A 72089-nucleotide genomic window follows, 5' to 3' on the forward strand; every position below is an offset into this window, starting at 1 on the left:
CTTCCATAAACCAGTCCAGCAATATCCGCTCTCCCAAAGTCAAATCTCCCCCCTCTTTTCTGAGCCTTGCAGTGCGCCCAAACCACATTTATCATCCATGTATTTGGCATTACTATAGTGAGAAGCCACTTAATTTACAGTGTGTGTCTCCTGGAGCACAATCTGGGCACTATGTGTTGGGTAATAAAATGGCATAATTAAAATGTTTCACTCTCCAACATCCACTGCCTGTTGAATCAAAATAGTCACTACACCTATTAATTGAGGATTATAATTTCCAAAATGCAGTCACTTTATGGGGATTTCTATTGCTCTGGTTTTCTGACATTTTGTCATATCAGGGCTTCTGCAAATGGAGCGTCCCATTTACTTTGGGATCTGCGCCTGCGACGTCTGCTTCTGTCACCAGGAACCGCCTTATTCATCCTGCAGGCGGCGCTGGTGATGGAGGAGACGTCAGAACCAGAAGCTCTGGGCGGCGCAGGCTCTGTCCAGCCACTAAGATTAGGGTTCCTGAGACCTGTAGTACCATCCAGTCTGGCAGTATGGGTGTGTGTGCTGTCCAGCTGGAGTAATCTGCTCCCTGCTTCAGCCATTTGGAAAGCACCGCACCCTACTAAAGCTGGAAGCATATTGCCGGAAGCTGCCAGATCCAGCCTTGTTCTCCTCTGGTTCAGTCCTCTGTGATCAGCTCCCGGCTTGTGCATCTGGTTCCTGACTATTCTTCTTCCCATCTCACTCCACAGAACAGCAGGTAACACTGTGGCCCAAGCCTAGGGGTCTCTGTGTAAGTCCAGATCCATGTAGAGGGGTTAAAGAATGAGGGTTAAGGCAATACTTGAAATCTGGAAAACGGGATAGATAGCACCAAGCCTGTTCGTGGTGGCCATGTTTTGAGCAGCCAGGTGACCATGAATAGTGCCCCCAATACATTGTGTCGGCAAATTATTCCAGCAAGATCTGCATTGAAATATCTCAAAGGTGCCCCTTCCCTTCTTACCCTGCCATGTGCCCAGACAGTAGTCTACAACCGTATATAGGGGATTGTCAGATTCAAGAAAAAGTTGGAAAATAATTTGTAAGGTCCATTTGTTTCCTATTATCCTTTGTGAAGAATTCCAGAATTATCACCACATAAAGTGACACACGTCAGATTTGAAAAATACAATGGGGCCGGATTAGGGACACAACAAGTTAGGCTATGGGTTGAACTAGATGGACTTAGTCTCCCTTCAACCTTAAAAACTATGTTATGTTACAAAACTGGCTGCGGGAAAGGGTTAAATCAGTGGATTACTGAAGTCAAAAACTGTGACTATAGACAATAAAACATCTACTGAAATGATCAAACTCAACAGTCTCCATCAGAGAAAAATGAGTAACTAGTGGTGAAACCTCTCTGGGGTAATTAGAGTCTGGGGCTCGGGGGCTCTTCATCATCTAAACTATCGTAAGGGACAATATTTCCTGTCAGATAAATTTCAAGAAGAAATATTAGACATTGAAAGAGAACTTTTTATAATATTGCAGAGCTGAGGTGTTTAGCTTAGAGACATATCATGGCACAGGTGTAATGTTTTTTATGTAGTTTATCGCAATCCTGTTTGAAGTTAGTTGGTTTTAAAAGAAATTGAAAAGTATAAAGGGAAACTCTGTTGTTATTGTACAGAAATTCACACTTGGCCCTCACTGCACATTTAATATTGTCGATCATAAAAGTGCAGTTTGGCCAGAAAGACTGGACCTGGTCTTGTAGGGACCATATGAGAACATTCAGCAGCACAGAAGGGAGAGAAGGTAGATTCATCCAATAAGATATCAGGGTCCTGGGAAGCCAACAGCATCATTACCCTCCGCTTTCTCTTAGCGGTCCAGCACAATATTTTATTATATTTTATCCTAAGCCCAGGGGTAGGTGGGTCTACCAGGTTGTAAGATCTGTAGAAAAGGGCTTTCAATGCCCAAAGTCATTTCAACAGTTTTTGGTGGAGGAGAATATTGTGGGCTAGAGGAAAATTGGTGATCACACAATTGTGATACGGTCAGGATACACCACCGATAAAGCAGCCACAGCCGGTGACTGAGAAGAATCTGTGACTTCTCTGCATCTAGTGGTTACTACTCACCTGGGTAGTCATATGTAGGAATCTCCTCTTTACACCGCTCATCAACCCTCACAAATGTCTCTGTAGTATTAGTATGGGTCAGATCTTCACCCTGAAACAAATATTATAAAAGTCACAGACAGATGGAGAAGTCTCATCTATGATCAGCTATAATCCTGCCATCTCCACCGTTCTCATTACACAAGTATAAAACATATAATACTGGTGGATAAAACAAGACTGAGCACAAGACCTTCACAGCCGTCTACACATCATAGGGGAGATCTCAGGACACCTTCTCTCCATCTACCTGATGATCCTGAGGAACATTGGGATCTTCTTCTTCACAGTCCTGTGGAAGAAGAGGACGGGGACATCTCTCTGGTGTCGTCCTCTTACTGGATAGATCTGGGGGAAACACATACAGGACTGAATTCATTCTTTACATACAAATAATTATCGGCCGTGTGTATTTAGTCCTGTCTATTACCTGGTGATGTGAGGGGCTGGGGAACCTCCATCATGACATCCTTGTATTCATCTTTGTGTCCTTCTAAATACTCCCACTCCTCCATGGAGAAATAGATGGCGACATCCTGACACCTTATAGGAACCTGACACATACAATGATACAGTCATCTCCCCGATCCCTCCATAGCGTTACTGTATATATAATGTCCCAGCATTCCCAGCAGTGTCACCTCTCCAGTCAGCAGCTCAATCATCTTGTAGGTGAGTTCTAGGATCTGGTCATTGATGTTCTTATGTATGAGGGGGTGAGGTGGAGACCCCGTGATTGGGCTCAGGGGTCTTCCCCATCCCTCAGACACAGGGGCCTGATACCGGTCACTAGAGGTCTTCTTCACTACTGTGTAATCCTGGTTATGGAGAGACACATTAATAAATCTCACTACAGACATTTCCAGAGTCCTCACCTCTCCAGTTCTGTCCATCTGTTATTCCCATAGATAAGAATGATGTAATGTGAAGTCATCAGAATCTCTCACCTCTCCAGTAAGCCGGAAGAGGATCTCTAGAGTGAGGTGTAATTTCTTCTCCGCCATCTTGTCTCTGCCCAGATCCATCTTCGATGGGTAAATCAGGAAAATTCTGTTACATAGAAGATATCCACTGAGAGGATACAATACTGTAGAGAGAAGAAGATGAGCCGATGTAACATCATAAAAATCCTGTATAATAATACAATTACTGCAGATAATAAGGGAAACATATGAGATTTATTATTTTAAAGTATTTAGTTTTCTTCTATACATCAAACTAATAAAACCTATATATTTTAGGCTACAGACAAGAAGCAGCTTCTTCCTCGGAGTCGGCAGCTGAACACGTTTCTCATAGACTCATCGTCCATAACGTTAATTCTCATCTCATTTACCGACACTGGAATCGGTAATGGATTCCACATTCCTCTATTCCGCCTCATCTAGTGAGGAAGGATCCCCAACAAGGTGCCTTAGGACCTAGGCAATCTCTTCCGCAATCAATCTCATATGGCCTGCACCCCCCAAAAATGATCAGCCTGTTATTCTGGATTTCATCGGAAGCTCAGGAATCCAATTTGATGTTACACGCCTCACTGAAATTGACTTTTTAAAATTATTTTTCAGAGAGGAAATAGTAAATCTTATGGTGGTCCAGACAAATTTGTATGCCCATCCATTTTTTAATCAAAATCCCACGTCAGCATATGCCAGATGGACCCCTGTAAATGCAGCAGAGATTAGGACATTTTGAAGCATGGTGCAGCATATGGGTGTTATAGCAGAAGATGAGGTCCCTCAAGTCAAAGACCCCATCTATGCTATATAAGTCTGACGGTTACCTTAGGTCAACAACAACTGAATGTTCCTTCCTTATCAATAGAAACTAACATGTCCTTGCTAGTCATCAGAATGTGTCTGATGAAATGTTTCAAATAAAATGTATCTGAATAAATGTTTCAACTACAAACCTAGGCGTCACGAGAACAGAAACCAGCTTTTGATTGCACAGCTAAATTGTATGATCGGACCATATATGGTAAATCCGTTTCTGCCTCCAGGGTGTATATAAACCCTGTGCTTTGTAATAAAGTTAGAGTCTGTTGACACATACTACCTGTCTTGTGTCTTATTCTCTCCGGGCCTGTATACTAAAGGATAGAAGAACCAGAAAGCAGTGACCACAGGGACCTGAGTTAATCTGCCCAGGGGTGCTCGACCGGTCCGAGACGTGGGAAGAGCGAAGCTCTCGGTTGGTGATATATACAGCGCTGAGGTAAGAATAACTGTTATATTCTACCTAAATTATATCACTACTAAGAAGAGACTCCCTCACCCCCAAGCGGTCGGCTCCCAGGTAATTCACAGATTGTTGTCTGGCTCAGGTCCTTTTGAACCAGTAGATCCCCTCAGATAAATTGTCAGTCCTGCCTTCTATCCTTTGGAAAACTTAAGAATGACAGTATGGATCCGATGATTGTGTTGTGGGTGTGTATTGGGATCGGTGTTTTCGGTTTGTTTTTCTGGTTGGCGTATAAGTCCTGGAGGGCAAGTAGTAGCGTGGTTCAGAAACCTTTGTGGCCCATTGTCTAAGTGACTGAGGAGTCTACTCTAAGTGAGGAGAACCGAAAGAATGGGGAACCAAAATGCCAAGGAAGGCATTACAGCCAAAGACTTAGTAGCACGCAGAGAAGAGAAACAGGCACTGATTGGAATTGACAAAATATTGTGTAAGGCGGGAATGAATGAAAATGGAGAGATGAACGGAGGGAAATGGAAATCCTTCTTTAACTCCTTTCATGGATAGCTGAAAGATAAGGGTCTGTTAGGGACAGTGGATGTATGGATGAATGCATGTGCTCATTTTGAAGGAAGAATTGAAGAATTAGGAAACGAATGTTACAGACTGACAAAAAACGGAATGACAGATTTTCCTCCCTATCTGACCCCGACGTCACCCCCACCCCAGTACCAGAATTCCCAGGAACCCAATTGCTGGGTTTGCCCCAGATGTGGACAGCAGAATCCCTTGACTGTAGATATCTGTGTGGCATGCGGAGGACCAAGACCCCACCCAGCTAGACTATTCCCAATGAGGACGGTAGTTGTGCCAGGAGCACCGGGAGCAGCAGCAGCAGCGGGGGGGAACGCAGTTGTTCCAGGTCAAGAAGCCCATACAATGTTAATGTATAGACCATGGAGTCCCTCAGAACAATTGGCGTTGATTTCCCAGTTGCCAGATCCGTCCCAGTCCCCGATGGGTTTTGCCAGAATGATAAGAACCATACAGGATACGTACAATGCAACTAGGTTGGATTTACAAGGGGTAATTAAGGGAAAATTGGCAGATGAAGCCCGCTATGATAGGTTGACAGACTAAACGTACAAGCAGTATGACAATAGGACCGGACCCGTAGACGCAGAACCCAATGACGCAGCAGCCGGAGTCCTGTTCACAACAGCATTGGTAAAAGCATGTAAAGACAGGCAGGGAGAAAGGCAGGTTACACTAGAAGACCGAGTTCAGGGTAAGGAAGAGGACCCCAAAGACTACTTTTGGGCTCTAAGGAAGACTTGGTCGGAAATGGGGTTCATTCCTGAAAATAAGACTAGTGAGAGGGTATTAGCAAGTGCTTTCATGAACGGACTAAAGAAAGAGATTGCAGAAAAGGTAAAAACAAGTAGACCAGAGTGGAGATCAGTGAAGGCAGAAGATTTGGCCAGGATAGCTCAGGGGGCACAGCATGAGATAATACAGGCAAAGAGAGCTGCCAGAATACACATAGTAGAGACGACCCCCATAAACAACAGAGGCAGAGGACGGACTGTAGGAGGGGGACAGAGACTATGTTACGGATGTAAAAAGCCAGGACATTTTAGAAAGGACTGTAGGACCAACCCGTATCCAGATGCTCAGAGTACAGGTCCTCCAGCCAACCAAACAACGCCCCCATAGGATGAGGGTAGCTTGCACATGAACCCCCTCATCTCCTTACCCCCAACTCCCAGTTGTATAGTGCAGGTGAACCTACCAGGGGAAGATGAAGTTGATTTCCAAGTAGATACGGGGGCCGACAATTCAGTAATTACGCAAGGTGATTGGCCATACACTGACACCGATTTTTCACATCATGTCATTGCCACCCCTTTCAATTCCCCCTCTGTCCTGCTCCCTGTCACTAAAAAAATTCCCCTGCAAATTCAAGGAGCTACTGTACATAGCCAGCTCACGGTATCACCCCGAGGGCAATGTAACCTTTTAGGAAATGATGTGTTGTCCCAATTACAAGCACATATTGAGTATCATCCTGATGGCACTGTCACCATGACCCCAGGTTTAAAACCAAGCACCCTTTGCAAAATTATGTCACTAGATATTGCCAGCATAGAAGAGACAAATGATTTTACCCTGATATTGGAGCAGGCTGTACCATACGACTTTTGGGCCTCAGATAACACAGATGTTGGTAGGTTAAGAGTTCAACCAGTAATGGTGAAATTAAAACCAGGAGCCATCTTGCCTCAACAGAAGCAGTATCCCCTTAGCTCGGCTCAGGAGAATGCCATAGCCCAGCAAGTCCAAAAATTACTACACAGGGGAGTCCTAGTCAAAACCCAGTCCCCTTGCAACACTCCCCTGTTCCCAGTAAAGAAAAAGAGCGTGCCAGGACAACCAGCCGCATATAGAATGGTCCATGACCTCCCCTTGGTTAACAAAACCACAGAACTTCTAACACCAGTTGTGCCCAACCCGCATACTCTTCTGTGACAGATACCTTCTAACTCTCTTTGTTTTTCAGTAGTCGATTTGGCAAATGCATTTTTCAGTGTACCATTACATCCTGACTGCCAGTACCTGTTTGCTTTCACGTTCCAGGGCAGTCAATATACATGGACAGTGTTGCCACAGGGTGCCCAGAATTCACCCACAATGTACACTGCAAGTCTGCAGGAAATACTGGAGGGATGGTCTGAACCACATATCGTTGTTCTGCAATATGTTGATGACCTGCTCATTTGTGCCCCCTCCAGGAAACAATGTCATAATGCCACTATATCGCTTATGTTGTTTCTCTATCACGTTGGCTGCAAGGCATCGAAAGATAAGCTTCAGTTTTGTAAATCTTCAGTCACCTTTTTGGGACATTGCATTACACCATGAGCCCGCCATTTGACAAATGCACGTAAACTAGCAGTACAGGCATTCACCGTCCCCATTAATGTTGCAGGCCTTAGAACTTTTCTTGGACTTGTTTTCTATTGCAGACAGTGGATTCATGCCGTCTCTGTTTTAATGCAGCCCCTCTATGACTGTCTTACCACAACACCTTTTGTACTAACACCAGAGGCATTCTCTCAAAAACCGTATTTTGGCCGCTCCAGCTTTGGGTACCCCTAATTATGAGCTCCCATTTACTCTGTACCTTCACGAGCAAGCTGGACATGCAGCAGGAGTTTTAACTCAATCACATGGTGACAATCAGAGACCTGTTGCCTATTTTAGTGGCAGATTGGATGCGGTAGCCAGAGGTGCACCATCCTGTGTACGTGCTCTACATGCTGTTGGACTGCTACTCCACAAATCTGCAGACATTGTACTAGATCATCCGCTCACCGTGCTAACACCTCATGATGTCTATACTATATTGAATCAAGTGCAACCCGCTCACCTCTCAGCAGCGCGTCATCTCAGGTTACAATGTGCACTGTTAATGCCTCCAAATGTTTCTTTACAGAGGTGTACTGCCCTGAATCCAGCAACTTTGTTACCTCTCTCGGATCTGAAGGAGGGGTCAGGTACTGTGCTTTTTAAGGAAGATCCAAGAGAGGATGTTCCTCATGACTGTGTACAAATGATGGCACAAGAAACGGCAGGTTTACCTACTGTATTTGAACATGAATTCCAAAATGCAGATTTTGAATTTTTTGTAGATGGATCCCGTCATCAGGACGATTCAGGTACTTTCCATACTGGATATGCAGTTGTCTCCCTCAATGCAGTAATCAAGGCAGAACCAATGCTCCCACACCAATCGGCTCAAGAAGCTGAACTTAGGGCCCTAACCGAGGCCTGTAAACTAGCGGAAGGTAGTATTGTTAACATTTACACAGATTCTAGGTACGCATTCGGTATATCGCATGATTTTGGTCCAATATGGAAGTCAAGAGGTTTCCTGACGGCAGCAGGACACCCCATTAAGAATGCTGATGCGGTCCAGCAGTTAATTGATGCACTACAACTACCCAAACAAGTAGCTGTCATAAAGGTAAGAGCACATACCAGACGCACCGACCAGGTAAGCAGAGGAAACGCGATGGCAGATGCAGCGGCAAAAACAGCAGCCTGTAAGCCGCAACAAGGGTCAACAGTACGTCAGTTAAGTGCCCCTAAAAACCCCTTTGTGTCGGAGGACATCTTATTCCAAATGCAGGCTCAGGCTCAAAAGGAGGAGGTTGATAAGTGGTTAAAGGAAGGTGCATGCCTGAATGAAGCAAATGGGGTATGGGGGAAAGGGACACGACGATGCCTTCCAAGGGCACTGTACCCAGCAGCTGCCCAGATACTACATGGGCCGACACACCAATCTAAAACGGGTGTGATGAGTGTGATGCAGAAACATTGGGTGGCACCAGGATTCTCCACCTGTATTGAAAACCTGGTACAAGGGTGCATGATATGTGCTACACATAATCAGGGTAGAGTAGTTAAAACACCACCCAAACACACACCCCGGCCCCTCTATCCATTCCAGAGACTGCAAATTGATTATATTCAGCTGCCAAAGTCAGGATCATGGGAATATGTGTTGGTCTGTATTGATTTGTTCTCAGGATGGCCAGAGGCTTTCCCGATTGCCAAAGCCACGGCTGCGGCAACCGCAAAGAAACTGCTTGCGGAGGTGGTCTGCAGGTATGGGGTACCAGAGGTAATTGAGAGTGACAGAGGTACACACTTCACAGGTGAAATAATGAATGAAGTCATGTCAGCTCTAGGAATTCAACAAGCATTCCACACCCCATATCACCCACAAAGTAGTGGAAAAGTGGAAAGACTGAATGGGACATTGAAATTAAAAATTCAGAAAGCCATGGCTGAGACAGGAAAACCATGGCCGGACTGTTTACCGCTTGCTCTGTTTTCAGTAAGATACACGCCTAATAGAAAGACTGGACTCTCTCCATATGAGATATTGTTTGGCAATGTACCCAGCCTAGGGTGTTTCTATCCGCAAGCATTAGAAATGAACAACCATGTGCTAAGTTCCTATGTGAGGGCTTTACACAAAAAGATTAAGCAAGTACATGATAATGTCTTCAGTTCTCTTCCAGATCCAGATCAAGACTCTATGTAATACTATTGTAGGAACTCGAGGATTCTGATAGCGTGGGGCAATGAACAAGCAGAGACGGGTTTCTTTAGTGCAAATAGTGTATTTGTGCAACAGCAATAACACCCAAAAACAATATACAGATAACCCGTAGTGACATACAATGAAATAAGTCCAGCAATATTAAGTCTTTGAAACCTATATAGCAAAGTCGGCAATGTTCTTACGACGGAGTCCTCACACAAATGTGATCAAAAGGAAAGTCTGACACACTGGTGACGTGGCTTGATTCAAACACTGCGGGTGTAGTAAAAGTCAGATCCAGGTATGCAGTAGCCACAGGAAAGTCCAAGAACAAGTTCACAAGTTAATCCTAGATGTAGCGTAGATTCAGGGAAGTCCAGAAACAAGTTCACATTTAAGTAATATTCCAGTAAATAGTTCCAGCAGCCCTCACCGGAGGGAGTGAACGAAGGGTTAAACAACAACACAGTTCAGAAACACAGTTCTTACCGGGTGGAGTGAGGCAAGGGTTAAATTCCAAAGTCAACAAGTTAATGATAACACAGTGAGTGTAGTTTACATAGGCAGAGAATGTCCAGAGCCACTGGCTGCTGCTGAGAAACACATGAAGATTAACCTGGTAAATACACAAGAGATCTGGGAGATAATAGTAGGACAAGGCAGCTTGACTGAAGGGAAACGGAAGCAGAATACTCCAGCAAGGAAGCCAGCACCTGAGCCGGGTTTTAAACAAACGAACAGGAAGTAGGGCATACAAAAACAGCAAACTCCATATTAACAAAGGGCAAAATCATTCACAAGGTTACCTAGAAAACCCGGAATACTGACATTACTCCCCCCCTAAAGACGGCCTCCGGACGGTCCAGGACCAGGCTTGTCCGGGTATCTCTGATGAAACTGAGCGACCTTCAGGGGAGCATTGATGTTACTTACTGGTTCCCAAGAATTGTCTTCGGGAGAGTAACCTTGCCATCTAACTAGATACTGAAGCCGGTTCCTATGAAGTCTCGAATCAACAATATCCTGTACCACAAATTGTTCTTCGCCAACAACCAACACTGGTGGAGGGGGAGATACGATACGTCCCTGAAACGTGTTAGGAGAGACCGGTCTTAATAAAGAAACATGAAATACTGGGTGTACCTTTAAAGTCCGTGGTAGCTTCAGCCGACAGGCAACAGAGCTCACAATCCCAGTGATCTTGAATGGACCGATGAATTTCTGCCCCAGTTTCTGCGAAGGAACACCCAATCTTAGATTCTTGGTAGACAACCAAACCGCGTCTCCTACCTTATACATAGGTGCCGGTTTCCGGAACCTATCGGCCGACTTCTTGTAATGCTCCTGTGCTATGGTCAGGGTGTCCTTTAAAACTTCCAGATTACGTTGCAACACCGCCACTCTATCTTCAACCTCCGGTACCGAAATAGCAACCGGAGACCTAGGCAAAATATTTGGATGATATCCCAGATTGGCAAAAAAAGGCGTTACCTTCGTAGAACTGCTCTGAGAGTTGTACGAAAATTCCGCTAAAGGAAGTAGCTTCAGCCAATCGTCCTGCAAATGACTGACGTAACAGCGTAGATATTGCTCCAAGGTTTGATTTGTCCGTTCGGTCTGCCCGTTGGTCTGAGGATGGTATGCAGAAGAGAGGCAAACATTAATGTGGAGTGCAGAACAAAATCCTTTCCAAAATCTAGAGGTAAATTGTATTCCCCGGTCAGAAATGATCTCATCTGGTACTCCATGCAGCCGGAAAACGTTCTCGATAACCAGATCCACTGTCTCTGTAGCAGAGGGAAGACCGGTACATGGAATGAAATGAGCAGCCTTCGTTAAACGATCTACTACCACCAAAATAGTATTTTTACCGCCAGAGGTGGGTAACTCCACAATAAAGTCCATCGAAATAGACCCCCAAGGGCGAGACGGTACAGGTAGCGGTTTAAGAAGACCAGTAGGTGAAACGCGAGGAACTTTGTACCGGACACAAACCTCACAAGAGCGGACATAGTCATTCACATCTTTCAAACAGGTAGGCCACCAAAAAAAACGACTTAAAAATTCCTGCATCTTCTGTACCCCCCTATGACCAGCCAATACAGAGTCGTGGACCAATTTGAGAATTCGAAGTCTCACAGCCTCTGGGACATAAATACATCGATCTCTAAGCCACACACCATTCCGAAGGACAAGATTCACGTTGTGAGGTGGAGCAGCAAGAAATACGTCACCGTCATAGGCCTGCTTGATCTCCTGCCACAAGTCCCGGTCCTGGAGCACTCCTACGAAATTGGCATCAGACAAGATGGTCTTAGAAGGGGTCCCAGGCACGGAGTCCACCGTATGGATTCGGGATAATGCGTCAGCTTTCCCATTACGTGAACCTGGGCGGTACGAAATAATAAAATTAAACTGGTTCAAGAACAAACTCCACCTAGCTTGTCGAGGAGAAAGACACCTGGCAGACTTAAGGAATTCCAAATTACGATGATCCGTGAGTACCACTACCTGTTGAGTTGCTCCCTGCAAATGGTGTCTCCATTCCTTAAAGGCGGAAATAATTGCCAAAAGTTCCTTATCTGCAATATCATAGTTCAGTTCAGCAGAAGATAACCTACGAGAAAAGAAGGCACACGGGTGCAGCAAACCTTTGTCTCCGGTACGTTGTGAGAGGATAGCTCCCAATGCACAGTCAGAAGCGTCCACCTCCACGATGAAAGGCAGTGCAGGATCCGGATGCATCAATATCGGAGCCGTGGTAAAACAAACCTTGAGGCGATCAAAGGCTTCCTGAGCTTGCGAAGACCATACAAACTTCTTCCCCTTCTTGGTGAGAAGAGTGATGGGACGGACAACTTCTGAAAAATTTCGGATGAAACGTCTATAAAAGTTAGCGAAACCAATGAATCGTTGTACCTCTTTAATGTTTCCTGGTACCGGCCACTCTAAGATTGCCTGGATCTTGCTGGACTCCATATTCAATCCCTGAGGAGAAATAATATAGCCTAAAAATTGGATTTCGGAGCAATGAAATTCACACTTTTCGAGTTTGATGTACAAATGATTATCTCTCAAACGTCTAAGCACGGTCTTAACATGTTCCCGATGTTCCTGTAAGGAATCAGAGAAGATCAAAATGTCATCCAGGTAAATTACCACATATAGGTCCAATAAATCTCTGAAAATATCGTTGGCTAAATGTTGAAAAGCAGCAGGAGCGTTACAGAGTCCGAATGGCATCACCAAATATTCATAATGTCCATACCGGCATCTAAAAGCTGTTTTCCATTCGTCTCCGGGACGTATACGGAGTAAATTATATGCCCCGCGAAGATCTAATTTGGTAAATACCTTGGCCTGGCGAACTCTTTCCAACAATTCCGGAATTAGCGGCAACGGGTACCTGTTACGAATGGTTACCTTATTTAACTCCCGGTAGTCAATGCAGGGTCTTAGAGTCCCATCCTTCTTCTTTACAAAGAATATAGGGGCTCCCGCTGGTGAAGAAGATGGTCGGATAAACCCCTTGGCCAAATTCTCATCTATATATTCTCGTAATGATTTTAATTCCGGAGCCGCCAGCGGGTAAACATGGCCGAAAGGAATTGCTGCCCCAGGAAGCAATTCTATGGGGCAATCATACGGTCTATGTGGGGGAAGTTGATCTGCCTTCCTCTTGTCACAAACGTCCGAGAATTCCTGGTAAACCAGAGGGAGAGTGGGTACCTGTATTGCCTCTTCCAAGTTCTGGGTGACTGGAACCGCTACCGTTGGACTGATGGTAGGACTACACTTCGGAAGGAAGGATATCTCCTTGGTTTCCCAATTGATGTTTGGGTTTTGTGACCGTAACCAGGGAATTCCTAAAATTACAGGAAAATGAGGAGAAGATATTAACATGAATGAAAGTGTTTCTTGATGGTCCGGTTCCATCTTACACTCCAGAAGCACTGTCTCCCGATCTACTGGTCCAGAAACTAATGGGGAACCATCCACCGTTTCCATAGTGACTGGTGAAGCTCTTAGTTGCGTCTTTATACCATGTTCCCTGGCAAAAGAAGAATCCATGAAATTCCCACCTGCTCCAGAGTCTATCATGGCAGAACTTGGTATCCACTGTCCCTCCCACTGAATCTGAATAGGAAGAGAACAATGTGAATATTTCTCCCCTTGGTCTTTAGGGGAAGTCGGCATCAATATAGGGGGAAAAACAGCATCTAGATGTAGACTGGTCTCCGAAACTTCAGACTCAGCGTCAGTGTTGTCATAATCCCCTACTACCGCCAACACCTTGTTGGGTCGCCTGGGACATTTAGGACAATTGATAAGGAAATGGTCTGATTGACCACAATAGAAACATAAGCGCTCACGGAGACGGTATTCGCGGCGTTCATTACTCTCACGTTTAAGTAGCGAGTCCACCTGCATAGGCACCTCCTCAGCCTCCCGTGTGTTTTTGCCTGTGGTTTCCCTAGACGGAAGGGAGAAATTAGTGATGCGATTTACAGCTGCCCATTTTTCTTGTCTGCGTTCAGTTAGACGGATATCAATACGTACACAGTGTTGTAAAAACAACTCAAACTCCTGTGGAGACTCTGACCGAGCTAGCTCATCCTTGATTGCACTGGACAAACCCTTTCTAAAGATTGGCAATAAAGCATTGTTATCCCAGTTGGTGTCCACCACTAACCTTTTAAATTCAGTAACATATTCTATGACTGAACGTTTCCCCTGACGTAAGGAAAGCAAGGCAGATTCAGCGGTAGCACGGCGATTGGGATCGTCGAACATTTGTGCCATGGCTGTCAGAAAATCATCCAAATTATTTAGACGGGTATCGTGACTTTCAACCATAGGATTTGCCCAAGCCAGTGCCCGTGATGTCAACAACATAATAATACATAGTACCTTAGATCTATCAGACCGGTAATAGGAGGCATGTACATCAAAGAATAATATACATTGGTTAACAAACCCACGGAATTGACTTCGGTCACCATTAAACCGGAATGGAGGCATTTTGGGCATACTAGTGGATGATGTAGGCTCAGTAGGTAAGGCCTCCCGGACTTCTAATTTAGTACGTAGATCTTGGAGAGCCTGACCAAACACCTGTGCGTTGTGGTCAACCCGGGATTCCATGTCTCTAATCTTAATGTGTATAGTCTCTATCTCCTGCTGCAAGGAGTTAATTATGGTGAACAGTTTGTCTGCCCGTGTCTCCGTCATTGCCCCAGCAGAATCCTCTTTTGGCTGGAGTATCCTGTAATACTATTGTAGGAACTCGAGGATTCTGATAGCGTGGGGCAATGAACAAGCAGAGACGGGTTTCTTTAGTGCAAATAGTGTATTTGTGCAACAGCAATAACACCCAAAAACAATATACAGATAACCCGTAGTGACATACAATGAAATAAGTCCAGCAATATTAAGTCTTTGAAACCTATATAGCAAAGTCGGCAATGTTCTTACGACGGAGTCCTCACACAAATGTGATCAAAAGGAAAGTCTGACACACTGGTGACGTGGCTTGATTCAAACACTGCGGGTGTAGTAAAAGTCAGATCCAGGTATGCAGTAGCTACAGGGAAGTCCAAGAACAAGTTCACAAGTTAATCCTAGATGTAGCGTAGATTCAGGGAAGTCCAGAAACAAGTTCACATTTAAGTAATATTCCAGTAAATAGTTCCAGCAGCCCTCACCGGAGGGAGTGAACGAAGGGTTAAACAACAACACAGTTCAGAAACACAGTTCTTACCGGGTGGAGTGAGGCAAGGGTTAAATTCCAAAGTCAACAGGTTAATGATAACACAGTGAGTGTAGCTTACATAGGCAGAGAATGTCCAGAGCCAGGGGCTGCTACTGAGAAACACCTGAAGATTAACCTGGTAAATACACAAGAGATCTGGGAGATAATAGTAGGACAAGGCAGCTTGACTGAAGGGAAACGGAAGCAGAATACTCCAGCAAGGAAGCCAGCACCTGAGCCGGGTTTTAAACAAACGAACAGGAAGTAGGGCATACAAAAACAGCAAATTCCATCTTAACGAAGGGCAAAATCATTCACAAGGTTACCTAGAAAACCCGGAATACTGACACTCTAGCAGCCATACGCTGCAACCTGGAGACTGGGTGGTTATAAAAAGACACGTGAGGAAAAGCCTAGATCCACGGTTTGACGGACCCTTTCAAGTTCTGCTGACCACAAGTACAGCCGTTAAGCTAGAGGGAAAAGAGACCTGGATCCACGCATCTCATTGCAAAAAGATACTAGGAGAACCAGCGGACAAAGAATGATGACATTGTTTATACTTACCTGCATACTTACAACCACAGGTGCATGGACTAGGTTGAGCGCCACAGATGGAGACGACAATAGATTCATTAGGCACCATCTTGCTCTAATCGATGGACTAAAGGAGCAAAACCAGACCATTGCTAATTGTTGGATATGTACACATGCCCCTGTGACATCCACTAGCATACCCTTTCTCGCTGTCCCAGTCTCATGGGAAGAGATAAACTTTTGGGTGAACTGTTCAGATACTTTGGCCAATAATTCCACACAGAGATTTTCCTTTCTAAATCCCGCAAATTGGTTTAAAGGTATCGGTGGGTGGTTGGCTGGTATAGTACAAGCTATTTTACAGGTTTTGCTAATGTGTCTTGCGGTTTATTTGGTTTTTAAGCTTTTTCTAATGTGTATTCAGCGTTGTACTAAAAGAAAACATAGAGATTCGTATTGATAAATGAAGGAACAAAAGGATGGAATGTTATAGCTGAAGATGGAGTCCCTTAAGTTTAAAGGTCCCATCTATGCTATATAAGTCTGACAGTTATTTTAGGTAGAAAAACAGCAAGCTGAAATGTTCCTTCTTGTATCAATAGCATGTCCTTGCTAAAAAGATAACGTGTCGTCCTCCCTGGCCAGATGTTTCTTCTTGTAGCAATAATGTGTTCTTGCAAGAAGATAAAATGGCCTTGCTAACCAGATAAGTCTAATTAAATATTTTAAAGCATACAGAAACTAGCTTTTTTCGCTTGTTCAGCTAAACTGTATAATCGAACCATATATGGCAAATCCGTTTCCTGCCTTCAGGGTGTATATTAGCCCTGTGTTTTGTAATAAAGTTTTAGAGTATGTTTAGACACAAACATCCTGTCCTGTGTCTTCTTCTCTCCGATATCGTAATCCAAAGGATAGAAGACCAAGAATGCAGTGACGACACCTGTATACTGACACTATATACAGAGCTCTTGTGTATAATGTCACTGGTGATCACTGTATTACCTATATACTGACACTATATACAGAGCTCCTGTGTATAATGGCACTGGTGATCACTGTATTACCTGTATACTGACATTATATACAGAGCTCCTGTGTATAATGTCACCAGTGATCACTATATTACCTGTACAATGACACTATTTACAGAGCTCCTGTGTGTAATGGCACTGGTGATCACTGTATTACCTGTATACTGACACTATATTCAGAGCTCCTGGTTATAATGGCACTGGTGATCCCTGTATTGCCTGTACACTGTACACTATATACAGAGTTCCTGTGTATAATGTCACCGGTGATCACTATATTAGCTGTACACTGACAGTATATACAGAGCTCCTGTGTATAATGTCACTGGTGATCACTGTATTACCTGTACACTGACACTATATATACAGAGCTCCTGTGTATAATATCACTGGTGATCCCTGTATTACCTGTACACTGACACTATATACAGAGCTCCTGTGTATAATGGCACTGGTGATCCCTGTATTACCTGTACACTGACACTATATACTGAGCTCCTGTGTATAATGTCACCGGTGATCACTATATTACCTGTACACTGACACTACAGTGAGGAAAATAAGTATTTGATACACTGCCAATTTTGCAAGTTTTTCCACCTACAAAGAATGGAGAGGTCTGTAATTTGTATTGATTATTACATAATTAATTAGCATTTTATTGTATGGAATAAGTATTTGATACAATAGAAAAACAAAAACCTTTGTTTGCAATTGCAGAGGTCAGACTTTTCCTGTAGTTCTTCACCACATTTGTACATACTGCAGCAGGGATTTTGGCCCACTTCTCCATACAGATCTTCTCCAGATCTTAAAGGTTTCGGGGCTGTCGCTGGACAACGTTGAGTTTCAGCTCCCTCCAAAGATTTTCTATTGGGTTCAGATTTGGAGACTGGCTAGGAAACTCCCGAACCTTGAAATGCTTCTTATGGAGCCACTCCTTAGTTGCCCTGGCTATGTGTTTCGGGTCATTGTCATGATGGAAGACCCAGCCACGACCTATCTTCAGAGCTATTACTGAGGGAAGGAGGTTGTTGGCCAAAATTTTGCGATACATGACCCCATCCATCCTCTCTTCAATACGGTGCAGTCGTCCTGTCCCCTTTGCAGAAAAGCACCCCCAAAGTATGATGTTTCCCCCACCATGCTTCACGGTTAGGGTGGTGTTCTTCCTCCAAACACGGCAAGTGGAGTTGATACCAAAAAGTTCTATTTTGGTCTCCTTTAACCACATGACCTTCTCCCATACTTCCTCTGGATCATCGGCAAACTTCAAACGGGCATTAACGTGCTGGCGTGAGCAGGGGGACCTTGCGTGGCCTGCAGGATTTTAATCCATGACGGCATAGTGTGTTACTAATGGTAATGTTTGAGACTGTGGTTCCAGCTCTCTTCACATCATTGATCAGGTCCTCCCATGTAGTTCTGGGCTGATTCCTGACCTTTCTCTGAATCATTTGTAACCCACAAGATCTTGCATGTAGCCCCAGACCAAGGAAGATAGACAGTCATCTTATGTTTCTTCCATTTTCAAACAAAATGCTGCACAGTGGGTCTGTGGTTAGGATTCCAGCCTTGCAGCACTGGGGTCCTGGGCTCAAATCCCACCAAGGACAACATCTGCAAGGGGTTGGTATGTTCTCCCTGTGTTTGGTGGGTTTCCTCCCACAAGCCAAAGACATACTGATAGGGAATTTAGATTGTGAGCTCTGATGGGGACAGTGCTGATAATGTGTCTGAATTGTAAAGCACTGCTGAATATGTTGACGCTATATAAATAAAAAAAATATTATTAATTGTGCCAACAGTTGTTGCCTTCTTAACAAGTTGCTTGCCTATTGGCCTTTAGCCCATCCCAGCATTGTGCGGGTCTACAATTTTGTCCCTGGTGTCCTTAGACAGTTCTTTGATCTTGGCCATGGTGGAGAGGTTGCAGTGTGATTGTGTGGACAGGTGTCTTTTATACAGGTAATGAGTGCAAACAGGTGCAATTAAAACAGGTAATGAGTGCAGAGTAGGACGGCTTCTTAAAGAAAAACTAACAGGCCTGTGAGAGCCAGAATTCTTGCTGGTTGGTAGGTGATCAAAAACTTATTTCATGCAATTTATTTAAAACTCATACAATATGAGTTTCTGGTTCTTATCTTTATATTCTGTCTCTCAGAGTTGAAGTGTACCTACGATAAAAATTACAGACCTCTCCATTCTTTGTAGGTGGGAAAACTTGCAAAATCGGTAGTGTATCAAATACTTATTTTCCCCACTGTATGTACAGAGCTCCTGTGTATGTTGTCAGCGGTGAGTTACTGTATTACCTGTACACTGACACTATATACAGAGCTCCTGAGTATAATGTCACCAGTGATCCCTGTATTACCTGTACACTGACACTATATACAGAGCTCCTGTGTATAATGTCACTAGTGCCAATATGTAGTCTGGTCATGCTGTGGCGGTATTTGTCTCTTGTATGTGGTATTGTTCGGTCACTATGTGATGGTAATATGTGGTCTGGCCATGGTGTGCCGGTATTTTTCCCTTATATATGGTACTATTGGTCATTTTAAAAAATGTACCATATATACTAGAGTATAAGCCGAGGTACCTAATTTTACCACAAAAAACTGGGAAAACGTATTGACTCGAGTATAAGCCTAGGGTGGGAAATGCAGCAGCTACTGGTAAATTTCCGCATCCTGGTACGCATTGCTCCCTCATCCCCAATCCTGGTATACATGCCCCCCCCTCATCCCCCAATTCTGGGATGTATGGTACAACTCATCCCCCAATCCTGGTATGCATGGCCTCCTAACCCCCAATCCTGGTATGCATGGCCTCCTCATCCCCCAATCCTGGTATGTATGGCACCCCTCATTCCCCAATCCTGGTATGCATGGCCTGTTCATCCCCCAATCCTGGTATGTATGGCCACATCACTGCACACACAAAAAAATAAACACATATACTCACCTTCCTTCCTCACCTATGCTCCAGCGCTGCATCCTGTTCTGCTGCAGCTCATGTCAGCATCTGAGCAGCGCATGGCGTCACATGCCTGGGCAGTGGGAGGTGTTGAGGCTAGGCTGGGGGTGGAGCCTGGGCAGTGGGAGGTGTTGAGGCTAGGCTGGGGGTGGAGCCTGGGCAGTGGGAGGTGTTGAGGCTAGGCTGGGGGTGGAGCCTGTGCAGTGGGAGGTGTTGAGGCTAGGCTGAGGGTGGAGCATGGGCAGTGGGAGGTGTTTAGGCTAGGCTGGGGGTGGAGCCTGGGCAGTGGGAGGTGTTGAGGCTAGGCTGGGGGCAGAGCCTGTGCAGTGGGAGGTGTTGAGGCTAGGCTGGGGGTGGAGCATGGGCAGTGGGCGCTGTTGAGGCTAGGCTGGGGGTGGAGCCTGGGCAGAGTCTCAAGGAGGCCTGAAAAATTTCCCAGTATGGGGCCCTGAAATTGCCGGTGGCAGCCCTGCAAATCTAAAAAGAGATGTCTAATCAAAGCTTATCTTGCTGAGAAAGCAGCAAACAATATATTTTTTTGTATTAGAACTCAGCAATTCAGATGAATGACTGTCCAAGTGTCCATATAATACAAGGAGCGCTATGGTCGGCCAGAGAAGCCCAGTAATAAAAAACAGCTACAAACTCCCCTCAGAACAAGATCATTGAAGAATGAAATGAAGACTGTATCAATCAGCGAGGAAACAAGCCGCCATAGAAGCCGCAGAGGCCTTTACAGTCCCAGGTATTTTAATGCTTTTAATGTTCACCAGCTATTCAGGAAGAAGGCGATTTAGTCCCTTATTCACACTGACGTCACTGACACATGGTAAGGTTTTAATACTAGAGGCGAGGACCATCCCGCTTTGGGGACACCTTAACGCTGGTGGGATGGCTTTTACGCTTTTTTACCAGGTACTCCATGTTATTTCTATGCACTATTGCTTTTACTCACAGCCGGGTATATGTGCATTTTGTTTCTGTCTCAGGTTTTGGACATTCTTTAGGAAGTATACTTTTAGGATTTGCCAATTTATTCGTATACAAAATATTAACCAAAGTTGTACAGAAAATGAAATAATCATATACGACTCTGGTTTAATGTAACACTATATGGTGTGCATGAAGATGAATTATAAAATCAATGGTCATTCTCAACCTATTAAAGATAAAGGCCCTGATTCATTAAGACTGGCCTTCTGTACATCACTGTTAGTAATGAGCGCCCTGGAGTAAGTTAATGAATTCGGAGCATATTCACACTGCCGTACGCCCCCCGAGACATATCCAGCAGCCCTGAGCCGGTGTAGATGGCTGTAGTAATTGACACTACTTTGTGGCTCCTTTCATGGTGGATTTGTCGGGTTTGCTCGCTCACGACCAGTCCACGTTTCACCCACTTTTGATAAAGCTGGTGACGCCGGCCAGTAATGGGCTAAGAATGACAAAAGTCGCCAAATTTTTTCACAACTTCAAGTAGCACAAAACCTGCAATCAAGGCATTAGATTATTAAATTGTATTGTAAGATGTAAAAACAGTTAATGTGTCAAATGCCGTCGTTTCTATCCCAATGCTTCAGCGTCGCTTATTATAACCTTCCATACGAGTCTCAGACTCACTAAGTCCCAGAAATGATCCGGCGATATGTCAGAAGTTACACAGTAGGGTCACTTTAATTATACAGTACAGACCAAAAGTTTGGACACACCTTCTCACTTAAAGATTTTTCTGTATTTTCATGACTATGAAAATTGTACATTCACATTGAAGGCATCAAAACTATGAATTAACACATGTGCAATTATATACTTAACAAAAAAGTGTGAAACAACTGAAAATATGTCTTATATTCTAGGTTCTTCAAAGTAGCCACCTTTTGCTTTGATGGCTGCTTTGCACAATCTTGGCATTCTCTTGATGAGCTTCAAGAGGTAGTCACCGGAAATGGTTTTCACTTCACAGGTGTGCCCTGTCAGGTTTAATAAGTGGGATTTCTTGCCTTATAAATGGGGTTGGGACCATCAATTGTGTTGTGCAGAAGTCAGGTGGATACACAGGTGATAGTCCTACTGAATAGACTGTTAGAATTTGTATTATGGCAAGAAAAAAGCAGCTAAGTAAAGAAAAACGAGTGGCCATCATTACTTTAAGAAATGAAGGTCAGTCAGTCCGAAAAATTGGGAAAACTTTGAAAGTGTCCCCAAGTGCAGTTGCAAAAGCCATCAAGCGCTACAAAGAAACTGGCTCACATGAGGACTGCCCCAGGAAAGGAAGACCAAGAGTTACCTCTGCTTCTGAAGATAAGTTTATCTGAGTCACCAGCCTCAGAAATCGCAGGTTAACAGCAGCTCAGATTAGAGACCAGGTCAATGCCACACAGAGTTCTAGCAGCAGACACATCTCTACAACAACTGTTAAGAGGAGACTTTGTGCAGCAGGCCTTCATGGTAAAATAGCTGCTAGGAAACCACTGCTAAGGACAGGCAACAAGCAGAAGAGACTTGTTTGGGCTAAAGAACACAAGGAATGGACATTAGACTAGTGGAAATCTGTGCTTTGGTCTGATGAGTCCAAATTTGAGATCTTTGGTTCCAACCACCGTGTCTTTGTGCGACGCAGAAAAGGTGAACGGATGGACTCTACATGCCTGGTTCCCACCGTGAAGCATGGAGGAGGAGGTGTGATGGTGTGGGGGTGCTTTGCTGGTGACACTGTTGGGGATTTATTCAAAATTGAAGGCATACTGAACCAGCATGGCTACCACAGCATCTTGCAGCGGCATGCTATTCCATCCGGTTTGCGTTTAGTTGGACCATCATTTATTTTTCAACAGGACTATGACCCTAAACACACCTCCAGGCTGTGTAAGGGCTATTTGACCAAGAAGGCGAGTGATGGGGTGCTGCGCCAGATGACCTGGCCTCCACAGTCACCAGACCTGAACCCAATCGAGATGGTTTGGGGTGAGCTGGACCGCAGAGTGAAGGCAAAAGGGCCAACAAGTGCGAAGCATCTCTGGGAACTCCTTCAAGATTATTGGAAGACCATTTCCAGTGACTACCTCTTGAAGCTCATCAAGAGAATGCCAAGAGTGTGCAAAGCAGTCATCAAAACAAAAGGTGGCTACTTTGAAGAACCTAGAATATAAGACATATTTTCAGTTGTTTCACACTTTTTTGTTAAGTATATAATTCCACATGTGTTAATTCATAGTTTTGATGCATTCAGTGTGAATGTACAATTTTCATAGTCATGAAAATACAGAAAAATCTTTAAATGAGAAGGTGTGTCCAAACTTTTGGTCTGTACTGTACATTGACCGCAAAAGACCCTCGTTTAACGTGGCGCTAACACATCTATGATTCTCCTCCCAGGAACAGTTAGAAAATCTTGATGCCGCTGAGAAAAGAGCAGCTTTCCTCCAAAAGCAGCGGCTGTACATCACTTTATATTGGAAGGAGCTTACTCCTTTCCACAATCAGGAGCGTCCTCAGACCAGTGTCAGACCTAGTAATGGGAGCTGAAAAACTGCATCATAAGCAGAATGAGTTCCACACACAATTACATCCGGAATATTTATTCCGTTAATCTTGTAGGTAAAAATCTTAAGGCTACAAGCCTCGGTTCCTCCAGAGACAGTGGTAAGTGCATTATATTCTATAGGCAAGCTTAATAGTTGCAGAAAATAACTTTTCACAATGGTCCTATGCTGCCATCTAGTGGCGAGAGGTTTATTATTACAGGTATCTGACTTTCCCCATTGCCACCGCTCTGCTCCGTTCTAGGTGGAAAGTTCACTGAAGATAGCTAGCTATTATAGTCCTAATGTGTTGGTAAGAATTTGTGGTTTGGAAGGTGGATGGCAGCTTCACTCTGATCAGTCGTCCTCCATAGTGTCCATGAGGAGGACTAACAACAGGGGGAGCTAGAGAGCAAACCATTCTAGCAGTATTCTGCTTCTGGATTTTACCCGTCAATGCAGACCAATGTCATTTTAAGCCGCTATGAAACCAGCTACAAAGATCTGCAGATGTCACTGAGACACTCACACGTCATCATTGGCCCTGTGCACACAATGTCCTAGGTTTAATATCAGCAAGTTACAATTTAATGTGGTTCCAGATAGAAAAACAACAGAGAATACGACCGATACAGATCTACGCCTCTTACTGTGTTATACAATGGTTATCTGCAGGGAATTTGTTGGTTAATTGCCCGGTGTAACCACAGCTGGATCCATCTCTGCAGCGGATAAGCTCCTTCACTGAGGGGGGATGTGAAATGTTAGGGCTGATGCCCCCTAGAAATCCAGCAGTTTTCCTTCATTTCTCTAGCAGAGAGGAATATTACTCAGGGCACCGGCAGAACTACAAGTACAAAGTGTTTCATTGCTTTGGAACCTTTTTTTTTTCCCCGCACCAAAAGTTCATGACTTCTTTTGAGGATCACGCAGATGAAGAATTCTCCACCACTTGCCGAAGCTCTTCAAACAAGGGGCCAAGGTCTTTTCCCAAACTAAGGATTAGACCTAAAAATAAAAAAAATATATATTAATAAATAGTGAAAATTGACTGCAGAAGTCCATATTTCTATGTATATTCCAGCTGCTGGTGGACTACAAGCTGCTGTAGACAATATGTCTACTCCGATTTCAGGGCAGAAAGTGGGAACCTGAAACTTTCCATCATCCTGCAGAAAACTGCATCAAACGGTAGAAATGAGAGGAACCTGTTATGGGAACGGCTCTTTCTCCAAATGCTTAAAGGGGATATTGAGTGAAGACAAGTTCTGTAACTTACTGATTGCGGGGGTCGTGCCGCACTGTTTGGAAGCAGAAGGAACTTTAATCCTCATTACACAATGAAGCTAATATTATGCAGATAGAACTAACACTTGACTATGTGGAGCCAGTTGTGACATTTGTTAGTGGCTGATAACGGGTCAGTGATGACTAGCCCACTGTGTAATCTTACTTCAGGGGAACAATATGGTAGACATAGTGCTGGATGCGTCTGACACCGGTTATTGATGGCATTTGTTGTGCAGAGTAATTACTATTGTAGTGGGTGATATTCAGAGCACACATGAAGCCAATACATTTTGGCTAAAGGGATTCTCCAAAGACGAGTTATCACTTATTGATTAGTGGGGGCAAATCAAGAAATTTTTATCCCCAACAGGCAAAGCAGTCATCAAAGCAAAAGGTGGCTACTTTGAAGAACCTAGAATATAAGACATATTTTCAGTTGTTTCACACTTTTTTGTTAAGTATATAATTCCACATGTGTTAATTTATAGTTTTGATGCCTTCAGTGTGAATGTACAATTATCATAGTCATGAAAATACAGAAAAATCTTTAAATGAGAAGGTGTGTCCAAACTTTTGGCCTGTACTGTACACTGCACCTTTTATCGGGCTAGACATGTGAATACAATGTAAATCATACAGAAGAACGCCTACCTGTATTGGCATTGCTGCTAGCTATGAAGCTCACAACCAACGGCAATCTGTTAAACTGGACAACCTGAAACACAAATCAATGACTTACAGACAATAGGAATGAAGTGATACTTATAACCTCCATATTTCCGTGCTGCTTAAAGGCGTTTTCTATTGTGTAAATGATGCTTTACTGTACAATGAACATGGAAAACACTTCCAATGGATCCCTATGAAGCGTAATGTGAGGTGTGCATGGACAAAGTGACTTGTGGACCACAAAGAAAACACAGTGAGATCCGGTTAATATCAGTGCAATGAGGACGGAAACAGCAATTCTACAAGGAGGATGGGCCTATTAATATGTCTATTACCACCGGTACTTTACACACAATCGTCATACGCTTTACCTACCTGATACGTGTTGTAGTAACATATGGTGCTTTTGTTTTTGGAGAGTCCCAGCTTGCTTCCCTGGTCAGTGGCCAGTGCAAATGTGGATAGGAAACATGGCCTCAGAGCATGTTCAGGGGGATTCTCATTTACAACTGATAAAGAAAACAGCAATAAGTGTTTGAATGTGAACATTTCTATAATCCAGTCTCCTACTTTTCGTTGATGAGCTACAAGCAGCCCAAAATGGCTGTACACAAATAGAGGGTCCGGGTTTGGCTTTATAGCCCAAGTCATGTGGCATGGCTCTTTACCACTCTGGAGCAAATGCATGTACCTGTATGTTCGTACTGGGGTCTGCATGTGTGGAGGGGGCTCAGCTTGCGCCATATACCGGCTGCTATACAGCCACCATCAGTCTTCAGCAGCAGCGATTGTTCCAGTCGCTGATGTTTAACTACCTAGGCGCTGCTGTCAATCACTGGCAGTGGCAGTTAAATAGAGCAATCATAGTTTTGCAGTATATAGAAAAAGCAAAGGATCACAGGTTTTCAAGTCCTCTAAGCGGACTAAAAAATAAAGTAAACTAATTGTATTAAGAGTCAAATCACCCTCTTTTTCCTTTTAAAAATAATGAAAGTGGTTTCCAACTTCAGATTTTGATGCAGTTTTTGAAGCCAAAACCAAGAGTGGATTAAAAAAAGGGACATCTACCATTTATTATTCATTTCTGGCTTTAGCTACAAAAACCGCATAAAAAAAAAAATCTCGACATGGAAACAAACCCATCCACTACATTTACATTGATGCCCCATGCGTAGGATAGGGCATCAATGTCTGATCAACTGGGGTCCCACAACCAACACCCCTGATGATCAGCTGTAATCGGTGCTGCCGGACGGAAGTGCTTACTTGCAGATCTTGGCCGCCTAGTTGTAGTGGCCGCCGCGGAGTACTACACATCCGCCTCTTATTAAATTGAACTGAATAGGAGGCGAATGTGAAGTACCCTGCGGTGGCCACTACAACTTGATGGCCAAGCTCCGCAAGTAAGCACTTACAGCCGGCGGCACCGATAACAGCGGATCGGCGGGAGTGCCGGGTGTGGGACCCCAACCGACCAGACATTGATGTCCTATCCTATGGATAGGGCATCAATGTACAAGTAGTGGACAACTTCTTTAATCTCAATTATCATTATGGCTGAAATTATTAGATTGAGTTCCAATATTGGCAGGAACAAATCTGCTGGTCAGATAGTTCCTTGTGCGCTCACCAGTGCTTCATCATATCCGCATCATTAATTTGGAAGTTTGAGATAACAGTTGAGGTGTGTAACCTAGCTGTAAGAGTGGGTATAAGGGCAGAGAACCACATTACAGCAGAACTGCATGCCGAGACATGCATGTCCATTCTAGTTCCTTACCTTTAATTACAGGTACCCCATCTCTGTCTGACACTACAATGGCATGAAGTCCTTCAACACTAATAAAACAACAATCAAAAGGTTATGTTAGTAATAGACATAATTTACACCTCACATCAGAATGACCATTGTTAACGAGCCAACGCATGGGCATTGGTATCAGAAATAAAGGCCCCAGAGACCAGGCTGTATCGTCAGAGAGAGGAGGGCAGGAGGTTTGTTATTCAGACCTTGGGAGTTGAGGTCTTAAATTATTAAATATAATTACATAATAGCAATCATTAATCATACGAAAAACTATGGAAAGAAAGTACCTTGGAAGTTTTTTGTAAAGGAACCTTCTCAAGTCCTTGGAAAAGAAAAGAAAAAGCAGATGAGTATGGGTACCCATATCTAACCAAGAACAGGATGGCGGGCTTCAGAATGTTAGCCAATGCAAAGTGGAACTCCTGCTCTCCTGACAGGCAGAGGCCCGGGAGGTAACACCATCACCTATCCAGCTATTATGGCATATCCTGTGCATATACCATGAATGCTGGAGATTAAAAAACCCTTTGATATGAGAGATCAAACCTAAGCTTTCATAATATTGGATGCTAAGATAAAAAACATGTAGTAGATAAACCACTTCCCGTCAAAGCACTTCCTAATGGAACATGCCCATTGACATTAGGACTTGCATCTTCATCCTGGAATCATGATCCCAGGGCTCCATCCAACAGTGCTCACTACCCACATCAAGCAGGGACCCAGCAGTGAAAGGGTGCACTGTCAGCACTCTGCCGCTGCTCCGTTAACTCCTTACATGCCATGGTCACTGGAGATATTAGATCCGACTGGAGATGCCATCTAATAGGCTGCCTGCCAATATAACACACACAGGCTGGACATTGAACTGCACTAATGGATTATTTATGCAACTAACGCATTGCGTGTTCCCGTTGTGAAACTAATCATTTACAAAAACGTTGAAAAACAGGTTTTGTTTTCCCAATCATTTTTTTTTATCAAGTAAAAAACAAATTCCAACAAAAAAAAACACACACATTTGTCATTTTATCACAAAAATAAGGATGACCAAAAAGACTTACATATCCCAAAATAGTACCAATAAAACACGTTATGATCCTAAGAATATGAAAACAATAAAACAGAAAAAAAAGATTTGTTTTTACAGAGGGGTGTACTCATTTGTGGGATCCCGATTCATCAGCCAAGTCAGTAGTCTCTGGCCTCTGGATAGGAGGCTCGCAAATCTCTTACTTTGGAGGGGTCCCTAACGTGGCTTTTGATTAGTCTGGCTGGTGCAACGTCATTAATGTGTCATCAGTAGTGTTGAGCATCCGATGCTGAAATATCAGGTATCGGCCGATATTCGCGGTATCGGAATTCCGATACTTAATTCCGATACTTTTAGAATATCGTATACCGGAATCGGAAGTTCCCATAATGCAATGAGCCAGTTTCATTTTATTCAGCCAATGAGGATCCTAAGAAGTGTGGGCACATCCTGTTAGGCATGTAGGCATGTTAACTAATGGCATAGCTGTGATTGGCTGCTGAAATGATGTGATGATGCACTATAAAAGCCGCCACCGCCATTTTGAGCTCACTCTGCTGTAAATTCAGTTAGGGATAGGACGCTGTTGTTCTGAGGGACAGTTTTAGCTACCTATTAGCTCTATTCTGCTTTACCCAAGCTACTTTATAAATCGCTGTGCCTTGCAGCGCTAGTGCACAGCTCTCTGTGCAGTTCACCACTGTCTGCAAGCTCTCTGTGTGTGTGAGTGCAGCTCACCCTGTAGTGTGTGCTTCAACCACGTCTGGTTGTAGTGCACTCAGCGTGCGTCACTGCCTCATACATTGTCCTTTTTCGCTAATTGATCATTTTTCCTGATTTCTCCTATTAGTGTGGTGGTTCCATCCGTATTCAGCTAAATTGATTCCAAACACACTATATAGGAGTAGATAGAGGAGCCTTTCTGCAGCATTGTGCCCTGCAGCCCCAGCCAGATTAGTATTAGCCTATTTTTTGCAGCCTCATCTATTGCATTGTAGGTTACCTTCCTGCATTGTAATAGCTACAAAAAGTTTGTGATACTATCGGTATTACATCTTTGGGCACATCCGGTGTCTTTTTGTGACAAAAAAGACCTAAATAAAGTTCACCAAACACTCCACTTTACAGTTGTGTAGGCCACATTAGCTCATGTTAAAGTCTACACTTTATAAAATTAGTGTTTCTTATACCTGTTAGCAGCTGTTCAGGAATAAGCACACTAAGCCCTTAGTACTTTTCTGCCTATCTTTATCAGTCTACCAAGATGAAGAAGGCAGGGAGTAAGGCATGTGGTCGTGGGCGTGCAGTTTCTGCAGGGAGAGGACGTGAGGATTCTGTGCCTGCAGGGAGAGGACGTGGGGATTCTGTGCCTGCATGGAGAGGACGTGGGGATTCTGTGCCTGCAGGGAGAGGACGTGGGGATTCTGTGCCTGCAGGGAGAGGACGTGGGGATTCTGTGCCTGCTGCGGGCACCAGTGACTCAGCATCCCCCAGTTTTACCAGGGAAGAGTCCTTTATGCGCAGCTTTGTAGGAGCTAGCCGTACCCCACTGCTGCGGGAGGACCAAATTGAAGCCGTTGTCGGATGGATGGCAGCGAACGCATCGACTTCAATTAGTTCCAGATCCTCTCAGGTCCTGAGCACTGAAGAGCACCCATCTGTCTCTTCACCACCTGCCAAATTGCCCAGGCAGTCAGAGAGCCCTGGACAGGAGCCATCTCTACTTCTGTTCTCTGAATCTCTTTGCTTGGAAAGAGGGGGCCAGCCAAGCAGAATTCTAGAATTTGAAGAAGAGGTAGTATGCAGTGATGCGCAACCGTTTTGTCTCTCTGAATCTGAAGAGGCGGGTGGGCCAGTGCCTATGGTCAGCAGCACACCTCAGTACGCATCTGATGATGAGACTCAGGTGCCACTTTCTGGTGCGTACTGTGCTGTCGAGACTACCCAGGAGAAGCAGTTGTTTGAAGAGGGTGGTGTAGATGATGAGGTCCTAGACCCATCATGGCGTGAGGGACAGGAAGGTGGTGGGAGCAGCTCTGAGGAAGAGATTCCCCGAACGGCCCAAAAAGGAGGGAGAGGGAGGGGGCAGACTTGGTTGCCTGTAGCCTCCACTTCGGCACCCATTAGGAGCATGGCTCTTCCAAAATCCAAAGCGGGCGCTCCCAAGACTTGCAGTGCCTGGTCCTTTTTTGACACAGTTGCAGATGACATTTGCTTTGTCAAATGCAAGCTGTGTAATCAGAAGGTGAAAAGAGGGAAAAGTGTCAGCAACCTCAATACCACAAATATGTGGAAACATGTGCGGACCAAGCACGTGGTGGAGTTACAAAAACACACTGAAGACCTAGGCCAACCTACAGCGCCACCTACCACCTCTTCAGCTCGTGTTGTAGCCTCTTCCTCCAGCTCACACACAGCTGGTTCAGCTTCCTCACAGGATCGCCATGGAAGAATCTCTGGCACTGTTGTACAGAGACACAGTAATTCCACCCACAGCACCACTTTCCCTGTCATCCTCACACTCCCAGGCCAGTCTACAGCCATCGTTAGCACAGGCATGGGAGAAAAGGCGCCCATGCTCGGCAAACCACCCCCGAGCACAGGCACTGAATGCTGGCATTGCTAAACTACTGGCCCTTGAAATGCTATCATTCAGGCGGGTGGAGACTGACACCTTCCATAACTTTATGGTATTGGCAGTCCCACAATACAACGTGCCCAGCCGCTTTTATTAAAGCAGGCAAGCCGTCCCTGCCCTGCAACAGAATGTGGAGGGAAAAATTAAACATGCGCTACAAAATGCCGTCAGTAGCAAGGTCCACCTGACCACCAATGCGTGGACCAGTAAGCATGGACAGGGACGATACCTTTCCTTCACTGCCCATTGGGTAAATGTTGTGGAGCCGGGTACAGATCTTGAGAGTGGCGCTGTACGTGTTCTGCCAACTCCAAGGATTGCAGGAATCCAGTCTGTACACATTGACTCCTCCTCATACTCCAGTTCCTCTGAATCAGCGCTGCAGGAGCCGTCACGGTCTACCTCCACATCGACCCGTGAACGGTACCTGTTATGATGACCGATATGAGCACAGCCGTGGCCAAACGTCAACAGGCCATATTAAAATTAATTTCTTTGGGGAATCGAAGCCACACAGCGCAGGAGCTCTGGAATGCCATCAAGCAGCAGAGCGACGTGTGGTTTGTGCCAGCGAATCTCCAGCCAGGCATGGTAGTGTGTGACAATGGCCGAAATCTGGTGGCAGCTCTGGGCCTAGGCAACCTCACTCACATCCCATGTCTGGCACATGTGCTCAACTTGGTCGTGCAGAGTTTTTTGAGGGACTATCCGGATCTTGATGCACTGCTTCACAAGGTCCGCATAGAGTGCGCTCACTTGCGGCGTTCCAGCAACGCAAGATCGCGCATTGCAACTCTGCAGCGCCGATTATGTCTTCCGGAACATTGCATCATATGTGACCTACCCACGAGGTGGAATTCAACGTTACATATGTTGGAGAGGTTGTGTGAGCAGCAGGCAGCAGTAATGGAGTACCAGCAGCAGCAGGCGCAAACAAGTCGCAGTGTGCGCCGTTCACACTTCACCACCACTGAGTGGGCCTCTATGAAGGACATTTGCCACGTTTTTTGTGCCTTCGATTATTCCACGCGGATGGCGAGTGCAGATGATGCACTAGTCAGCATGACTATCCCCCTTATCTGCCTGCTTGAAAAAACACTGCAAGCACTAAGGGACGAGGTTTTGGCAGAGGTGGAGGATGAGGAGTCACAAATGCCATCTGCTTCTCTACAGTCTGCGCAACGTGGTTCCTCACAAAGGCCTAGGCAGGGGACACTTTGTGAGGAGGATGAGGAGGAGTCAATGGAGGAGGAAGACATCTGTCCAGAGGAGGGAGGTACACAATGCTCTAGTAGTTAGTATCTAGAGCGAGGGTGGGGTGATGCAGAGCAGGCAGAGATCACGCCTCAAGCAGGGGACAGCGTTTCTTGGCCAGTTGGCAGTCTGCAGCACATGGTTGATTTCATGCTGCAGTGCCTGAGAAACGAATGCCGCATCGCCCACATTCTCAACACGGCTGATTATTGTGTGTCCACCCTCCTAGATCCTCGCTACCGGGACAACTTACAAAGCCTCATAACACCGTTGAACCGGGAGCGTAAAATGCGGGAGTACTAAGACGCACTGGTGCATTCCATCATGTTCTCCATTCCAACCGAGAGCAGTGCTGCTAGTGCTTTACAAAGCAGCTCAATGCGTCGAGGCAGTGGAGGAAGCTCTACACAAAGAGGGAGCAGAAGCAGCGCCTCAGCACAAGGCAAGACCAGTATGACCCAAATGTGGCAAAGTTTTGTGTCCCCGCCACCACAAATTTCTACACCATCACAGACGGCTCCAGTCAGCAGGAGGCAACGTTTCCGTCAGATGGTGACAGACTACATGTCTTGCCCTCTCAGTGTACTCCCAGACGGCTCTTCCCCCTTCAAGTTTTGGGTCTGTAAGCTGGATACATAGCTAGAGCTTAGCCAGTATGCATTGGAGGTGCTAGCTTGCCCTGCTGCTAGTGTATTATCGGAACACGTCTTTAGTGCCTCAGGTGGTGTACTAATGACTCGCCCCCTGGGTCGTGGGGCACTCGGATCCGGGCAATAGGGAAACGATGGGGGTAGTGGTGGCACCCCGGTTCCGTGGCTCAGGGTGGTCAGACCGGTGGTAGTCTGCTATGCGCTGTTGGTATGTCCGACTACGCCACCCGTGGATTGCGGTCAGTGCGAACCGCCACTGCCAGGCAGAGCGCTGGGGCTGATGATGTATGCAGCTGGGGTAGTGTGACTCCCCACGGGAAGAGTGCGGCCCCAGGGCAGTATAATGGAGGATGGGGGTGATGGTGTAGGGCGTCCCAGTACCGTTAGTGCTGGAGGAGCAAGGAGCACACAGACAACAGGTTGCAGTCCAGGGTCTTTACTAGAACAGGTGAAGTGACCCACAAACAGTCCCGGCTAAGAGGGGACCTGGATGTCTGAGAGCAAATGGGAAGTTGGCCCTGGTCAGGGTGAGGGTGTAGGCCTACCGTGCTCTCTGCGCTCCTTCTGGCTATCTCCTCCTTATAGGGTAACAGCCCACGTTCCCGAGCTCACCGTGTCCTCTCACCCGTATGGTTTGCAACGTGGGTCGCTTTCTACTCTCGGCCTGGTACGGCTTTGCTAGTCCCTTCTGCTGTGGCGGAGCCTCCGGGTTTCTTAGGCCAAGGAACATACAGTCCCCCGCGGACTGGTTATCTGCTGCAGGACGTGGAATCCTCACAGCCTCAGATACCAAAGTCTGGTAAATTTGGTTCTTTGTCTGCCAGGACAGGCGTACTTCACCTCTTGTCCCTGACTTGTGGCTCTCCTACTGCCACACGTCCTCTTAGGGTGCAACACAACTGTTTCTCTCTGCTCTGGGACATCTCTCAGTCCTGAGACAGGTCGTCCAGTTCTCCCTAACCCTGCCCCCAGTTCCAGCTTTTATAGGGCCTGCCCCCTACTGGCCTGAGACAGGAGGTATTGCATGCTAATGTTCCCCTGACTAGAGAACCTCCCCCTTGCTCTCAGACACAGCTTTATTATATTTGTGGCATCCAGGCCAGGGTGACACACTAACAGACCGTTGCATGCGACTATCCTCCGATAACGTTGATCGGCTTACTTTTCTGAAAATGAACAAGGCCTGGATCTCGCATGAATTTGCCAGTCCTCTTCCAGAATAAATAATTGGTTGGCAACAGTATCCAGGTCTCCTGTTGTGTTCATGTTTCTACAACCTGAACTGTAATCCCTGAGCTCCAACACCGCCAGTTGCTGCTCAGAAGTGCCGTCTGCACAGTCAATGCTTGCTCCAGTGTTATTGGGGTTCAGTAACGTCAGCTGTTCCTCTGCTGTGTGTCTGGCAAATTCTCTTGCTCTGTTCACATCCACTGTACTACAGATTTAAAACTTGCTCCAATTACACCTCTGGCTCCTCTGTTTTTAGTATTTACCCTGGGCTCCAATACCGCTATTTGCTGCTCAGAAGTGCCGTCTGCACAGTCAATGCTTGCTCCAGTGTTATTGGGGTTCAGTAACGTCAGCTGATCCCCAGCTGTGTGTCCGGCAAATTCTCCTGCTCTGTCCACATCCACTGTACTACTAATTTAAAACTTGCTCCAATTACACCTCTGGCTCCTCTGTTTTTAGTATTTACCCTGGGCTCCAATACCACTAGCTGCTGCTCAGAAGTGCCGTCTGCACAGTCAACGCTTGCTCCAGTGTTATTGGGGTTCAGTAATGTCAGCTGATCCCCAGCTGTGTGTCCGGCAAATTATCCTGCTCTGTCCACATCCACTGTACTACAGATTTAAAACTAGATCCAATTACACCTCTGGCTCCTCTGTTTTTAGTATTTACCCTGGGCTCCAATACCGCTAGTTGATTGACAGCTCTGGCTTCATAGAACCAGAGAAGGAAGGAGACAGAGGTAAAACAAGCAGGTGGGAAGGTGTATATAAAGGATTGGCCCACGCCGTGATCCACGGAGCGCTTGTACTTGGTTTCAACAGTCATTCTGTGCTGACAGTCCCTTTAAAATAAGTGTTTCCCAAACTCCAGTCCTCACGGCCCCCCACAGGTCATGTCTTCAGGATTTCCATAGTATTGCACAGGTGAGAGAATTCCTGATTCCTTGATGATACTTTCATCACATGTGTAACACTGAGGAAATCCTGAAAACCTGACCTGTTGGGGGCCATGAGGACTGGAGTTTGGGAAACACTGCTTTAAATGGAGCGGTGCTGCAGTTTTATTATTCAGCAATTAGCAGGATCCCCCAACAATTTCTTAAGCAATGAGAAAATGCAGTCCCTAATGATGTCCTCTGATAATAAGCGGATCACGGACAGCAGATGCATTGGGTTCTGCATTTCTTTGAGAATGGGATGGGGCAGCTTCTGTCTTCTCAGTGATACAATCAGGAAGGAGATGCAGCGTGAGACATGACCTGTTACGGCCAATGTGGTTTCCCTGTTGTCTTCCCACTTCCCACAAACCCCGGGATCCCATGATCCGTCCCTGAAATAAAGACTCCACAGCGGCCGTTTATTAACAAACAACAAATAACAAACCAAATAACAATTATATATATATATATATATATATTTATATATATATATATATATATATATATATATATATATATATATATATATATATATATATATATATATATATATATATATATATATATATATATATATATATATATATATATATATATGGAGTGAGGGTTCTTGGAGCTAATAGATCTGGCTTTAAATTAACTATAAAAATCAACCTCCATGTTACCCTCAGCCGTTCAGCACCAGCTCGAGGGCACCAAAACTTCCACATTCCGTGAAAGACCAACCAACTAAATGCTCCTGAGGTAAAACCCCGTCCAGAGCCCAGAACTGACTGCCAGATCACCCCCCACTCAATTTAAATGACCTGGAATTTTTCCCAATTCCTTCCATCGACAATTCGGTACCAACTCCAAGAACCCCACCCCCCGCCAACCACGAACAGCCCTAAAAACCTTAGGCTCGTGAGTGCCCCAAAGCCACCAACGCCCTTTCAATCCCTTCCTGTATTGCAAGGGCCCAAAGATCCATACCGATATCATTGAGATGAACACCGTCCTTCGACCAAAAATTACCAACCCCCGATTCCAACTCAAAGTGCCTAACACTTATCCCACCATTCCTTGACACAAAACTGGACACGGCCCTATTTAATTTCACTCTCGCTCTATTTATACCTTTTTCGGATCTGACCGCCCGCCATTTTTTCCTGGGCACTATATGCGACCAAACCGTCAAAACCCCCGGGAACGACGTCCACAATCTCAAAAAATCAAAACGGATATCCCGAATCAACTCTCTCACGGGCCTTGCCCCCAAATCGTTCCCCCCCAAATGCACAACCAGAATATCCGGTGTTCTGTCCAATCTTGACGCTTTATGAAATTCCGACAAAAACCGGCTCCATACCATTCCCCTAAAACCTAGCCACCTTATAACCACTTGTACCCTCGGAAAGCCCAATTGCCTACCGTCACGCCTTACATCCGCACGCAGCGCCCCCCAATGCACATACGAATGTCCGAAAATCCAAGCTAACGAGGGAACACCACCTAAAAGAATAATAAACAAGCATATTCAACAACTATCCAAACAACTCACAAATGAAACAAGGTCCTGGGTATTTAACGACGAACATACATCAAATAACGGTCCGAACTCCATCTTCCAATCCGCTTTATCACCTCCGCCCCCAAACCGCGCCTATCAGCCTCAGACGCTGCGCCAATCCTAAAGGAATGCGAACCATAAACCCCTGGGCTAAGGCCCAACTCCTGCACCCCCTTTTTTAGGACCGCTATAAATTGGAAACGGGAAAGAAATGACCCGTCGCAATGACGTAACAGTGGGCCGGATCTACCCGACCACACTTGCCAATAAACCTCCAAGCACCTTCTTGGACACATCAGAGCCCCGTCCACTCTACCCAAAACGACGCGCTTACCTCTACCCAATTGATCAGTTTTTGATCGTCTAATCCAAAAATCGATACCCCAGGCCCAGCAACTCATGTCTTCGGCTAATAAACCTCCCTCCCTATTCCTGCTGGGGGCGACCAACTCGCCTACTCTCATTGCCCCGAAAAAAGCTAAAGAAAAAGCTAACTTAAACAGAGCCGATTCAAAAGCAGAACAACAAATCCTTTCCAAAACCAGACCTAACCTTTTCAACATACTAAACGTGACTGGCCTACGCTTATCCACACTCTTGCTACCCTTTTGAATACCTCTAAGTGCCTGCTTGACCAAAAAGGATTTAGTAACATCAGTCAAACCCTGTAACTTGAAACCAAATGCGAGGCCAGCAACAAATTTACTAATTCTAGATGGCGACCACCCTAAGTCCGCAGCCTTACCAATCAAAAACAAGACCGCCAACGTCCTATCCTCGTCACTCTCTATTGCCCCCCAATGCGACACCCAGCTTTGCCATACTCGCCACGATGCGATCAATCTTCCAGCTCGTCCGTAATCAGCTGCCACAACTGCGAAGGGCATTCCACTCCTGCGACCTCTGCCTCCGGTGCCAGAGCACGGAAACGCTCCCACTGGAAACGAGACAAAGCATCCGCTATAGAATTTTGGACACCTGGCACATGCACAGCCGAAATCAACGCATTCAACTCCAAACACCGTAGTACCAGTTCCCTGACCAGCTTAATAACCGGAGGAGATGAAGCCGACAAGCTGTTAATCACCGTCACCACTCCCATGTTATCGCAGTAAAACCTGACTCTCCGATTCAAAAAGAACTCACCCCAAATCGAGACGGCAACTACAATTGGGAATAATTCCAACAGAGCGAGATTCTTTGTAAGACCCTTATCTTTCCATGAATCGGGCCATTTTCCCACGCTCCACTTTCCCTTACAAAAAGCTCCATAGCCAGCACCGTCTGCCGCGTCCGTGTAAATCTCGCAATCAAAGCTGTTCAAAAACTCCTGCTGAATCAACGGCCTGCCGTTGTAATTGTCCAAAAAACGCTTCCACACCAACAAATCCTCTCTGTGCTCTCTATTCAAATGAATAAAGTGATGCGATGCCCGCACTTCTGCAGTTGCCCTTGACAACCTGCGACAAAATATTCTGCCCATAGGCATGATCCTACAAGCAAAGTTCAATCTCCCTAGCAGCGAATGGAGCTCCTTCAATGTCACCTTACGCAGTTTACCAATTCGAACGACCTCCTGCCTGAGTAACAACAATTTATCGTCGGGCAGTTGACACTCCATGCGATCCGTATCAATCAATATTCATAAAAAACTCAATACAGTGCAAGGACCTTCAGTTTTTTCTTTGGCCAAAGGGACCCCAAAACGTTCAGCAACCCGCACCATGGCTGCTAACAAATTACCACAGACAAACGAATCTGGGGGATTTATGAACAAAAAGTCATCCAGGTAGTGGATAACGGACTGCACGCCTGCAACGTTCCTGACCACCCATTCCAGAAAAGTACTGAAAGTTTCAAACAAGGAACATGAAATAGAACAACCCATAGGCAAACACCTATCCAGGTAATAACCTTTGTTCCAAAAACAACCCAACAGTGGAATGCTAGCCGGGTGAACCGGGAGTAACCTAAAAGCTGATTCAATGTCAGTTTTTGCTAACAATGACCCAGGCCCATACCTACGAACCCATGACACAGCCGCATCAAATGATGTGTATTTAACCGAACATAATTCCGGCGCTATACCGTCATTGACCGAACAACCTTTCGGGTACGACAAATGTTGGATCAGGCAAAATTTATTCGGCTCCTTCTTAGGCACTACCCCCAAAGGAGAAATGATCACTCCCTCAACCGGTAGACTATCAAAAGGCCCCGCCATACGACCTAACTCCACCTCCTTCGCCAACTTAACACCGACAACCTCTGGATGCAACAAAGCAGACCTCAAATTATTAACAGAGAAAGGAACCGTGTGGCCAGTAGGCGGGATCCTGAAACCTTCCAAAAAAACATCATTAATAATCCTGGCCTTCGATTGATCAGGATATCTACTTAGAAAGGGGGCCATCCCTAGCAGATTCACTGGAGTCACCCCCTTGACCGGTACCCACAGACATCCTTCCTTTTCCTTTTTTGAAGCATTTTGCTGCCCCATGGGAGCTCCCGTTACAATGAGAACAAACGTGCTTGAACTTACAGTCGTTCCCATATTTGCACTGGCCATCATTAAATTGCCAGCACGTTCCCGACTTCTCTTTTCCTCCCTGTGCTCCCTGACTACCTCCACCCATTCCCGACGATTGACTCCCGCTTCCTCCGCTCCCGTGAAAGGACTGCCTGTATCTAGCAGGGGCCATCACTTTTAACCAAAGGCCAATATCCTTCTGGTTCCACTTAATCTCAGGCCGCACCGCCTTCCTCTGCCTCGTCGTACCTCAGCCATGTTTGTCCCCCGTAAGTACGATGCGCTTCCCCAATCGCGTCTAAGTAACAGAATAAACCCGAGCAATTTTCTGGAAACTTTTCCCCAATGACACCGGCTAATATAGCAAACGGTTGAAGCCAATTTGCAAAAGTCTGAGGGAATCAAGCGCCACCTGCGCTTCTCCTCCTCCTCCTTTTTGCTATCATCCTTCCTCCCCTTGTCTAAATTAAATTTCTCCAAGGGAAGGAGGGAGAAAATTTTGACGTATTCATCACGCCAAATTTTCTCCTTCACCTCTTTTTTTAAATGTGCCCCCAGTGGCCCCTCGAAGCACACATACACCTCACCCTTTGCCCTATCATCCAGCTTTACCGTATCGCCCTTGTCGTTTTCCGTTTAAACCGATACCGAAACGCCCGTAGACGCTACCTCAGTGCCCGCCGCAGACCCTACCGTAACGCAACTGGGTTGCAGCAACACCTCCTGGCCTGGTAACCAGGCTCCTGCGGGGGATGCCCTTGACCCACCCGCTGCCCCGCTCTCCATTCTAAGCAAAATCTGAGACATGCTATGTAAGATATCCCTAATCCCCGATACCTCTGCACCCCCGGGACCGCCTAAGCTCCTCCCCTCTGGACCTGCAAACTGACGACTACACCCCTTGCAAAACAGCCCCTGCGGGCGCCAAACGAGACATAGAACTATACTCACGCAGCTGCGCAGGTGCTGTGTCCCCGCCAGCCAGAATTCCTGAGTCCTGACGATCACCACTTCCGTCACGGTCACCGCTGGAATCGGATCCTTCAGTGTCCGTTCGTCACTCAAGGCCCGCGCCCCTGGCCTCCACGTCACCAGGGGGGACCTTAACGGTCACAGATGCTGCAGACTGTCTTCTCCTCGACGCTCGCCTCCCGCCGGACCGTCTTATGCTCCTGGACGCAGCTCTGGGCCTCCTCCGGCTACCAGACCCAGACACACGGGCCTGGTCCGTGCTGCCAGAATGGACGCTGCCAGGCAGCACGGTGTCGCCGCCCGCCGCTCCTTCCCTTCCACATCTTCCATGTGAGCCAGGCAGCAGTGGATCCCTGGACTGCTGCCTGCCCGCAGATGCTTGCCTTCCTGGTGTCGTCGTGGTCCTCCCAGCAGGCGCCCCGATAGGAGCATCGCCAGTGGCGCCTGCCGTTTTTTGCTCTGTTCCCCCGATCCTCCTGGGCCCTCTCTTCTCGTTCTGTCCCCCACCGCTGGTAGCAGCTGGCCTGTGCGGTCCAGCTGCAGTGCGCGATCGCCGCGGGGCCCAGAACCCCGGCTCCAGTGACGCTGTTCCCGGGGGGTGCACATTCGGTGCGGACGTCACTTCCGGTGCGGACGTCATTTCTGGTGCGGCCCTGACTTCCGGTGCGGGCCGCGCTCCTCGTCGTGCAGCGCCAAAAGGCCGGCTAGATGGATTCCTGCCGGGGCGAGCGCGGCGGGCAGGGACCGCACCATCTTGCTCTCCTCCCGCTCTCCTCCAGCTCCTTCGCACAGCTCTGGACGGCACCTCCATATTTTCAGCTGCTCCCAGCAAGGCAGAAAGCTGGGCCTCCAGCCATCCCCCTCTCCGTGACCTGGCGACGTCTCTGAGTTGGCCCACCAGGGATTCGATGGACGCCATCTCTGGTAATCAGTCTGCTGCTCTTCAGGTAATGGCGGTTTTCCCGCACTTTTCCCTATATATGCACCTCTCCCACTACCCGCCCCCAACTTCCCCTTATCCAATCCCCAAGAAAGCCTTATTCAAAACGGGGGGGGGGGGGTGAAACCTCCAGGCCAACCCCGGTCATGGGTGGCTTCCCCCTAGCTGTGCTGTCTCCAGCCCCCTCCTATCCCTGTCTAGATCTTTGATCTGATCATCAATACAGAGGGCTGATTGGTGAAGACAGAGGGAAAGGCTAATAAAATTATTAAAAAAAAACTTAGTTTTTCGGCTGCCACTTCCTCTGGGGTCAGTATGCCAAGCCAACCTCATTGACTTCATAGCACTTGCCAGACTGAGCAGTCACTATTTTATTGCCTTTACACACGTCACCTCCACACAGTGCGATGTTGGCTACGATGCCTCTGTAGTGATCAAACGTTGAGTCAAACAGCAGGGCTTTAAGAGGGCTGCCCTTTTCAATCTTGGGACTAAAACACAAAAATAAGACATCCTGTTAACCACTTCGCACCAGAGCCTGTTTTTGCCTTCGTGACCGGGCCAATTTTTTCAATTCTGACCACTGTCACTTTATGAAGTAATTACTCTGGAATGCTTCAACGTATTCCCCTGATTCTGAAGACAGTTTTTTCATGACATATTGTACTTCATGATAGTGGTAAAATTTCTTCGATATAACTTGCGTTTATTTGTGAAAAAATCGGAAATTTGGCGAAAATTTTGAAAATTTTGCAATTTTCAAACTTTGAATTTTTATGCCCTTAAATCAGAGAGATATGTCACACAAAATAGTTAATAAATAACATTTCCCACATGTCTACTTTACATCAGCACAATTTTGGAACCAAAATTTTTTTTTATTAGGGAGCTATAAGGGTTAAAAGTTGACCAGCGATTTCTCATTTTTCCAACAAAATTTACAAAAACATTTTTTTAGGGACCACATCATATTTGAAGTCACTTTGAGGGGTCTTCATGACAGAAAATACCCAAACGTGACACCATTCTAAAAGCTGCACCCCTCAAGGTGCTCAAAACCACATTCAAGAACTTTATTAACCCTTCAGGTGCTTCACAGGAATTTTTGGAATGTGGAAGAAAAAAATTAACATTTAACTTTTTTCACAAAAATGTTACTTTAGACCCAATTTTTTTTATTTTCACAGGGGTAACAGGAAAAATGGACCCCAAATTTTTTTGTGCAATTTCTCTTGAGCGTGCTGATACCCCATATGTGAGGGAAAACCACTGTTTGGGCGCACTGCAGGATTCGGAAGGGAAGGAGCGCCATTAGACTTTTTGAATGTAAAATTTGTCTGAATAATTAGCAGACGCCATGTTGCGGTTGGAGAGCTCTTGATGTGCCTAAACAGTGAAAACCCCCCACAAGTGACACCATTTTGGAAACTAGACCCCTCAGGGAACTTATCTAGATGTGTGGTGAGCACCTTGAACCCCAAGGTGCTTCACAGAAGTTTATAATATTGAGCTGTAAAAATAAAATTTTCACATTTTTCCCACAAAAACTTTTTTCATCCCTTAATTTTGCATTATCATAAGGGTAACAGGAAAAATTGCACCATGAAATTTGTTGTGCAATTTCTCCTGAACACACTGATACCCCATATGTGGAGGCAAACCACTGTTTGGGCACATGGTAGGGTTTGAAAGGGAAGGAGCGCCATTTGACTTTTTGAATGTAAAATTTGTCTGAACAATTAGCAGACGCCATGTTGCATTTGGAGAGCCCCTGATGTGCCTAAACAGTGGAAACTCCCCACAAGTGACACCATTTTGGAAACTAGACCCCGTAGGGAACTTATCTAGATGTGTGGTGAGCACCTTGAACCCCAAGGTGCTTCACAGAAGTTTATAATATTGAGCTGTAAAAATAAAATTTTCACATTTTTCCCACAAAACCGTTTTTCATCCCTTAATTTTGCATTATAATAAGGGTAATAGGATAAATTGCACCATGAAATTTGTTGTGCAATTTCTCCTGAACACGCCGATACCCCATATGTGGAGGCAAACCACTGTTTGGGCGCATGGCAGGGTTTGAAAGGGAAGGAGCGCCATTTGACTTTTTGAATGTAAAATTTGTTTGAATAATTAGCAGACGCCATGTCGCATTTGGGGAGCCCCTAATGTGCCTAAACAGTGGAAACCCCCCACAAGTGCCACCATTTTGGAAACTAGACCCCTTAGGGAACTTATCTAGATGTGTGGTGAGCACCTTGCACCCCCAGCTGCTTCACAGAAGTTTATAATATGGAGCCGTAAAAATAAAATTTTCACATTTTTCCCACAAAAAATGTTTTTCATTCCCTAATTTTGCATTATCATAAGGATAACCGGAGAAATTGCACCAAGAAATTTGTTGTACAATTTCTTCTGAGTACGCCGATACCCCATATGTGGGGGAAAACCACTGCTTTGGTGTACGGCAGGGTTCGGAAGAGAAAGGAGCGCTATGTTGGCTGGGATAGGCAGCAGACACCATGTCACATTTGAAGAATCACTGACATGCCAAAACAGCAGAAACCCCCACAAGTGACCCCATTTTGTAAACTACACCTCTCAAGGAATTCATCTAGGGAAGTAGTGAGTATTTTTTAATTTTTAAATTTATACCATTGGGCAGTGAAAAAAGCATAATTATATTTTTACCACAAAAAAATGTTTTACCCTCAGATTTTACATTTTCACACAGGGCAATGGGTAAAAATGGTGCCGAAATGTGTCACACAATTTCTTCTAAACGCGGCAATACCCCATATGTGGCTGTATCGTACCGCTCAGCCATACGGCGAGATCTGGGGGGGGGCGGTGTGCTATTTGACAATTGGAGAACAAATTATTGTAGAATAGGCATTTAGATTTGGGAGCACAAAATTTTCTGAATTTCTTTTGGGGGACAAGGGCCATTTTGCTTTTCCAGAGCCTTTCTGCTACCAGTAACTTGGAAGTCCCTTATATTTTTAACAGATGACGGACCTGAGTGGAGACTAGCTTTTTTTGAGGACTGAGTTGAAGCTTTTATTGGGAACATTTTACGTAACATTTATCCGGCGCTCTAGGCTGAGCACTTACATTGGGGTTTCCATCTAAATTTCCAAGTGATGTAATTCAGATGAAACCCCTGCGGGATCCATTCACTGTAATGAGGCAGCAGAGTTACTCTGGACTCCGTCTGGCCTCTGTTTAGCGGTGTCCTTTTTCTCAGAAGTGCACAAAACTGTGGCCAACCGCACTTTTATGCACGCCTAAAACAAATGACACCGTGGGATCACAGGCCAGATGGCATCCACAGTGGCCTATATCTGCCTCATTACAGGGAATCTTCCATCATGGGTTCCGGCTGAATCACATATTTCAGAGATTTACACGGAAACTCTGGTGTAAGTGCTCAGCGCAGAGCGCAGGATAAATGTGAGCAGAGTCTTACTGTGATCTTTGGGAGACATAATAAACAAATCAGTAGCAGGTGAAGAATTGGTTTTATTTATTTTTTACGCCGTTCCTAGTGTGATATAACTGATTAGATTACTTTATTCTTCGGGTCGGTGCGATTACAGAGATACCAGATTTATATCGGGTTTTTATGACTGACAACTGTCACACACTAAAAGACGCTTTTTTTTGTAAAATCTAGTTTTTGCATCGGCATATTTTGAGAGCTATAATTTTTCCATATTTCGGCCGATAGAGTCATGTGATGGCTTGTTTTTTGCGGGACAAGTTGACATTTTTTATTGGTACCATTTTTGGGTACGTGACATTTTTTGATCGCTTTCTATTCCGTTTTTTTGGGAGGTAAAATTAACAAAAACAAACAATTCAGGAATTGTTTTTTGAGGGTTTTTTTTATGCCGTTCAGCACAATAAAACAATTTTATAGAAAAAAATATTTTTTTGCATTGCTTTATTCTGAGCGCTATAACTTTTTTATTTTTCAGCTGATGGAGCTGTATGGCGGCTTTTTTTTTGCGAAACAAGATGACGTTTTCAACGGTACCATTTTTATTTCTATTTTGTTTTTTTATCGCATTTTTTTCCACTTTTTGTTTGGCGATATGATGAAAAAGCATATTTTTTTGCTCCGTTTTTTATTTATTTTTATTACGGTGTGCACAGAAGGAGTTAATTAGTGTGACAGTTTTATAGCTCGGGTTGTTTCGGACGTGGCGAGACTAAATGTGTACTTTTTTTGGTTTTGTAAAAATATACGGATTTATTGGTTTAATATTTTATTTATTTATTTTTATTTATTTATTTTGTGATTTTTTTTTAACAGTTTAAAAACTTTTTTTTTTTACTTTTTTTTAGATTTTTACTTAGTCCCTGTATGGGACATTAATTTTTATTTTTCTGATCACTGATCTCATGTAATGTAATAGACATGTATTACATTACATGAGATTTTCGCTGACTGTTTCACAGTCAGTCTCCTGCCTGGCTTCAGCTGCAGGCTGAGTCAGGCAGGACACCATATATGGCAGATCTGGAGGCGGTCATGTGACCTCCAGCTGCCATAGCAACCCCAGGTCCTGGAAGGTATCAGGGGTCTTCGGAAAGGTAAGCAAGACGACCCCCTCTCCTCCTTCTATCTTCTATATGCCGCGATCACTATAGATCGCGGCATATAGAACATAGCAAAGGGTTAACATCACTGGGACCTGATCCAATCAGGTCCCGATGATGTCCCCTGTCAGAGCTAACGCTCTGCACCGGAATCGCAGCGCTTGAGACCCTGGGGGTCCTGAGCGCTGCGAGACCACCCACCGTTTTTAAACGTCGGCGCTGCACAGAGCCCAGCAAGCGCCGACGTTTATCTACAGTGGGCGGTCGGGAACCGGTTAAGGGGGATAAAAGGTAAGTAAACAGCGTTCAGTCTAGAGTGATGAATTCCAAAAGACAAAGTTTATTCCGCCATCACATAACGTTTCGACCTGTTATAGGTCTTTATCAAGTGTATACAAAGACATACAGGGATACTGATCCCCTTTAAGGAAAATCAGTGGCCAGAACCCTTTAAATTCCCCTTAAATGGTCCAAAACTGAAACTGTGGGAACAATATAATCCACTTAGGGTTCAGCAAACTTACAGTCAAGGGTTTAAAATTATCTACACCCTTGTGTCTCCAGAAAGCATAGCGTACGTTCACGTGCTGAAAATGCTGACCAGTGCTGGAGTGAGCAGAGGTCCGCAGCTTGTGACACTCCTGCTGTAGTGAAACTACAGGTCCCAGCAGACTGACGGTCTCTCATCAAGTTATGCTGGGAGCCGCAGTTTCACAAATAGTGCTAGAGGATCCATGTCAGAAATATGAGGCTGCCACTAGGGTTTCTCCCACAAATATGTAATCGGACGTGGAGCAGATCTGCACGTGGATGAGCCATATTCTCTATCTGTGAACATACTACTCCTTCACTTAGATTCTAAGTGGTTCCGCAGCGCATCTGTGCAGAGCAAGCTGTCCATCAAAATCCAGGCCGGGTTTACAGCCGTCGCCCCTGATATAGCGAGCGGTGCTGTGATCCAAGACTGTAGCCGCTCCGTGCACAACGATGAGTGAAGGCCGGCGGCTGCAGGGAGGAAAGAAGTTAATTTTCTCCCGGTACCTACACTATCAATAAGGCGGCCGGGCAGCATTGTAACAATATTTATCTGCAGATTAACCCTATACCTGCAGGTACATAGCATTTTCCAAGGTGACAGGTTCCCTTTAATAAAGAGAAGATGGATAGAGCCGCATTAGTCCGTACTCACGGTGGAAGCCTCCTGACAACTTCTTGAAGAACACTTTCCACATTTGTTCCAAGCTTCCCCGACATCTAATAGAAATAAACAGAGAAATGAATTTCTTAATACAGTTTATAACTCGGCTACAACGAATCAGAAGAAATGAAACCTGTTTGAAGCTGACAAGCAATCAAGCCCCTCCGTAAGCCACACAGAACATGGCTACTTATGTCATCTGCAGGTGATTAAAGGAACCTGTCATGCTGAAATGGTATAAGATCTGTAGGGGGTGTTGTAGAGCAGAGAAGTTGATCAGACTGATAGACATATCTGTGGGAAGAGAGTCAGCAAAACTGGCATTTTATGCAGTGAAAAGTCCTGCCGTATGTACACTAGTCCAGTGGGCGGTCTTACTAAGTGATTGACAGTTCCTTGTATGACCATGCAGGCAAAGATAGCTGTCAATCACTAGTAGGACCGCCCACTGGACTCATCTGTATAAACAGCAGGATTCCACTGAATAAATTGATACAGGAAAAACATCTATCTTTGTACCGTATTAGCCAGTAGATAGAAGAGTATTTAGATTTGAGAGTCCTCAGTGGTTGATACCATCTTTTCCGTTAGCCATTAAAAGGTAACAAATTGCAGACTTTCCAGACTACTCAGGTCTCAGGTCTGCCTGATGAAGAAGCCTGAGTAGTCTGGAAAGCTTGCAATTTGTTACCATCTTTTCAGTTAGCCATTAAAGGTATCAACCACTGAGGACTCTCAAATCTAATGAATAAATTACAATTTATACTGAATCTTCTCCCACAAACCTATATATCGTTCTGCTCAGTTTCTCATGGATAAAACCTGTACATCTGAATGGGGCTTTAATGTTGTTATTACAATCAGGTAAACGCAGATCACAAAATCTTTCATATGATCATTTTTTTAACACGTAAAACCCCAATGGGTCGTTCTTAGACCTGTGTAGCTTACCAAGCCCAATTTCTAAAAGTTGCAAGAGTGCTGTAAAATAGGAAGCTGAACATTTTTGCACAAAAATGATGCGTCACAAAAGTTTTTTTTTTTTTTTTTAACACCAAAAATTGATGTCAATTCCTCGCTACATTGCCCCTTTTCCAGCCACATTTTGTAGAAAAAAATAAAAAGACAAGGTACAGACAGCGGAGTTAAATTTGTCTACAGGAATGATTTTGATCTGGAGCGCATCGTACCCGGATACAGTCACTAGCGGGAACGTCAAACATCTTCTCAATTTGTTTCTCCACCCTTTCCGGATCTGCATTCTTCAAGTCTATCTAAAAGCAAAAGTATAAATACTAATTATTTATCAAAGCTGGACAACATCTAGAAACCATAGAATAAAACTGGCTTAAAATATAGTGTGAACAAGAGTTTAGGGAGAGATGTACAACTGGCACTGGCCTATAAAAGGGATTGTGTAATCGTACAAAACTAGCAAAAATGTAAAGTGCCTGGAAAACAAGGAACGTGCAATTTACCTCTTAGTAAAATCCTATGCTTTCTTAAGAACAGAGGAATTTTAATTTCATTTTTTTTTTTAATCAAATCATTTTTATTGAAAAACTCCAACTACAAATATTCCATCTTTCAAGTAACATACATGACATAGTAATTCCATAGTAAAAATATGAACAAAGTATCTGAACTTCAATTCCCATAACCCACCCTAAACCCAAATCCCAACACTCCAGAGAGAACCATTTTCAGAGCAGTTCTAGAATAACGGACTATAGCATTCGTAGAAGGGGAAGAAGATAAAAAAGTGACTAACAAAGGGGTAGCAGCGTTTTAATGTTATCATTTACTGCTTGATGCCTGAGCCGGGGAGTGCACGCTGAAAACTGTTGCAGGCTGCTGTAATCACAGGACACAAGCAAACAGCATGGCATTTCCTATCAGCAGGGAGGAAGTAAAGGGAACAGTAATGAAAGTCTCCTCCTACTCCGCTCCATATTGAAATGAATAGTGTGCATCCTACAAATGAGATGCATACAGCAAACAATTGATTTTCCATACATAGGTTTTGAGTTGACCACTGGATATACACATGTGTATCACTAATTACCAGAACTGGAAATCGAAAAAAAAGACAAGCAAGTTTGGGGTGAATCCAGCCTTCATTACTGCACAGCCGCTCAGAGGGATCGGTACTAGGAACAGCAGGAGTGCCGGCGATGGTCACAGATTTACCTGCTGCGGGACTGAAGGAGTCTGATCGCGCTCGGCTCGAAGCTTTTTACCTGGTTTACGACAGGAATAATTGAAAGCTGTGCTTCAAAGGCGAGGAAGAAATTTGCCACCATCTATTAGAAAATAGACAAACTTAGGATAGAAACAATATGAACATATACCCTGCTATAAGTAAGTAAAAAGCAATAGGAAATATATATAATATAGGGTACTTAGTAAACATGGTTTTTGATTAAAAAAAAAAAGCCATCCCACCAGCACCAAGGTGTACCCAGTCAGTTATGTGAAGTATATAATAAAATACACTTTAGTACAATATTAGTATCTTGTCCCTTTAAATCTGCAGCTACTTCTGTTACCATGGTAACTGCATTCATACTCAGCCAATAGGATTGCTCGGTTTGAATTTGAAGAAAAAAAAAAAGTTCTATATGGTCAGTTTGTTCCATCTCATCTGAGTGTGAAGACAGACACCTGCGATCAGCGAGATTATAGGTATAAGACGTGATATAATATAACGGACGGAGCCGCATCCCATCACACGCACTCAGCGACCACAACTGACAGGAATCAGCACATTTATCAGAGGAGAAGTCATTATTCCCCAACACATGATAAGTGACAACTTCTAGATCTGCTGGGAACCCAACTAATCCCTGCTAGACCCTCCCCGGACCACCGCTCCATTCATTCTCTATGCAGGAGAAAGCTGAGTACAGCGCCCCCCATAGAGAATGAACGGACCGGCGGTTGAACATTTGCACTTCGCTCACTTCTATCTATAAGTGCTGTTCTGCTGATTGGGTCATAGCGGCCAAACCCACCGATCTAAGAGTCATCACCTATCCAGAGATCAGTGAGAACTTGTTCCAACTAGACATCCCCTTTAATTGAAGAGATCACATATCTAACAGCCAATCCTATTCATTCCCAATCTTCCCTGTGCCCAGTAATGCCCCTGGGTATATCGCCACTATGAGCCAATCACCAAACCCTCTGCTGACTGTTCCCCATGTTTTATAGATTTTGGATCCGTTTCTACAAGAGAAGATCTCAGCGGCCTCCATGGGGATGGGTTACTCTGCCAGCGATGGAGCAGGTAGTATCCACCAGCCTGTGATATCTCACCTTCCTCCATATTCTGCTGTTACATGCGTTTCTTCAGCTTTACCCCTTCCCAACAGAACCAATTGATGTTTTTTTCTGTTTTTTCCTTGGCTTTTTCCAAGGGCTATAACTTTTTCATGTCTGTCCACATAGTGTGAGGTCTTGTTATTTTGTAGGATGAGCGGTACTTATAAATCCCACCATTCATTTACCACATAGTACTAGAAAACGGGAAAAACATTCCAAGTGCAGTAAAAGTGCGAGGAAAAAAAAAGCTTGACACTGTTTCTCTGGGAAGGGTTTTAACGGCGTACATAGTGTGGTGAAAATGACCTGGTAATAGGATCCTACTCCTCAGTGTGATTACAGCAAGACCAAACTTCTCCAATAGTTTTGGCAAAAGAAAAAAACTTTTTTTTGATGGTGTCACCATTTTTTCTGAGACCCGTAACATTTTCATTTTTCGGGTTGATGGAGCTGTGTGGGGGCTTATTTTTTGAAGGGCAGGAGGACTTTATTGATAACATTTTGGGACACATATGACATGGTCATCGCTTCTTACAGGGTTTTCTGCAGTATTGTGGCGAACGAAAAAAATGCAATTTTGGCTTTTTGAATTTTTTTCGTTTGTTTTTTATATTTGGATAGATTGTATTTCTCTGAAAGAGACCATACCACAAATGTGTATATTTTTATTATCTTTATTTTTAGTGGGAGTTGAACGTGTGGAGTTTTAATATTTTAAGCTTTTTTTTTTTTTTTTAATTTTCACTGCATTTGTATACATTATCTGATTGCTTGTGCTATATACAGCGATACCACAGTAATGCTCCATATAGCAAAATCACGGTCTTCTTTACAGCCCAAATGAAGCTTTATGATGACAGGCACGGAGGCTTCAGCAGACCCCCGGATGTCATAGCAGTCCATCTGCGCCCTGTGATCGCGTCACAGGAGCGCCGGTGGGCGCATGGAACGATGCGTCCCAATGCCGGCGCGCTGTTAATGCTGCTGTTAGTGATTGACAGCAGCACTGAACAGGTTAACAGCGGTGGGCAGATCTTCGCTCCACTCGCAGCTCTTAGAGGCAGGTCCTGGTTGTTTGTCACAGCCATTATCTGCCATGTACGTGTGACACCCCAGGGGTCTGGTTGCCACAGTGATAGAGATATTACGTCTGAGAGCAGGTGGGAGGTCCTTTGGTCAGGGATCCTGTGCATGCCACACCTCCTGCCCAGTCTTGGGAGGGGAAGGACTTCCCCTATATAAACCTGGGGCTGAGGCAGGGTAGGGAGTTCTGAGAGGAGAAGACAGGGAGCAGAGCTGCTCTATGGGCTCTGCTTCACAGGCAGGCCCTGTCCAGGGGCCTGAGCCTGGAGTCAAGGAGAGTAGAGACAAGAAACAGCAGAAGCAATACTACTACGAGTCAGGGGCTGGCAGCTGCAGAGCTCGCCCTGACTGAGAAGATTTCTTACCGGACCCGGAGTCCGAGGCTGTGGGGACTAACTCCTACCCAGCAGCAGAATCCGTCAGGCAGGGGATTTCAGGTCCTCTGGCCAAGAAGCCCGAAGGCACGGTCACACGCGTGGGACCAGCACCGCCATCGTGGAGCGGAAGCCACTAGAAGGCCCCGAGTCACCGGCCATACGGGTGAGCACCACACGGCACACTCAGGGACGTGGGTTACTTATATCCGCTTCTAGCAAGGTAGCCAGAAGAGTACAGTCAGTTTGGGAGGCCTACAACTCCGCCTGGCCAGGGGAGATCCCATCTGCCCAAGGACTGACCAGGCCCCGTTCACTAGCAAGTACTCCGGGAGGGTCTATCGTTGTTACCAGTAAAGACCCTGAATTACACCGCACCGTCTCTGAGTGGTTCCTGCTACCCCCATCATCCACATCTGCTGCCCTGAGGCCATACCCCTCCCGTTGGGGGTTATACCATCTACGCTGCACCATCCATCCACCGGCCTCAGCGGACTGTCCTGCAGCGGCAGCTCCATAGCTGCATTCAACGGGTGGCGTAGTCGTCCTACATCTACCGCTGTTACATCGCCGCTCAGTTTGACTCCCTGGGCACGGACCGGGTCACCGCCACGAGACTACAACCCTCAAGAGATCCGGCTCCGGGTAAGCTCCCGCGTGCGCAACGCAGCGCGACACAGGCCCAGGGGCGCGTCAACTTTGGCGTAGTCGGCAGGATTTCGTGCCCGCAACCACCGGGTACTGCGTGCCTGAAAAAGAGACTTTTCAAACTTACCTGTGGTGAAGATTCCCGCCATCCGGCGCCATCTTCAGCCTTCTTCCCGCCATCGGTGAAGTTTCCCGCCATCCGGCGCCATCTTCTGCCTTCTTCCCGCCATCCGTGGAGTTTTCCCGCCATTGGACGCCATCTTGAGGACGCCGCGCGGGAAGAAGAGGGGCGTGGACTCCGAAAGCGCGCGAGAACTGAAGCCCCGCCTCACGTCCGGACGTTGCGTAAGGTCCTGGAAGGAGCCCAGCAGACGCCGACGTCACAGGAGCGCGACGGAAGGTCCTCAACCCTGACGATCCACTGCGGAGCCGCGGCCTACGGAAGAGGATCATCGCAAGGTAGGCCACGGTCCACTAGGGGGGAGGAGGACACCAGGAACGGACAGCAAGATGGCGAACCGGCAGCAGACTAAGCTGCCCAGCATCGGCAGCGCCCCAGCCGTCGCGGGCCCCGACCAGCACCAGGAGAAGACGCGTGACGCAGGAGCGGTCGCGGGAGCAGGTAAGAGGAGTCTCCCTGTCCCGGACGCTGCCAGCGTCAGCCTGCTCCCGGGCCCCCTGGTGGAGCCGCTGACCCCGGGCGCTGCGAACACCGACCTGCTCCAGCCCCCGCAACAAGCCCTGCGGCCAAGCCCTCCAGCCCTGGGCACCGCCACCACCAGCCCGCGCCCAGGCCCAAAGTCGCACTCTCTGACCCCGGGCGTCATCAACGGCGACCCTCTCCAGGCCCGGTCGCAAGGCCTAGTGAACCAGGGCGCCGCTGTTCCAACAGTGCCCTCTACTTCCAAAGCACCCCCGGCCTGGTCGCAAGGCCGAGTACCCCCGGGCGCTGCCGCCCCTACGGCGCCCTCAACCTCCACAGTGCCACCCCTGGGCGCAGATCTTTTCGCACAACATGCCAGCCCGGACGGGCACCGCGGACGTGATCTCTATCCGGGTGATGTGGTTACCTTCACCCGGCATAAGGGTGCCAAAGGACTGTACGCCCTCCATGTACACCGTCTGACTGAGGAGGAGCTGCAGTACTACCAATACGAGGAAGGCCAAGAGGACCCGGACGGGTCTGAAGCCTACACACAAGAAGGAGCAGGAGGATGCCGTTACTGAAGTACGGTAAAGTGGAACTGTACATAGTTACCCGTAGGGGTACTTGTGTTGCTAATTAAAATATGGTCCCCGTTGGGACAAGTGTGAACTGTTCCCGTGTGTCCCCTATCCTTAACCAGGCTGAGGACTGTGAGCAGCCATCCCATCTCCCCACAGGCTGAGGACTGTGAAAAGCCAATCCTTATCCCCACTGGCCGAGGACTGAGAGCGGCCATATCTTGTAAATATTATGTGTTTCCAGTTATTTATAGGAGTCCTCGGTGGATTTACCGGGAATCCTTTGTACAGTTAGTGGAGCGTAACCCAGGATGGACTAAAAGACTGTTAAGGACTCGGGGTAGGACAGACCCCTACCTGGTTACGTCTCCCTGTTTTGGTGAAATGGACACCTTGCTTTTCAAAACTGCACCCGGTTGCGGACACGCCGTAACCATCTTATGTGTTTTTCTTATTGTATTGTTATTGTTATACCTTGTTATGTTTTTCTAAAAAAATATGTTTAGTCCCGGAGTACTAAATTTCACTAGGGGGGAATGTGACACCCCAGGGGTCTGGTTGCCACAGTGATAGAGATATTACGTCTGAGAGCAGGTGGGAGGTCCTTTGGTCAGGGATCCTGTGCATGCCACACCTCCTGCCCAGTCTTGGGAGGGGAAGGACTTCCCCTATATAAACCTGGGGCTGAGGCAGGGTAGGGAGTTCTGAGAGGAGAAGACAGGGAGCAGAGCTGCTCTATGGGCTCTGCTCCACAGGCAGGCCCTGTCCAGGGGCCTGAGCCTGGAGTCAAGGAGAGTAGAGACAAGAAACAGCAGAAGCAATACTACTACGAGTCAGGGGCTGGCAGCTGCAGAGCTCGCCCTGACTGAGAAGATTTCTTACCGGACCCGGAGTCCGAGGCTGTGGGGACTAACTCCTACCCAGCAGCAGAATCCGTCAGGCAGGGGATTTCAGGTCCTCTGGCCAAGAAGCCCGAAGGCACGGTCACACGCGTGGGACCAGCACCGCCATCGTGGAGCGGAAGCCACTAGAAGGCCCCGAGTCACCGGCCATACGGGTGAGCACCACACGGCACACTCAGGGACGTGGGTTACTTATATCCGCTTCTAGCAAGGTAGCCAGAAGAGTACAGTCAGTTTGGGAGGCCTACAACTCCGCCTGGCCAGGGGAGATCCCATCTGCCCAAGGACTGACCAGGCCCCGTTCACTAGCAAGTACTCCGGGAGGGTCTATCGTTGTTACCAGTAAAGACCCTGAATTACACCGCACCGTCTCTGAGTGGTTCCTGCTACCCCCATCATCCACATCTGCTGCCCTGAGGCCATACCCCTCCCGTTGGGGGTTATACCATCTACGCTGCACCATCCATCCACCGGCCTCAGCGGACTGTCCTGCAGCGGCAGCTCCATAGCTGCATTCAACGGGTGGCGTAGTCGTCCTACATCTACCGCTGTTACATCGCCGCTCAGTTTGACTCCCTGGGCACGGACCGGGTCACCGCCACGAGACTACAACCCTCAAGAGATCCGGCTCCGGGTAAGCTCCCGCGTGCGCAACGCAGCGCGACACAGGCCCAGGGGCGCGTCATACGGGGCGAACTGACTCTGCTCCATACACCCGCTACTGACTTATACCAGACATGTACGGCTAATGTTGGTAAGGAGTTAAAGCGGTTGTCCAGATTTGGGGCCATTTGTTTTTTTTACTTTAATGCAAGTATTTGGGACTAAAATTGATTTCTGTAATTGAGTTTCATTAAAAATGTTGCCTTCTGTAGCATCTGTGCTGCACTGTCTATTCCTGGCTGCAAAATTAGCTAACTGAGAATCTATCAGTGAGCTCCTTCTGACACTCTTAAGGAGGATCATTTGTGGCCTGCTGGAGGTCATTTTGCAGGGCTCTGGCAGTGCTCCTCCTGTTCCTCCTTGCACAAAGGCAGGGGTAGCGGTCCTGCTGCTGGGTTGTTGCCCTCCTACGGCCCCCTCCACGTCTCCTGGTGTACTGGCCTGTCTCCTGGTAGCGTCTCCAGCCTCTGGACACTACGCTGACAGACACAGCAAATCTCGTTGCCACAGCTCTCACTGATGAGCCATCCTGGATGAGCGGCACTACCAGAGCATCTTCTGTGGGTTGTAGAGTCCGTCTCATGCTACCACGAGTGTGAAAGCACAACCAACATTCAAAAGTGACCAAAACATCAGCCAGAAACCATTTGTACTGAGATGTGGTCTGTGATCCCCACCTGCAGAACCACTCCTTTACTGAGGGTGTCTTGATAATTGCCAATAATTTCCATCTATTGTCTATTCCATTTGCACAACAGCATGTGAAATTGATTGTCAATCAGTGTTGCTTCCTAAGTGGACAGTTTGATTTCACAGAAGTTTGATTTACTTGGAGTTATATTCTGTTGTTTAAGTGTTCCCTTTATTTTTTTGAGCAGTATACATAAAAAAATTACTGCAGCTTTAATGCTATTTATTACGCCTCAGGTAACTTTGTGACTAACTATACAGCATCAAAAATACCAAAAAGCTTAAATCTCCAATGGAAGCCAATAGCACCAGTGAGAACACGGCATAAGCGTAATCCAAAGGTAGAGGGGGACATTATTCACTCCAGTTTCCTGCGGCCCCTCGGGAGTATAGGTTGCTGCACGGTAGTCTGCATTCTGTGTAAAACACTTTTACTTAGCGAGATGAGGTCAGTAATGGCGCTCTGTCAGTTGAAGATTGCTGCTAATATCTGGTTGCGTTTCCTGAGAAGAGGACAGAAGAGGACAGAAGAATCGATCCTACAACATAAAGGAAGAAGCAGAACAACATCCGCCATTACATCAACCGGTATTTGAGAGGAAAGAGGAACACCATGTGGACCATCCTACTGAGACCTCTCTGCCGATAACATCATACGGCAATACCAGCTGGTAAGTAGAAATCCACCAAAGTAATAATCGCAGGATAGTAGTAATCTAGTGGTAGTATATCATTATTAGTGTAATTTGAGTAATAATACTAATGATTATAGTAAGAAAGTAATAAAATAACAGTAGTAATAGTAGTAGGTAGAATAGCAGTGTGATCCAGGGTTCTAGGACTGATCGCCTTTTCTCGGGGTCAAGAAGGAATTTTTCCGCTGTGACACAAATTGGCTGAAGGTGTCCTGGGTTTTTTGCCTTCTTTTGGATCAACACTGTAGGTATAGGGCAGTATTAGTAGTAATAGGAAAGAAGAATAATACTGTAATAAGATAGCACAATGTTAATAATAACCATATCAAATAGTTAGATGTATAAAAACAAATTAAAATAACTCCAGTAGTACAATAATTAGCGTAATATTATATAACTTGTAATAACATTATTAGTTTTGATCCAGGGTCCTAGGACTGTTCGCCTTTTCCAGGGGTCAAGAAGGAATTTTTTCCCCTATGAAATAAATTGGCGTTAGGTGTCCTGGGGTTTTTGCCTACTTCTGGATCAACAGCTTTAGGCATAGGGATTTTAGGAATACCATTATTAGAATCACAAGTATAATAAAAAAAATTGAATTACATTTTTTTAATTAGTGTTATAACAGTTACAATTAATTGCATTATTGCAATAATAATAAATAGTAAAAATGGTGGTAATAATAATACAAAAAACTAGTCCCAGTTACTAAGTTAGTGTAGGGACCCATCTGAAGAGGTCGCCTTGACGTTGGCAGATGGGCTCGCACAATTTGCTCAAAATGTGCGCTAAGAACCTCATATTTCTATGTACAGGAGATCTAGCAGTAATACCATTCAGGAGATAGATATCTGTGTACACACACTTTGTTATATAATTTTGTGCAGCACACAGGGCAGGTATACAGGTACAGGGCGAGAGTGTTACAGTGATATTATAACTCGGCCTTAAGGATAAAATGCTGACAACTACAGATCCTGGAAACACATCCGAAACTAGACCTTGTAAGTAACTGGTTCCCAGCTAGTGGTGAATATGTACAGGGCAGTCTGGTACCAAGACCTGCTCTATAGGACACATTATCATCAGGCAGGTCCCGTCAGGGTTCTTACAAGATCTGCGGCAGAAGTATGGCTGTATAACCCAGTCCTGCTCCTGCCTCAGCCACCGACAGTGGAGCCAACCCGGATCCTGGCAGTTTAATCCACTGTATGACACAGTAGGGGGCTTCCACAGCATTTAGGCACTTTAGACAGGAGAGGGAGGCGCGATCATGGTGCCGATGAGTTTCTATGGCAGCCGAGATCTAACAATGGACCCCATGACGGCCATCTTACTGCTCCTATTAGACCCCGGCTGAGGAAAGGTCTATGAGGACACCGGTCAGACTTATGTCGCCTGCTCTGCACATATTAGAAATGCCTAGGGCTGATTAGTTTGCCATTTGTAAATCTGATCCAGCAGTGCTGGGCTACCACTGACATGATCAGGGCTATTGAGCTCCTAGATTGGGCAGAGGAGCTCAGTCTTCAGCATGAACTGGCCGAGGAGAGAGGAGCAACTTGCATGGGGCTGCTGCACAAGAAGCAACTCACAAGGTGGAGACTTACCCGGAGACGCGGTGCCCAGGCTGTGATCTGCTGTGCAGGCTGCATAGTCGATGCCTCCTAGGACCCGAACTTCACCCCAAACAGGCACAGCAGAGCTCGGACCGACAAAAGTTCTTTTGCATTGGAGGAGAGACCCTTTTCGATATCTGACCAGGTCCGCTGGGCTCCCCACCCTCTGGGACTCGCATCTGTGGTAATTGTGCTAGTGACCCCAAGTACCCAGGGAACCCCTCGAGATTGGTGGCAGGATGAGCCTAACCTCTATAAAGATTTTACTGACCGGGGTGATAAGGACATCTTCCCTTCCAAGTGCCCCTTAAGAGAAACTTCATTATGTAGCAGATCCCACTGTAAAACCCTGGAATGGTATTGTGCTCACAGAACCCACGATATCAGGGTACCCAACAGGTACATTGCACCTCCAAGGGACATGACCGAATTTGCTATGGCTTTCTTCACCGGGCCCCTCATTTATCGTATTTTAGCTTCCGGGAGGTAGCATTCTTGAGATTCGCAATCCCCAAAAACTGCTGAACTGTCGAGTAATCTGGATCGTGTGCTCGCGATTCCGGACGAAATCCGTGACACAGTGATGGCAGGGTGAGATATTGCGTGATCTCCACGGTGTCGTCTCTGAGGAATCCCTGACGCTGTGCATTAAAAAGAATATTGCACAGTGACAAAATCCTGCTGAGCAACTGAGAGTTAGAATTGACAACCGACACATGCGCAGAGTAGCAGGGACTAGCCCATCCCCTGAAACAGGCATCACTGATGACGCTTCTTCAGGGTGGGGAAAGAGGCAGCAGCAGGGACCGCAGCCTCTGCTCCTGATCACGTCCGTCTTCATATCCCAGGATGCACTGGGGATTTTCAAACTAAATGTTATCAAACAGGAAGTTGGTAAAAAAAAAAATATATACACACATACAAACACACCCCAGTTAGATAAATTTAGATTAACTTTTAATTAAAGTATATTAGAAAAGCAATTACCGTATTTTTCGGACTATAAGACGCACCGGACCATAAGACGCACCTAGGTTTTAGAGAAGGAAAATAAAAAAAAAAATTAAGCAAAAAAATTGTTCATGATGCACTTTTAAGGAGGAGGGGGTCTTCTGCTGACACTGGTATAGGGGTAATACCCAATTCTGACAATATCCCCTATCCTGGCATATATGCCCAACCCCCTTCCTTTTATACGTGGCCATCATCCCCGTCCAGGTACGCACGGTGGCCATCATCCCCGTCCAGGTACGCACGGCACCCCTCATCCCCGTCCAGGTATGTATGGCCCTCTCATCTTTATCCTGTTTTGTATGGCCCCCTCATCCATACCCTAATATGCATGGTCCCCCTAATCCCCATCAGACTGCACTAAAAAAAAAACAAACAAAAAAAAACAAACAAACAAAAACTTATACTCACCTTTCTTCTCTCTCCTCCTGTCCGCCCGCACTGATCTCTCCATGTGAGCCGCACGTCACGGCCATGCGCGGCTCACATAGAGAGATCAGCTGCCGGAAGTCACTGCTCCCCACGCCGGGTCTGTGTGCGCGGGGAGCAGTGACTTCACTCTCCTTCATAGCCGGCACACAGCTTGGCCGCGCTGCGGCTCCTGCTGCTGCCGGGCTATAGCGAGTGCCCGCTTATTAAAAGGCATGAATATTCACCCCCTCCCCACGCCCATGGGCGTGGAGAGAGGTTGAATATTCATGCCCTTTAACAGCGGGCACAGGCGATTCTGGCAGCAGCAGGAGCCGCAGCGCGGCTACACTGTGTGCTGCTATTAAGGAGCAGTGAATATTCATTTTCTTTAGCAGCAGGGACAGTGTAGGCTGCACCGCTGCCTCCTGTGCCCCGCTCCTCCACAGCTACCACTCCCCTCACACCCCACATCTATAATATAACCGGGGATGCGGGTCTCGGTCCAAAGCCTCGATAGACTGCGCATGCGTGACGCATAGTCTGGCTCCAGACAGAAGACCGCATCCAGCCATTACAGGTAAGAGGTGTATGGCGTCAGAGATCGCGGTTGTGTGTAGGCACACTGCGATCTCCGGCGCCATACTTACCTGACCGGGAGGAGCGTTGCCGCGGCGCCTCTCTTCAGCGGAGACCGGGGGCGGAGTGAGACATCGGATCGGCGCATAGAACTATCCGGCGCCATTTTTATGAAGACACATTTATAGTGTGTCTTCAGCAAATTGGCGCCGGACAGCGCTGTGCTCTGTCGCCGCACTCCTCCCCCGGCCTCCGGCAGAACAGGACGCTGCAGCGCTGGAGTACAGAGAAGAAAGGTGAGTATAACTGTTTATTTTTTTGGGGATGTGTGTATAGTGGGGGGATTAGGGGAGCCACGCATACTGGCATTGGGGATGAGGGGAGCCACGCATACCGGGATTGGGGATGAGGGGAGCCACGCATAATGGCATTGGGGATGAGGGGAGCCACGCATACCAGGATTGGGGATGAAAGGTGCCACGCATACCAGGATTGGGGATGAGGGGAGCCACGCATACCGGGATTGGGGATGAGGGGAGCTACGCATTCCAGGATAGGATGGTGGGTGCAGCACAAATACCAGGAGGGGGGCAGCACATACCAACATGGGAGACCATATACCAATAAAAATGCTCGCCACCCGGGCGTAGAACGGGTTCAATAGCATATATATTTATTATACACATATACCCCCCCCCCCCCCCCATTCGGACTATAAGACGCACCCCCCATTTTCCTCCAAATTTTTGGAGGAAAAAAAGTGCATCTTATAGTCCGAAAAATACGGTAGATTATTAAATTAAATAGAGATTTAGGATTAAATCAGTGTAGGGTACGGACAACCCCTTTAATGTTAATTGAAATCAAAACAGTTCCCAGTTGTATTAATAAGGCAGTGATTCCAACTGTATTACCACTGGGAGACCCCCAACTCACACTCCTATTTCCCGAGTGCCTTCCACGCCAAGCTTGGTTATGGAGGCTTTGGATTACCATCCATACTGTTCAGCACAGATCATGCTTCTTATGTCTTCATCGATCCCCCAGAACACAGCCCTGCATTACAGCGTCCTTCAGGCTTTGTCCAATTATTTTCTCCAAATTTGTTTGCCGATCAGTGGCAAGAGGCTGTTGAGCTACTCAATCTCCTTGTTCCTTTGGAAAACTGGCAAACTCTTGCATATAACAGTAGAGAATGGCCAAATCTTACGGAGACACTGGTAGATCGCAACGAAACATGGAGAGAGCAGATGTTCAGCGGTGAACTTGGAGTCTCCCTCCTCTATGAAGCTTTGCCGTACACATCTGACTTACTCGGGAGGACTTCTCGTAATTCACATGTGCAAAAATAGTTCAATCCACAACTAAAACGCTGGAACCAACTCGTGGAAAACTGGATAAAGATAGATAAAAGGCACATTACCTGTGGGTAGCCCAAGTGTGAAGTAATTGTCAGGTCCAGGATTGAACTGGGCGATGCGAGTACTTATGTATTTTGCTGCCCATTTGCTGGCCAGGGCATAGTCATCAAGAATCACCAGCCGCATGATTGTACCCACAAGCTCTCGCCTGGCAGCATGTGGCTAACAAACTGAAAAGAGAAGCGACACACAAGATAAGAGGTGACACAATAATATACAAAAGAGGTAACACAATAATACACAGTCGTCAAGTTTGGAGACTGAAATACATTCTGGCTTTCATAAAGTTTGCTGCTTCAGTTTTTATAGTGTCAATTTGCATTAACTGTAGATTGTTATGAAGAATGATCAGATGAATTGTTAATATGCATTTTTTTTTTTTTTTTCCCAAGGAAATTACTTAACCACAAAACCCCCGTTTCCACAGTCATGCTTACTGAATTACAAGAGCAGGCTGGTGCTTCAAATCATTGTCTTCTGACTACCTTCAAGAAAACATGTGCAGTCATCATTGCTTTGCAGGCAAGGCCATTGCTGCTTGTAAGATTGCCCCTAGATCAACCATTTATCGGGTCATTAAGAATTTAGTCTGCGGTGCATCATATACGTGCTGTGATGGATCAGCTCTTGGGTAGGCGCAGGTTCCAAAACAAACTGGTGGTTTATTAAATGTCCATAAACCAACCAGGAAAACAAAACATAACAGCTCTTTCAGCTGCTCGTAAAACTCGGCCCTTCAATCCGGGCCCACTAACTCCCTACACTATGTGTGCTGGAGCCTGCTTCTCCATGTCCTACATCACCAAAGCTTGGCACTTCGGGGACACATACCTCCCGTCCACGACCTGTCCAGCAGCAATCTTACATACCCCCCCTCTGCCCAAAGCAGGGGGGGCTTGGCACCTTCTGCCACCATACAACAGATACACAAAAGGTATAACGCAGTGTTTCCTAAACCCCATCCTCACAGACCCCACAGGTTGTATTTTCAGGATCTCCTTAGTATTACACAGGTGATTGAAGTATCATCAAGGCATCAGGAATTCTCTCACCTGTGTAATACTAAGGAGATTCTGAAAACATGACCTATGGGGGTCCGTGAGGATGGGGTTTGGGAAACACTGCTATAACAGAACAAAACTAAAAATAACCAGTCCATACAGCACGGCATCAGCCGTTTAAATGTAGTGCTTTTCTCGGCCTCCAGCAGACTGAGCAGCACATGCAAGGTTTGCTCACCTTGCACAACACACAGCACCATTGAGACAGGCGCAGCTGTCTTAAATCAGGCCTTCCAAGACCTGGACTGGAGGTGAGTGAGCAGCTGTTTCCCCCCCAACTCTTTCAGCTGCTCTTGAAACCCGGCCCTTTAATCCGGGCCCATTAACTGCCTCCCAGCACTATGTGTTCTGGAGCCTGCTTCTCCATGTCCTACATCACCGAAGTTTGGTACTTCGGGGACACATACCTCCCGTCCACGACCTGTCTGGCAGCCACCTTACAGTGTGCTGCACTGAGTTAGACCAGAATTGAACCAGAAGATAACTGAAGGTAACTGCACAGCCAGAGTAAAAAATGTTTCTCTTTGTTTTCACTCTCACCCCTATAGTCCTACACGTTCTACTAACCCTTCTCATCCCTACACCTAGTAATGAACTGCTCATCTCTCCCTCCATCTCACCTCCTCCTCAGATCTGTTCCTCAACATACAATCCTCTGTCTCCAAACACATACAGCCACCTCACGCTCTCTCCTGCTGCTCCTCACTGCTGGTGATATCTCTCCAAATCATGGCCCTCCTCACCACATCCCCACAGTCACTTCTATCTCTCATCCACAATCTATCAAATTTCCACAACCTTTCTAACCCTATACCCATTGCCCATCCCCCGCTTCCCCAATCCCACTAACAGGAGCTCTATGGAACGCTCTCTCCGTCTGCAACAAACTTTCCTACATCCATGACCTTTTCATTACTAACAAACTTTCCTTCCTTGGCATCAATGGTACCTGACTCACCCCATCTGACATGGCGTCTCCAGCTGCACTTTCATACGTTGGATTCCACCTTTCCCACACCCCTCGCCCCATCAGCAAGCATGGCAAAGGAGTTTGTTTTCTCCTGTCAGATAACTGTACTCTGCTGCCCGACTAATCCACCTGTCCCCCCCGCTATTCCCTGGCCTCTCCCCTCTGTCAATCCCTTCACTGGCTCCCCATTATCCAGAGACTCCAGTTGAAAACCCTAACCATGACATACCAAGCCATCCACAACCTGTCTCCTCCATATAACTGTGACTTAGTGTCCCGGTACTGGCCTGCACGCAACCTCCAATCCTCACAAGATCTCCTTCTCTACTCCCCTCTTATCTCCTCTTCCCACAATTGCACGTAAGATTTCTCCCATGCATCCCCCTACTCTAGAACTCTACCCCAATATATCAGACTGTTGCCAACCATGGAAACCTTCAAAAGGAAGCTGAAGATCCACCTCTTCTGACAAGCCTACAATCTGCAGTAACCACCGCTCCATCATACCACTGCACGACCAGCTCTACCCTCACCTACTGTATCCTCACCCATTCATTGTAGACTGTAAGCCCTCGCGGGCAGGGTCCTCGCTCCTCCTGTACCAGTCGGTGATTCGCTTTTGTTCAAGATTATTGTACTTGTTTTTTGCTATGTATATCCCTTTTCACATGTAAAGCTCCATGTAATAAATGCCACTATAATAAATAATAACTTAATAAGGGGAGGTTAATTTGCTGTGAAGACTTCATGACTCCGAAGAAAGTCCAGCAAGTCCCTGTATCATCTCCTACATAGGATTCAGCTATGGAATTGATTCAACATCAGTGCAGAGCTTGCTCAAGAATGGCAGCAGGCAGGCGTCAGTGCATCTGTACACACCGTGAGGAGAAGGATTTTGGAGGCTGTGCTGGTGTCAAGTAGGGCAGCAAAGAAACCACTCCATGAAAAAGATGAAGAACAGGATTATAAAATGCAGTAAACTACAGTGATTGGATTACAGAGGACTGGGGTAAAGTTATTTCCCTGATGAAGGCCCCTTCAAACTGTTAGGGACATATGGAAGAATGAATGTCCGGAGAAGAAAAGCTGAGCGCTACTTTGAGTCCTGTGTTATGCCAACAGTAAAGCACCCCGAGACGAGTCATGTGTGGAGTTATCCATCATCAAAAGGGAGTGGGCTCACTCACAATTATACCTAAGAACACTGCAGGAGCAGTTTGGTGATTAACAATGCATATACCAGCATGACGGAGAATATGTCACAAGGCAAAAGTGACAACTAAGTGTCTGGGTAACATTGACATTTTGGGTTCATGGCCAGTAAACTCTCCAGATCTCAATTAGATTGTGGTCACTCCTCAAAAAGCGGGTGGACAAACAGAAATGTATGTAGTGAGCTCCTAGCACTGATTAGACAAAAATTGTCCGTCGTCAGTCAGGATTTGGCCCAGCAGCCGATATCCAGCTGCCAAGGCGAAGGGAACGAGTCTTAAAAAATAAGGGTCAACACTGAATATTGAATCTTTCCATAAACTTGATGTATTTGTCAATGAAAGTGTAAAACTTATAAAATGCTGATAATTGTACTACAGTAACCACAGAAACATCTGACTAAAAGATCTAAAAACACTGAAGTGAACACCAAAATTTCTATCAGTCACAAGACTTTTGGCCAGAACTGTACATAAAGTGACACAAAACAAGATACAAGACATAGGTCAAAAAAAATTCTCCATCTTCTTCGTTCCGTCAATCCATGAAAAATGGGACTGCACTCAGATGTCATCTGAGTGCAGTGCGATCTTTTCCAAGAACTCATTAACTTGTATGGCCGAGCGTGATCCGAATATTAGATGAAACTCAAGCATAGTGATTTTTGTCCTCGGACAGACTGTCTATCGGGCCGTGCACATGTCCGATTTTTCTCCTTGGACAAACACTAGTCACAGTGCGATTCAATGTTTTGTCAGGTCGCACTCCGGCCGAAAACACTGTATCTGCACCTGCCTTAACATTGCAACGCTAACAATAGTGATCTCAGCAAGGACTGCTGGGAGATTTCAGCTCAGAAGCCTGCAGATCTCTGAACGCAGCTCTAGATTATCACTGGCTGTAACTCAGGATTAGTAATCGATACGTTTTTCGAAAGTTACACAATAAACTATAATAAATTACTCTCATGTGAACACAAATTCTAAAGGAGAACTCTAACACTAAGATATTAACTTAAGGAGGAATTCACACATCCGTGGTGGGATCCGAGGACCCGGCCCGGCTCTCCGGACCTGATCAGTGCCTCATCTATTCCTAGGAGGTAATCACAGATCAGCACTGGTGACCCAGCGGTTGTCAGTTCTGAGCTCGCTCCGTGGAGCACAGATGTGTGAATTCAGCCTTACAGAAGTTGTCCCAGAGTAGAAAGCCAGAGCTGTTGGATTACAGCGCCACCCCTGGGCACAGGCTGTGTGTGGCATTACAGCTCAGCACCTGTCACGTCACTAGACCGGAGCTGTAGTACCAGACACAACCTGTGGCCAGGACTGGCGCTCTGTGTTACTTTTTCTCGTGGGACAAACCCTGTGCAGAAAAATACAGAATCCAGGAACCTCCAAACATGGCAGAAATCGCCAAGTTCTATCAGTGCATAATGGGCGCAGCTCCAGCCATACTGTCAGTGACTGGAAACCTGGTTTATAGTCCAACTGCTGACAGGTGAGAGGCTGCGGCTCCCTGTAATCCCCGGCTCTGACCCGCCACCGACCATTGCTGCTCTACAGCAGTCTATGAGCCGCTCTCTATAGTGCAGGGGACTAACCACATCCACAGGAAGCCAGGGTGCCCCCCCCAGGACTGAGGCTGCCCCCCCCGGGAGCTCAGTGTGGGGTGCGCAGTCATCCGCCATGTCTCCCCAATACTCAGCAGCCTCACCACCCACCACTCGCTCTGCAGCCTCCTCCCTGGTAAACGCTAGAATGTATGGGCTCCTTCCAGGTATGACGTCGTTTCCGGGGGCGTGTCCTGACTGCATTATGGGCGTGTTCTAGTTTAGCACCAGACGCCATAGATTCATGCAGAAAGTGATACGGAGAAGCTTCAGGAGGAGGTCAGTGCTGGGCTCTGGGGGGTATGTATGTATGTATGTATGTATGTGTGTGTGATGCACACGTGTGGGGGCTCTGTGAGCTCTGTGGGGATGCTGCCTGCTGTGGTGGCATGTCTATGGCTCTGGTGGGGGCTCTGTGGGCATGCTACGGGCTGGTGGTGGCTCTGGAGGAATGCTGCGGGCTCTGTGGGGACGCTGTGGGCCGGTGGGGGCTCTGGGGGGGGGGCTGATGATGCATGCATGTGGGGGCTCTGGGAGCTCTGTGGGGATGCTGCAGGCTGTGGTGGCATGTCTATGGCTCTGGTGGGGGCTCTGGGCATGCTACGGGCTGGTGGTGGCTCTGGAGGGATGCTGCGGGCTCGTGGTGGAATGTCTATGGCTCTGGTGGGGGCTCTGTGGGCATGCTACGGGCTGGTGGGGGCTCTGGAGGGATGCTGCGGGCTCGTGGTGGCTCTGGGGGGATGCTGCGGGCTCATGGGTGCTCTATGGGGCTGGTCTGGGTTCTGTGGGAGCATGCTGCGGGCTCTGGAGGTAATCTAGGGGGATGATGCACCCGTGTGGGGGCTCTGGCGGGTCGGATGATGCACCCGTGTGGGGGCTCTGGGGGGATGCTGCGGGCTGTGGTGGGGGCTCTGTGGGCATGCTACGGGCTGGTGGGGACGCTGTGGGCCGGTGGGGGCTCTGGGGGGGGGGCTGATGATGCATGCATGTGGGGGCTCTGGGAGCTCTGTGGGGATGCTGCAGGCTGTGGTGGCATGTCTATGGCTCTGGTGGGGGCTCTGGGCATGCTACGGGCTGGTGGTGGCTCTGGAGGGATGCTGCGGGCTCGTGGTGGAATGTCTATGGCTCTGGTGGGGGCTCTGTGGGCATGCTACGGGCTGGTGGGGGCTCTGGAGGGATGCTGCGGGCTCGTGGTGGCTCTGGGGGGATGCTGCGGGCTCGTGGGTGCTCTATGGGGCTGGTCTGGGCTCTGTGGGAGCATGCTGCGGGCTCTGGAGGTAATCTAGGGGGATGATGCACCCGTGTGGGGGCTCTGGCGGGTCGGATGATGCACCCGTGTGGGGGCATCGGATGATGCACCCGTGTGGGGGCTCTGGGGGGATGCTGCGGGCTGTGGTGGGGGCTCTGTGGGCATGCTACGGGCTGGTGGTGGCTCTGGAGGAATGCTGTGGGCTCTGTGGGGACGCTGGGGGCATGCTGCTGGCTTGTGGGGGCTCTGGAGGGATGCTGCGGGCTTGTGGGGACGCTGGAGGGATGCTGCGGGCCGGTGGGGGCGGGGCTGATGATGCACGCATGTGGGGGCTCTGGGAGCTCTGTGGGGGTGCTGTGGTGGCATGTCTATGGCTCTGGTGGGGGCTCTGGGCATGCTACGGGCTGGTGGTGGCTCTGGAGGGATGCTGCGGGCTTGTGGGGATGCTGGGGGCATGCTGCTGGCTGGTGGGGGCTCTGGAGGGATGCTGCGAGCTCGTGGTGGCTCTGGGGGGATGCTGCGGGCTGGTGGGGATGCTGGGGGCATGCTGCGGGCTGTGGTGGCATGTCTATTGCTCTGGTGGGTGCTGTGTGGGCAGGCTGGTGGTGGCTCTGGAGGAATGCTGCGGGCTTGTGGGGGCTCTGGGGGGGGGCTGATGATGCACACGTGTGGGGGCTCTGGGAGCTCTGTGGGGATGCTGCGGGCTGTGGTGGAATGTCTATGGCTCTGGTGGGGGCTCTGTGGGCATGCTACGGGCTGGTGGGGGCTCTGGAGGGATGCTGCGGGCTCGTGGTGGCTCTGGGGGGGGATGCTGCTTGTCTGTGGGGGATGGTGGGGCATGCTGCGGGCTCGTGGGTGCTCTATGGGGCTGGTCCGGGTTCTGTGGGAGCATGCTGCAGGCTCTGGAGGTAATCTAGGGGGATGATGCACCCGTGGGGGGGGGGGGGTGTCGGATGATGCACCCGTGTGGGGGCTGTGTGGGGATGCTGCGGGCTGTGGTGGCATGTCTATGGCTCTGGTGGGGGGTATGCTGCGGGCTGGTGGTTGCTCTGGAGGGATGCTGCAGGCTTGTGGGGGCATGCTGCGGGCTCTGGAGGTATTCTGGGGGGGATGCTGCGGGCTTGATGATGCACGCATGTGCGTGGGGGGGGGTGGATGATGCACGCGTGTGCGTGGGGGCTCTGGGGGGGTATGATGCACGCGTGTGCGTGGGGGCTCTGGGGGGGTATGATGATGTACGCGTGTGGGGGCTCTGGGAGCTCTGTGGGGATGCTGCGGGCTGTGGTGGCATGTCTATGGCTCTGGTGGGGGCTCTGTGGGCATGCTGCGGGCTCATGGTGGCTCTGGAGGGATGCTGCGGGCTCATGGTGGCTCTGGAGGGATGCAGCGGGCTGGTGGGGATGCTGGGGGCATGCTCCGGGCTGTGGTGGCATGTCCACGGGTGGATTAAGAGTAGCAAGGGCCCCGGGCAGTTTAGAAGGCGCGGGCCCCCCACACACACACACCTGATTTATCACGTGACATGTCACATAATCCCCTGTGATAGATCATGTGATAGTTCACGGGAAATTAATTTGGCACAATATTAATTGTGCTGCCTCATCTGAGAGCAGCAGAATATTGGGGCAGATACCCTGATTCCAGCGATGTGTCACTTTTTCAGCTGCTTGTCGTCATTTTGAGAAAATCACCGTTTTATCTGCTGCAGATCTAGCAGCTCTCTGAATGCTGCGCTCTGTATAGCCCCACCCACACCACTGATTGGCAGCTTTCTGCCCATGCTCAGTGTACACAGAAATCTACTGATCAGTGATGGGGGTGGGGTCCTGCAGAACTTACTAGTCATCTAGTGATAATTACCTTCTGACAAATCAATGATTTTATCAAAACAACATGAAGCAGCCCAGTAAGTGACACATTACTGGAATCAGTGCCTCTAACCCTACATTATGCTGCTCTCAGATTAGGTGGCAAAAACCTGATGACAGATTCCCTTTAAAGGAGCTGTAAAGACAAAAAAGTTTGTATTAAAAAAAATACAAGCCATTTGTGAAATTAACTTTTTTTCATTGTTAATTCACATTAGACTGTATCTTCAACACTTTTGTCAGCAGGTCTTATTACAGACTCTGAATAGGGCAGCTCTCTCCCTCTCCCTCAGCAGAAAGTCACAGCATGGTTAAAAAACGGGATCTTTTATGATTTTCTCATAATAAATAAAAAAGGACATGCAAGTCCTCCAAACTATTTTCCGTTTCTCTATAGGGGAGGTCCTAAATCTTTCTTGTTCTTTAGTTGATCACATGTCAAAAAGGCAAAGCATTTACTATGAACTCGCCTAAAAAAATATGCACTTGGAGAGTAATATCATCATCTGCATGTAAATATTCCTCGACTCTAAGGGCTCGCTCACACTGTCGTATAACACGGCCGAATGCTATGTGATGCTTTATCGGATAGGACTCGGCCCTATGTTATACTATGGGACAGTGCAGATCTGCGATTATTGGCATGAGAAAATAATCTCATTCGATATTCGGACCATGTGCACCCATACAAGTCTATGGGTGCACGTAAAACATTGGACTGCACTCGGATGTCATCCAAGTGCAGTCCGATGAACACTCACAGAGACTATGGAGAAGATGGAGAAATTAAGTTCTCCATCTTCTCCATATGTGTGCTGCGAGAGAATCGGATCACACTCAGTTGAAGCTCTGACAGAGTTTGAGCCCAGTGTCATTAGCATAATTGGCCGTATTCTCTTGCATGAGAGAATATATGGCTTAGTGAGTGGACCCTAAAACTGAATAGTAGTGACGGACAGGCACCTCACAAGCGGGATCCATGTAGCTCTCAGATGTCATGTAGGTAGGGCTTCATTCCATGGGGTAGGGCTTAATTTCAAGGTATATAAAAAAAATGGACTTCAAATAAAAATTAAATGAACACAAAAAGCACTAATTGAATTATTTTTTTCGTATTTATGTTTGCAGCCCCTTTAACAACCCTTTGAGGACCAAGGCACATATATGTCCCATAGTTTTAAACTGGAAAAAAATTTGATTGAATAAAATTTAAGGTCCTCGAAGGTTTAAGTAGGTCATAAATTCATATGAATACTTGCTCATACAATTGCACATGCCAAAAGATGAAGAAGAACAGAATCAAAAATATGACATTAAGTGGAGCACTTACAGGTATTCAAGGTGAAAGAGACCAGCAAAGGCATCGTCTCGAATGACAGTAAATGAGTTAGAATTCAGCAAGCTGAAAATGAAGACAGCAGGTTAGAAGCGAACCAGACTTTATGGTGCTCAGAATTAGTCAAGCAGAATTTATTGACTGCTCTTGCAAAGCACTGAGACTCCCGCTGTGTATAGATGGCGCCGTGCGGCCTCCCGCTGTGTATAGATGGCTACGTGCGGCCTCCTGCTGAGTATAGATGCCGCACGGCGCTCCCACCAGAGACAGCAGGAGGCTGCACAGCACCATCTATACTCAGCGGGAGGCCGCACGTAGCCATCTATACACAGCAGGAGGCCGCACGGCGACATCTATACTCAGCGGGGGGCCGCACGTAGCCATCTATACACAGCGGGCGGTGCACGTAGCCATCTATACACAGCGGGGGGCCGCACGGCACCGTCTATACACAGCGGGGGGCCGCACGGCACCGTCTATACACAGCGGGGGGCCGCACGGCACCGTCTATACACAGCGGGGGGCCGCACGGCACCGTCTATACACAGCGGGGGGCCGCACGGCACCGTCTATACACAGCGGGGGGCCGCACGGCACCGTCTATACACAGCGGGGGGCCGCACGGCACCGTCTATACACAGCGGGGGGCCGCACGGCACCGTCTATACACAGCGGGGGGCCGCACGGCACCGTCTATACACAGCGGGGGGCCGCACGGCACCGTCTATACACAGCGGGGGGCCGCACGGCACCGTCTATACACAGCGGGGGGCCGCACGGCACCGTCTATACACAGCGGGGGGCCGCACGGCACCGTCTATACACAGCGGGGGGCCGCACGGCACCGTCTATACACAGCGGGGGGCCGCACGGCACCGTATATACACAGCGGGGGGCCGCACGGCACCGTCTATACACAGCGGGGGGCCGCACGGCACCGTCTATACACAGCGGGGGGCCGCACGGCACCGTCTATACACAGCGGGGGGGCCGCACGTAGCCGTCTATACACAGCGGGGGACCGCACGGCTTCCCCCCCCAGAGACATCAGGAGGCTGCACGGCGCCAACTATACTCAGGAGGCCGCATGCAGTCATGCACACACACAAACATATACAGACACGCATAAACACATTTGAAACACAAAAATACATACAAACAGACATCACACAATGACATCTGCCCACACACACACACCTGTGTGTGTGTGTGTATTTTTTTTTAAGTTAAAAACAAGTAAATGCATGTGGCATCAATATCAAGACTCCAGATATAAGGGCCTATTCACACTGAATTTTGCAATGCATTCATCTCCTCTTTCCAGGCTTCTATCTAAATCCCTGAAAAATGGCATTCAGATGGGCCTTGACATAGCCATTGATTTGAACAAAGGCAAACCGAGGCTAAAGTCTGAATCTTTAGGCTCCATTTGCTCTGCTTTCAGATGTCTCATTTCAGACAGCACAATCCTGAATTTCAGGGATTCAGTTGTAAGCCTTGTGTATAGACCTGAATGCAGCGCTGAATGTAGTGTGAATAGGTCCTTACATCCT

General features: G+C 46.9%; 1 protein-coding gene across 1 annotated transcript; it reads right to left on the minus strand.

Annotated features, from left to right (window-relative positions):
* Positions 1 to 23830: 23830 nt before the first annotated feature.
* LOC141191713 (ragulator complex protein LAMTOR3-like) lies at positions 23831 to 27415 on the minus strand. Its single transcript, XM_073661652.1, has 5 exons — positions 27339 to 27415; positions 27025 to 27083; positions 25620 to 25753; positions 25227 to 25290; positions 23831 to 24293 (listed from the first exon to the last, which is right to left on the minus strand). Exons 1-5 carry the CDS (start codon positions 27413 to 27415, stop codon positions 24211 to 24213), a joined length of 417 nt encoding a protein of 138 aa, XP_073517753.1. The 3' UTR covers positions 23831 to 24210.
* Positions 27416 to 72089: the final 44674 nt, after the last annotated feature.

This window comes from Phyllobates terribilis, unplaced genomic scaffold, assembly GCF_046119375.1.
Source record: "Phyllobates terribilis strain yellow unplaced genomic scaffold, ASM4611937v1 Scaffold_51__1_contigs__length_9155689, whole genome shotgun sequence".
NCBI lineage: Eukaryota > Metazoa > Chordata > Amphibia > Anura > Dendrobatidae > Phyllobates > Phyllobates terribilis.

Bases quoted from the DNA above. Each gene is read 5' to 3' on its own strand.
- LOC141191713 (XM_073661652.1), bottom strand. From the start codon at position 27,415: ATGGGTACCCATACTCATCTGCTTTTTCTTTTCTTTTCCAAGGACTTG. The intron at 27,084-27,338 runs GTACTTTCTTTC...TTGTTTTATTAG, and splicing joins CTTTACAAAAAACTTCCAAG to TGTTGAAGGACTTCATGCCA. The intron at 25,291-25,619 runs GTAGGTAAAGCG...TTTGTGTTTCAG, and splicing joins GTTACTACAACACGTATCAG to GTTGTCCAGTTTAACAGATT.